This window comes from Hyalella azteca, unplaced genomic scaffold (assembly GCF_000764305.2).
Source record: "Hyalella azteca isolate HAZT.00-mixed unplaced genomic scaffold, Hazt_2.0.2 contig12852, whole genome shotgun sequence".
In the NCBI taxonomy this organism is placed as follows: Eukaryota; Metazoa; Arthropoda; class Malacostraca; order Amphipoda; family Hyalellidae; genus Hyalella; species Hyalella azteca.
In genome coordinates, this window is record NW_025942796.1 from 1 (window position 1) to 69,334 (window position 69,334).

The following is a 69,334-nucleotide window of genomic DNA, read 5'->3' on the forward strand; positions in this document are numbered from 1 at the left end:
AACGTGTGCAACGTCACAGCCACTGGAATCCAATCAGCAATAGAAAGCTAGAAGGGACCGCCTCAAATGCACACAATGTTAACGCACTGATGCTAACTTAATGCGTAATGCTACAATTCTTATTTCAAGAGCATAATACAGTAGTGTAGTTATGTCATTAATGATGGAAATCACAAAGAATAACATCTTCACTATGTACATTCACTCACAAATACATGAAAAACTGCCTATGATTCAATCCACAAATACAAAACTGACCACCGATGCAAGCAGCTGAGACATACAATCTCCTTTCATTGCGATCAGCCAAACAAAAAAAAAAACGTAGACAAAGAAGGTAGCAGGGATACCAACTGCACCGGCAACCAATGTGAAACCGACATCAATATAGTCATGTGAAAAAATGAAAGATACCAATTCTTTGACATTAAAAATTTATCAGTAACTGACATTCAACAGAAATCAGAATGGTTTAATAATCTTCATAAATGTTATACATGCATGCAGAATCAATCATGTGCAACAGTGGCGGGAATGTAATGATGGTTCGCATGTTGGTTAGTTCTCATTAAGCAATCGGTGGGTACGGTAACTACAGAACATTACTGCAGATATAGCTACCGAACTTCGAGACAATAATTGAGTGAAAACTTTACTTGATATATTGTGAGCCTGAGTCTTCTAAAGTATTAATAATGAAGAAATCACAAGGTTTACAGAATCTAAAGGTTTGAATGCCAAATTTTTGACTTTCGAGTTCTACTAGTACTAGTACTAGTACTACTTTCGAGTACTACTAGAATAGACTATTGAGTCTATTCTAGTCAGTCAACTGTGAAGTGTCATGTTGTTTGTTGTGCATTGCCTTTTCTTTGAGAAGTTTCTCCACCTGCCGATGAGTTTCTCCTCAATTTGAAAGCTGAGGTAATGAATCGGTGCCATAAATGTTTTTTTTATACTTAATTTGAAACTATTATGTTGGGAGTAAATAGTATTTCCTTCTGTAGATCCATCCCTCTTGCTCATCTGTGAGTGACGCGCGCAATTAAAAATCTTGCATGGGACCTTCTCTGTGTTGCCTGACTTGACGTTCATATGATCATAGCTACCGCAACCAAAGCCTATTTCTGACGGCCTGCAAACCTGTTTCTAGTTGCCTGGAACGTTTTTTTTTAAGGCGGAACGCTTTTTTTATGTGAACCACAAATTTTAGAATTCCAGCCTGGTTGGCAGTAATACTTCTGTCTCTTATACACATCTAGATGTGTATAAGAGACAGTTACTACAGCGAGACCTGAAATATTTACTACAGCGAGACCTGAAATATTTACTACAGCGAGACCTGAAATATTTACTACAGCGNAAAACATATAATTAAAAAAAAAAACACCCTTTTTTTTGGATGTAGTTAATCTGCAATAATACCTTTTGTCACTCTGTCAGATTTTGGCCAATTGGCAGCCAAATGAAATGAAATTATGAGCCATTGATTCTTGTTGTGAGCGTGACTAATGGATAATTCATATTATATATCAGCTGTGACTTATGAGTTAGAGAAAAAGTACCTTTTTTTATTAAGGTGTAATTGCATTTCTATTGTTATCATTTGTGACATTGAATTTGTATTGTCCTTTGCCATAGAAAAAAATTCTTGTAGGAACCCATATAAAAATTAGAGCTTTTTTGATATTTTTAAGAGAGAAGATTCAATTTAATTATTATTGTATTTAACTGCATGTGCATAACATACATAGCCACAAGCAAGCGGGAAAACATCTACCTTTAGGGCTGCAACTATAGGTATCCCATATCCTGCCAATTCCAGAACAGCGAGATTTCTGCCAGATGAATTATCTCCTATGAGTCCTATCCAATTGTTAACAAAAGTGCACAACCTGGCTGTAACTGCAACTGCAAGATTCCAAATGTATTCAAAATTTATCACACTGCGCTGTGAGATTTCAGAAACAAGTAGGAAAATTATAATCCTGGCTACAAGATTTTTAAATTTAACCCAAAAAATTTATTTATTCTGAAGCCATAATAATCAGTTTTTTACTCTTTTTCTTGTTAAAAAGACTATGAAGTAGGCTTTTCAAGTTAAGATATTAGCTCCCTTTGTTATTGATCAGACATCTTGTCCTTCATTAGCCTAATTAGGTTATCCATGTTCTTCATCATGCAAGTCTGATCAGCAATCAATCAACAGTTCAACACAATGCAGATTGGCATGTGCCACCCACTTTGGTTGGTATCCATCACCCCTTCTATTCTACTTCTAGTATTCTTTTATCTGTCACTGGCTACATCAATTGTAAATTGCAATCTAAAGATTGCATAATAAGAGTGATTGTGAGTTGGGACTTTCATCCCCTAAAATCTTACATAGGCACCTTGGGTGTGAATTTGTTACTTGGCTAGAGACTGCAAAATGCAATCCATTTATACTGGCTGCATCTGTATAAATAATTTTTGCATCACTATTGCTCCTAGAGTCCTAGTGAGTAGTGACCAAGATGTTTGTGGAAATAGGTTAATTGTTGTAAAAAATCAGAATTTAAATTCCACTAAAACAGGAAAGTCATCAGAATTTATACATAATATCTGTGATAAGTCCTTTCTTTTCTCACCAACCAGATTACTAATGTCAGTAATGATGATTTCTATTGAAGACATTCAATACTATATTTACCAATGTTAGCCCAATAGAGAGAATTGTTCTCTATTTACAACACTTCTCTTTAACTTCACTTCTTGTTTGTTTGTCTGTCTGCTACAAATCTTATACGGTAATCTATATTTAACACACTTTCATCTCTCCAATTGATCTGAAATTTTGCACATTTGCGTGAAGTTGGAGACAATGCATGAATCAATTGACAGAAAAAATAATTTTGAAAATTGTAAAAATTTCCTTTTATATAGGTAGGTACTATTAAAAATTGAAAATTTTGTCTGAGCTATATAACTTATAATCAATATTTAACGCACTTTTACCTATCCAATCGATCTGAAATTTTACACACTTGCGTAAAGTTGCAGACAATTCATTAATCAATTGACAGAATAAATAATTTTGAAACATTGTAAAAAAATTTTAAGTTTAAAAATAAAATTAAAAAATTAATTTTTTAACATTTCATAACAAAATTAGAAATTCATTGTACATGTGTAACATGGTAATACTGGATACACTGGATTCTTTAGAAGTGTTGTCTTTTAAAAGTAATTTTTAAACGCATATTATTTTACAACACTTCTCTTTAACTTCACTCCTTGTTGTTTGTCTGTCTGCCACTAATCTTATAATCAATATTTAACACACTTTTACCTCTCCAATCAATCTGAAATTTTGCACACTTTCATAAAGTCGGAGACAATGCATGAATCAGTTGACACAATAAATAATTTTGAAAAGCTCATTTTTTCATATATCAGAAAAAATTTATAAATTAACTTTTTTAATATATAAAAATTAAATTAGAAATTCATTGTAGATGTGTAAAATCAGAGACACTGTATTCTTTAGAAGTGTTGTCTTTAAAAAGTAATTTTTAAATGCATATTATTTACATGAATTAACTTTTTAACTGAACTAATCTAACATTAACAGCCTAATAAACTTCTTTAAATAAACTCAAGACACAAAATTGGACTCAAATTGTTTCTATTTAATTTACCATACAATTTTTCTAATGATTGTCTGCTAAGTTCTGTTCTGGAGAAGAATTGTTCCTGTATTGAGTTTGAGTGCTTAAAATATATTGGACATATTTTAAAGTATAAATTAAAGAAAAACTTACAATTGGACCTGATTCACTAACAATTTTTACTGAGATACTCAGACAACAAAAATGCCATTGCTTTATTATTTTTATTCAAAGTTAGCAATTTGAATGCAATGTACAATGTGGGAGCCATACATTTGTCATAAACATTTGAATATTTACTAGTCAAATCAAGTGAATCTAACTACCATTCTACAATTCTACAATCAGATGATAAATCCATAAGTAATCATAGAATTCTAAGAATTTATTGTGCAAATATAGGCCAATTTTTGGCATTGCTGTCTTCCTGTTTGCTTTGGCAAAGAGTTGCAAGATTTTTAGGAACACAATTAAAATATACTTACCATAATGATATATTACACAAGATGATAAAAATTAGTAATTAATAGCATTATAGCAATAAACTTGCTAAGACCTTTTATAGACTTATTTTGCATGTAAGAGCAACAAATTTTTCAGATTCACTGCACAAGGAAGCCTGAAGTATGAGACGGACTGTGCACCAAATGATGGTTATTATTTCATGCCAATTGACGGCAAAGGAAGCTTCATTATCAGAGTGAGTTTAAATGATGATTGCTAATAAAGCCTCTGTGTTGCAGGTAGCTCCCCCGCCTGGCTGGAGTGTTGAGCCAGCCCAAGTTTCTGTTGATATTGATGGAGCCACAGATTTGTGCAGCCTCAAGGAAGACATTAATTTCTACTTCAAGGGATTTGCTGTTCTGGGAAAGGTATCTTATTATTCAAATTAAAAAGTCTTTATGTTTAAAAAAGATTCATCCAGTAAACTTGAAACTTTTTCATTAAAGACACTTATTTATCAATGATACTTATGATGTCAATGATATTATTTAATAAAGATGTAATTGCATAAAAAATATTTTATTAGTTGTAATTCTGATTAACACATACTGTCATTAACTCAATCTATCCTCTTTATAAGGTTATACTTGAAATATTATATTTGATACAACATTGGTTATATATAAGTAGATATATAAGCCCTGTATGACATTTTTGGACAGCTCTACATCATTAAGTTTTTTATTTTTAATAGGTATCATCTGCGGCGGCTGCTGATATAGCTGGTGGTCCTGCTGGCATCCATGTGTCTCTCTCCAAAGAAGGAAACATTGTTCAGAAAACCACCACAGACAAAGATGGCGCATTTGTCTTCACTCCTCTGGCAATTGGAGAGTACTCAGTCTCTATCACTCATCCTTCCTGGAACTTCATCTCTGAAAAGGTGTGAATTTACTCTTGCATAATTTCTATATTAATTTCTTGAGCAAATCTGACCTCGTAAATTAAGCTTCGTCTCTTTCTCACAATTTTAAAAATGGCGCCAATAAAATTTGTTATCCCAATTTAACGTGTATCAGCAATTGCTGCAGAGTGTGCAGACGATGTGCCATTATATAAAAATTTATTTCCAGGCCTCTGTGAGCATCAGTGACAGAAATGGAGAAGTGCTGCCAGGATCACTCGTGGTGCGAGGCTATCAAGTGGAAGGCAAAGTGGAAGGTGCCGCTGTGGAGGGCGTCAGTGTCGTGATACATTCAAGTGAATCCAGCCTTGTGAAGCACTACCAAACTTTCCCTCCTGGTGAATTTGCTGCGCTTAGTTCAACAACTTGTAAACTGTGGTCAAGATGCATACGTTCGTAACTCTTCATGATCTCGTCAATAATTTTTCATTTTGTTGCATTCAGAAACCTATTATTTTAGTGTCTCCCATACTTTTACCATGCACAAAATTGCTTACAATGTGTTTGTGTATATTAATGAGCTGGGAAGATGTGAACCAACTTTTTTCTATCTTCTATATCCACACAAATTATCCCGTGTGATGGTTACAATTTTTTGTGTATAATAGTGATTTGGAAGGATGAAATACACTTGTTTATTTAATGATGCACTTGCTTACTTAGTGCACTTATTAAATTTTTTATTTTACAGGCTGCCAGAAGGGAGCACCTAGCGGTTATCAACCACCTGCGTCACTTGGCAATGTTTTGTGTCATGTCACCACGGACGTGTCAGGCAAATACTCCTTCACTGACGTGGCACCTGGCAAGTACTCTATTACCGCTCATCGTCACACGTCAGTGACGCGATACGTCATTTCACCTCCCAGCGTAGCATTTGTGGTTCTACACGACAACGCCAAAGTGGAAAAAAGCTTCCAAGTGAGCTCAGGCTTGGAGCGCGATGTCCTTTCTTAAGTTAATCATTCTAGCTTGTTAAAAATATTTCAAAGCAAACCATTGAAGGCTATAAATTTTCGTACTTTCACTATTATCTGCCAGTTTAAATTCTGTTGAGCCAAAAATGTGAAGGAAGAGAGAAGAGAAATTGTTTGTAGCTAATTGTTACAGGAATATGAATAGCGACAATTTAAGCTCATTCGTTAGGTCTGATATTGTGCTTGAAAATTTCCAGTTGACCACCAAGTACCTCTGTTGATTAGAGCTACTAGAAAAACCTTGTGTGGCTCAAAGTTATCTATTAAATGACGCATGAGTCGCCACTGCCATTTAAGTCACCAGGATCCCATTTAAATTATAAATTGGATAAAAATATCTTAAAATACAATTCTAATAACATTTCGACGGATTCAAAACTGAGTCATGTTGCTAAAAATAAAACAATACCTGTATCTTTTGATTGGGACAGCTTCATTTTAATCATAGGAGTGCGCGTTAGGTGTAACAGCTAAACACTATCGGCTGATGCGTCATTAACGATATTTTTATTTGTAATGGCTTAGATGCAAGCTTGATTGAGTTCTAGACAATGTCCTTTATTAATTTTTTTGTTTAATAATTGTACACTAAAATAATTGTACTTTTATTACTAGTATTTGTTATTTGTTGAAAAATGAATTATATCAAGCATTAATGAGTTTGTCCGGTGTCGCAGGTGGAGGGCTTCAGTGTGTCAGGAGTGGTCCGCATGGGCGGTGCTGGTGTAGCTGGCGCTGCTGTGTCTCTTGGCAGTCATAAAGTAACTACAGCAGAGGACGGCAGTTACACCATCCCTAGCATCAAACCTGGCCAGTATACAGTGACTGTAACTGCTGGTGAGTTACAATTATTGGTGTGCCCTGCAACTTAAGGAGCAATGTCCACTATCGTTTGTTTTGGATTGACAGACTAGCATTGTAAATTTAATAATAATTTTTTTCAATTGTATTCGTGTTTATATATTACAAATTTAAAAAAAATGTAATGATTTGAAAGTTTTATCAAGCCTACCAAGCCTTAGTTAGCGAAAGTGCTTTCAGTTTGCTATCCACATTTCCACATAAATCGGAGGGATTAAGATATGGCCGAAGATATCAACTTGTTTATTTTGTCAAGCTACAATAATTATATTATTGTAGTTTGAGCTCTTTCAGAAATATGGTTACTTTTGAAAAAAATTATTTTTCTGTCCTCACTCCATCACCATCAAAATTTTGATACCGATATAACACTTGCATATATATGAACAAAATTGCAGTGCATCAAACTATTCGAATAATGTCATTCTGTGTTGAGGGTATAATTCGATGAATTGTGGTTCATTTAATAAAGATCGATCCAGCCTGGTGACTTTCTCAGTTGCAAAATATCACCTGAGTTATGTAGATGTTGTCTAATTTCAGGTTGTTCGTCCTGTGATGATATGTATTCCTATTGCTCTTTTTCAATTGCACTCTGGTCCGTGTTCCTCAGAGAACGTCCTGTTTGCCACCACTGCTGTGAGCCTGACCGCCTCAGAGCCGTTCCTGCCTGTCATTTCACCATCCCACTACAATGTCTGCTTCAGGATCGCGCTAGACGAAGCTTCGCACAAGACTGACGAGGCTATCAACAAGTGGTACGTAGCATGCCAATAGCAATGTGGCTAATTGTATGCAGTTTGAAATCCTGATTTGGTGGTGGTTGTTGTTGCTGTTCTTTGGGTCCGGTCTCGCAAGGAAGTCCGCGTCGCAAAGCAGACCACCACGCGAGCCGGCTCAGGGCATAGTTGAGTTATTGCACTTGTACCGCCCCTGATCCTATGCACCGATTCATGGTCATAGATCAATGTGGCACATTCCTGCTTAAATTAAAATGATTTAAATCACTGCTCACACATCCGTTGAGTTGTATGTAGTACTTAGTTGCTAATAATATAATTAGTTGCTGTAGTACTTATTTGCTAATAACATAATTGTTGCAATGCGGCGCAATATATGCAATTGATAACTTGATCTAATCGGTATGTAAGGATAGGCTTTATCTCAAATTTTATTTTGCATGATACTCCACGGATGAGATTTTGTGCATCCTGGTAAGATTTAATAATTTTTTAAATAATTTCCCTTGTAGACCCTTCATTAATATTTTCATGGTGATCTACTTTCAGGAACATACTGGTCACCAGCATTGACGGTGTTGCGAAAGTCGTTAATACAGACGCTGTCGCCAAAAAGGGTTGCGTGTTTCTGTCTCCGGGCAAGTATTCTGCTGCCGTGCAGCTATCGCAACTGCAGCAACAAAGTGGCATCAGGTATATCGAAAATATATGTAGCGTTTTTAACCCTCAGTCTTCAGACGTCAACTCTACTTACTATCCTTTTAACATGAATAGCTTTAACGACGATTGCCGTATCTGCTGACAAAGGTTCTATGTGATGTATAGAGTTTTAATGTAATTAATTTTATGTTTTTTTAATTGAGTTAAATGTTCATTGAACCACGTTGAATGATGACGATCATGGAATGAAAGTGTAAAGACAGACTAAACCTGCCTGTTGCTAGCTTCTCTTCCAAAGTTTAGGAAGATTTATCAAATCAATATAGGAAAGATTGGCCTTGTGCATCGGTGTATTGCAGACATATTTTCTCGCTCACGCACAGGCGACTTTTTTGCTGTCCAGTAATTGGCTTACTATGATTTGAAACATTTATTTTTCCACTTTGATATATAATCCTGATACCATTTCCTCAATTATGACTTAAGAATATCTCGAGTCAGAAATGGAATAGGATGCCCAAACCTTGATTTGTTTGTGAAATGCTTTAATGAGAACCGTTGGGACTTGTGTTTTAGGTTCGGCCCCGTTGAGCATACATTCACCGTGCGCGAAGGCGTTGTGCCCGAAATGGTTTTCTCACAGTTCCTGGGAGAGATCACAGCTACTGTCGTTTGCCTAGAAGCGTGCCCCACGATACCGTTCCGCCTTATTGCTGCTGACGGCTCCGAGAGATCTGCTCCTGCTGGTGAGACCTCTTTATCACCAAGCTCAGTGATGGCTAACGTTGCCAAATAAGTCCTATCACGCATCCAGTGCATCTGATCTGTTCTTCACTGATGAATGATATTGAAATGTGCAATTTCTATCTTGGCATAACTGGCTTCATTACACCGAGCTTGCTAGGCTTACTGCACGTGAATATCTCGGCTTATCAATTTCATCGTAGTTAAAATTCCTCATTTCATCTGATGTATTGTGAATGATGCAGATTGTTGATCATACAAACCGTCACAATTCTAACTCAACTTTATTTCTTTCAGTTGGTACCAAAAACTCGAAGAAAGTCTCTGCAACTTTCAAGGAAGTGGTACCTGGCACTTATGAAATTGCTGTTGAAAAAGACGATTGGTGTTTCAAGGAAAAAACTGTCAAAGCACAACTAAACGCAGAGAACATTGCTGTCACCTTCACTCAATCTGGATACCTTCTGACAGTGACTTCCTCTCATCCCGCCACCTTAGCCTACTCTCGAAGAAGCTCTGCAGAAGCCCTTACCGGGAAGTTGGACGTACAGAAAGGTAGCACTAAGTCATGTCTCTCTGGCCCTGGATCCTACTCGCTAACACCTGAAAGCTGTCATCAATTCACCTCACCCTCATACACGTGGACGACATCAAGTCCATCACTTATTTCCTTAGTAGCGACGCGCCATACAGTATCAGGTGTTTTGAAGAGTTCTGAACCCGGTGCGTTCACGCTGTCAGTGACGCACTCTGATGGATCGCAAACAACCCTCAAGCCGAAGTCCTCTGCTGGTAACATGTATACCTTTGAAGATATGATGAAGGAAGGAGATCATGTCACACTTGTGCCTCAATCATCTGATGACCTTTTTCAGTATAATCCCAAGCAACAGTCGCTCACCGTCGGTTCCGAGTGCATGTCTGATGCCTATTCGTTCAAGGCTGAGAAAGCTCTATTTATTCACGGCAGCGTAAAGCCTGCAGTGGCTGGCGTCAATATCATTGTCTCTGCTGGCAATGAGAAGCATCAGTATACTACTGACAAAACGGGCAAGTACAAAGCAGGGCCTCTTGACAATTCTGTCTCTTACAACATAACTGCGAGTCTCACAGGTTACACTCTCACAGCTCTAGATGATAAAGGAAATTTTGAAGCATTCAAGCTCGCCGAGGTCGTCGTATTTATTAAAGACGAACAGAATAAACCTCTTTCGGGAGTTGTGGTATCCATGTCCGGCGGCAAGAGCTATCGCCAGAACAGCCTCACCGCAGATGACGGCTCCATCACTTTTCATTCGCTTCTACCGGGAGAGTATTTCCTTAGGACTGCAATGAAAGAGTACAACTTCGACCCTCCATCAAAGATGGTCACAGTCGAACAAGGAGCTACCATCAACATCAAAATCACGTTCGTATTGTTCTCGTAGATAGATTAGATTACCAATCTTCCCAGGCATCACCTATAAAATAAAGCTTTGCCTAGGCTATACCGACAGTCGTTATTTTATCATGTTAAAAACCTATTTTCATTTATAAATGCCTCTTATCTTTGACTCGGTCGATTTGTATTACTAGATCACTAAAAGCACCTCACAATACAGCACAATTGAATTTCTATGTTATTTTTCGCTAGTTGCCTTTTTAACCTAAGATGACGTCTATTTGAACTCCCCGTATAATGAGATCAAGAAATTGGATGGATAATCTTAGGCTCTAAACCTTTTTCATGAGCTCTTGTTTTTTGACAAGGTTTTTCATAAAGTATGTAAATCTTCAGTTAAATTTTATATAAACTACGTACGTATCCTCAACTTCGTTAGTGCTAAGCTTTGGTCATGAGTGCATGTTAGTCAACAACATTTTTGACAAGTGTCGTTTAAAGCCTAATTTTCTGTATAATTATAGCATAACATGTTCTCTACTTCTCGAGCGTCAAGCCTCTGTCATGAGCACATGCTTCTTCGAACAGAGGAGTGCGCGTGGCGTACAGCGCGTTTGGCACGAGCATGTCACTGACGGGCGTGCTGGAGCCTGACGTGGCTTTGGAGGCGCGGGGCGTTGGCGAAAATTGTGAACAATACTTGGAAGAAGCCGTCACCGATGATGCTGGTGCCTTCAGGATACGTGGACTGCTACCCAAGGTGGGACGATCACTTAGTTTTGATCCTCTAACTAAATTAATAAGTTCTTAGGAGAAATCTATCAAGTTCAGGGTGGGGCAGTAGAAAGGGAAGATTAGTTGGTAGTAGTGCTCACTCAAACTTTAGTATCCTTAAGAGAAATCTGTCAGTTAGAGGTGGAATAATGGAGAGGTAAGATATTTTAGTAATGATTCTCATACTCAAGTTAGGTAGTACTGAGAGAAATTTATAAAGTGTATGGTATCAATGTATGGGTGAGTGTTTAAATTTAGCCACATCTATAAGCATTTGTACGAGAGGAAATATGCTTATTATGGAAGCTTTAAATTGGGTTTCAAGGAAAAATTATGGGATCCACGATTAGTGTTTTTCGTTACAATTGAATAATGAAATGAGCCCAACCCTATTTGTAGCAAGGATATCGTATAAAAATATACCGATAAACATTGTTTCAAAGATGACGTAGTGCCTGTAGTTTGTAACTCTGGCTGTGCAAATTTCGTCAATAAAATATCAGTGAAAAAATGGCACATTGAATTGAAAATAAATGCGATGGCTCGGTAATGCTAGCTAATAAAATTTGTTTAAGCATCAATGAAAATTGAACATATTTTACCATATTTTTTCAGTGCGAGTACGACATCGGCCTGAAATCTGATGCGAGCCTCAACAAGCACATAGAGCGGATGTTACCGGCCAGCACCCGCGTTAAAGTGCAGAAGGAAGACATTACGGGACTGAAGCTCGTTGTGCTGCGCCACTTCACTCAGATGGACGTCGTGGGATCCGTGGAAAGTCCTAAGGAGTTTCTGAGCAGCCTGAGCATTAAAGTGTACCGCGAAGACGTTCCCGACTCGCCGGTACACACCATCAAACTCACTGACCAGGCATTTTTCATGCTTCCCTCCATGACTGCTGACGGTAAGACCTATACAGTTAGCCTCGAGTCTAGTCTCTCGACGATGATGTATTCATACCGGACTCCCGAAGTTTCTTTCGTAGCTGATTCGAGCTTCAAAAACGTGAAGTTACACTTCAGGCCTTCGCTCAGGAATATCGACGCCGAGATGAGTCAGAACACAATGGCCGGGCTATTCTTTGCAATAATCATTATCGCCATGATGGCTAATTACGAGAAAATTGCGCCTGGCATTGATTGGGCACTGGAGATCATAGGCGAGAGACTGAATAAACGCGGCAACGGAGTATCGGGCACCAACAATGTGAGGAGAATGAGCTAGTCTATTGTTAGAATAGTTTTTATTTTAGAAACTTAACGTGTGGTTTCATCTACATGATCTACTCAATGATAGCGATAAGTATACACTTCAACAGAACATGTGAAAGTTTGAATATGCCACATTAGAATATGTACACTTGAGATGTGTAGTATCATGGGTCTGTTTGATCAAGTAACCCGCTTCAGGCAAAGGTGCGGAGTAGAACAACTCGGCAGGGTATAAATATTGATCTAATAACCTGAAGATTCTATTATTATAACACAGACGATCCCGGATCCATTTCAGCGTTGGTAGTTATAGGATTGTCCCAAAATTTGAGATGAAAATGAATTGGGCGAATAACTTGAACTGAACTTGTTCCGAGAGACTCAAGGTAACAGGAGTTGATTGAACTGTGAAGAACCCGGAAAATGTCGAACATTTGCGTCAAGCAAAACACACCGTTCGGCGGCTGAAGGCGCGAGCTTTCATTGCTTGGCGTGCACGTGTGGTGTCAAAGCTCCGTATCAATTCTTCGTGCTGCCCTGGGTCTTTCACTATTAGTTTGCTTAAACTTAATCATTTTCCCGTCAGACTTCCGAACACGAATAGTATTTCTGCCAAAGTTGAAATAAAATCGATGACTCATGTGTGTTCGGCCTTCAATACTGTAGGATAAATATACAATAAACATTTTTCAAGTGATAATCAAATATTGTGTACATTGATCCTTACAAATTCTTCTAGCCTCAAAAGGGTCTGTATATGTAAGTTGTAGCTATTGTAATCTTTTACCATTCTTTGGTTTTCGTATTAATTTATACAAAATCTACTTTGCCCAACTAGTGATTCAATTCTTGCCTTGGTGTGGAGCTCACTTTTCACCAGGAAACAGGCGCATTAGGGTTACGAGCTGAATGTACTACTATTACGACAAAGTAATTCAACAATTTTTTCTGGCTGTATCCTCCATTTCGTTAGTCGAGCGATGGTGGTCGGTCCGTCACACCCACGGCGTCCAACCTTCATACATTACTGCGAGGTTGTCGAGACTTTTCGCTGCTGCGATGCTTTCATCAACCTGAGAAATTGAATTGTTTTATCCAAAGTGCTGGCCTACATGTCTTAGCATTTGCAATTATTTGCATACGTGTTATGTCGCATTAAACATATGCAATATGTCGCATAACTATGTGGTGTCGCATTAAACAGTTAATGCGCATCACTATTCTGTTACAAATTTTTATCGAAGTATTAGGGGTTAAAAATGTTTAGTTGTTCCGGTAATTACAAAAATTTTCTCTCGTTAAGACATATTCATTTTAAAAAGCTCGTTATTACTAGGAGAGGCAGTCAAACCGCTCGTGCTTCAAATTACCAACCATCTCTTTGCATCTTTGTGAATAGAAGTCCAATTATATAGGGATCTTTTTAATCACCAAGAAATAATTGCTGGTATATGCATGTGATCTATACAGCAATTGCATGTGATCTATAGGGTATGATATCTGACCATCATCGAGAAGGCCCTGGTACGATTCCGGGAATGAGGAGCTTTGGAGGCAATGCAGCTGGGTGGACAGAGCCAGAATGAGATCATAAATAGCACTTATCACTTGCCAGACTGACAGTTAACACGTTGACACCTAAGTGGTACATATAGGTGCCACAAATTTTATTTCTCCATGACGTAGTGGTACATCATTCAGGGTTGCCAGAGGGCCTAAAAAACGGCCAAGTCCGCGAACAAATAAGGCCTATAACTCAATATACTACTTGTATATACCTATGAACTTTTTGCTGTAAAATTCAATTTTTTTGCAGTTTTGAAATTTAATTATGAAATAACCCTAACATTAATTTTAGCCGGCCAACGCAATTGAAAAAACTCAATCGCGGAATTTGTCCGGAAAAAAAGACCGTCTGGCAACTCTGGGTCAAAATAGTAGAAAAAATTAAATGATACTACAAGATGAAAGAATAAAAGTCAACGTGTTAGCGTGGCCAAAAATCAATTGTCACTTGCCAGCATGATATCATCAATAGCCATTATCACTTACTGAGAGACATTTACGAACCTGCTGGGCGACAGAAAGAGCTGGACACGTGTCATCTTGACCTGCCGTGCGTCCTTCGAGCTTGCACTTCATACGTCGCCACACCGCAACCGCATAAGGGTTGTTTTGAACTCCCGCACCTGCAACCAATTACTCAATGTTAAAAAATCAGACACGACTTTACTGGGTAGCAGCAAGACATTCTAACCACATATACAGAATTTTTGCTTGTAATCACATACGGTTCGCGTCATTTGCGTTAGTATAAACATTTCAGGAATGAAATTTTCGAGATTAAAGACATCTGTGACTTCGAACCGAATGTGCTTCATTCGATCCTCAACTTATCATTGATAATTATCAATGAAAGATAAGTTTAGACGCCGAGTTTGCACTGCCGGAATATTCACACTGATATACTAGACGTTACGACAGTTTACTTGTTGTTGGCACAAGAGCTCTCCGTGGGGTGGAAAGATCATTTCTATACAAGCACTGAACGCACTAATAGAATTAAACTTGATTACACCCAGCATCTCCGAGCTAATGTGCTCGTTGTTGCCGTTACTCGGCATGAGTGATGGTCGTAAGTATCTACTGTCGTACTAAGCTTATTCTGTTCCCAAGTGCTTTAACTTACAAAAGAAGTCTGCAAGATACAAACACGGACCTTGGCGGCACTCAATTAGTCGCGGAAACTTGTTTTCAACTGAATAATATCATAGAATATACATCAGGTTGGTAGAAACAAATGCTCCGCGAAAGGACACATAGAGATAAGGCATAATCGCAGGGTCGCCCTATCCATGCCGTACATACCATTTCTCGACAGCAAAACAAAAACTCCAAATGATTTTACGAATGCCAATACTGGTGAGTAAAAAATATAACTGCGTCGAAAAAAAATTAACCTGCATGTTTAAGATTTCAAAAGACTGGCATGCAAGACATTTCAAATGCTCTGGCCCGCGTTCTGTTAGGTTCGGACAGCGGAATTTTGTTGAATTTAGAGAATGGATTACGAGTGGGTAATAAAAACCGTGACTTTTGGACACAATAGATAAACTGGTTGATGCGTTTGATTTATACGTACCTGTGTTGGATACAATGTTTAACCCCTTTTCTTTTTCTCTTGAGTCTATCTGTGACTGGTCTGTAGATTGTTCCGGTGAGTCTGTGAAAGCTGCGAATTGAGCTGGCAAAACGGCACTGCAAGACATAGACGTATCCACGCTTTTAGGTTTCGCTGAATTTGAAGCAATGTCTTGAGACCGACGTTCGCTCGCATCATCACACAAGGATAGTAGCTCTGTGTAGAAAGTTCCTGCAAAACATGAATATAATTTATACGAGTTAATTGCTCGCCAAACATGACTAGCATTATCAAATGCGATTGAGGACCTAAATGTAAGTCGTAATAATAGTAGTAATCGTGTCAGAGTTCATTAGGCCAAAAATAGCGTAATGAACTCTGTTTATTAGGCTAGTAATGACGTATCTTTAATTTGTGTGATATCTAAATAATAAACTATAAAGACTTTTACTATAAGTTCCCGATTCTTGACGTGGCAAAATTCTCACAGTTGCTGGGCTTTCCACCCGCAACTCACTGTTCCAATCATGCAGTTTTCAACCACCCGGCCACCTCGCTGACTGTGACCTGACTGTTACGGGAAGCTGGGTTCGAACCCACAACACACTGCTCCAATCCTGGCACTCTTAACTTGAACCACACTACCACTCTGTCATTTAAAGAATGAAACTGTCGAACTAGGAGCGTATTTAGCGCATTTTATCATTTATGGAAAAATGCACTATTGTGCTCGCCATGTCCGTCCGTCCGTCTGTCTGCCCGTGACCTCAAGTTTTCGTCGACGAGAAAATGCGCTCTCTGTCACTCACTGCAGTGACTACTGAGTTATATTTTTTCAGTTATGAGCCACTCACCTGTGACGGCCACGAAGTCTTCACCGAGTTTGGTGAGCTGCGCGACCTGAGCACGAAAGTCTCCGGAAATTATAGTTTTGATGAACCCTGTCACGTTTTCGGCGTATGCACGATACCGAGTAATGAAGTCGCACACACTCTCGCCAGTGCTGTCTTTCAACTGAAATAGAACGGAATAAATCAGTTCAAGAGAGAAGACAAACACAATGTTCTTCTTTGTCTAGCAGAATAAAACGAGCATGAACTCTATTATGAATCATCTAAGTAATGAAAAAACACGTATTTCACAGCCCAAATCAACAATGAACCTAGGTAACCTCACTTGCTGCCAGGCAGTCCAGGTCAAATCTTAAGATACTGAAATGTGAGAACCACGTCGTAAAGTTTATGACTAACTCGTCAATCATTCGATTTCAAAAAATAAATTTTTCGTAAGAAGTCATGCGTGCTAGAGATACGTCCATCAATGATAATGATTCGGGAATGACTTGTTAAAATGCAGTAGAATCTACGGTATAAATACTATAAAGAAACCCATTTCAATATTCGCAAGTACACTCCGACTTAGGTTCAGGATAAATGAAAAAAAAAAATCAATTTCCCTTTAACGACGTATAATTAATAAGTCGTTGTCGAGAAATTTATTAAAAGATGGGCGAACTACTTACCTTCATAAGAGACCTGAGAAGATCTTTAACATCAGAAATTATTTTGTGGTGCGCAGCGAACAACTGCTTCAGACGCTGAACTTTATCTCCGACTTCTATCATAATGAACGTTTCTTCAGCCGTCGCCTCTAGCAGATCAGTCGCAGCTGAAAAGTAAGCTTAATCAAAGTTAACACGGAAATAAACAACAGGAAGATAAATTAAATGCTCAAAAAACAAGGCGCTTTAGCAATTAAATTAATATGATAGGCATATTAAAAATATATATATATATGTTGATTTAAAACAATAGGTTAAATTTCGGAGAAGCGCACAACAATAATACTACTAAATAGAATAATGTAACCCGACCCGATATTAGTTAACCGTAATTAAGATTATCGTTTCCAGTAACATGGTCGTAAAGAATACATCATAATTTACTGTTTGGTATAAATAAGGGGAAGTGCGGGATACATTTTTAATTTCGAAAGTTCATTACCTTCAGTGTCGCAACCAGTGGCTGTCGTAGCAGGTGCCTGCAACACGAAAGTAATTGAAAATATTAAACTTTAAATGACTAAAAGAAACTGATTTTAAAAATACATAAAAAGTTCAGAGATGGGGATGCCGATCACTGAAATTCGAGCATTATGTACCTATAACCTCATAAAACCGAAAGGTAATTGATAATTGCAAACTCTGATTTCTCTTTTACTTCTGATAATTCGTAAAATTTGGATGGCGTTATTTTCTAATTATGTGTCGAAGAAAATTTAATGATACATGTTAATTGAGTTTCAAAAATACGTTTTCAGTCGTTGGGAAGCTAATTGACAACAAGACAGACAGTAATGCAATAATATTATAATAACAACATGAGTAAAGTTATTGCGCTCAACCACGGTCCTACAAACCTGTTGGCTCTTCAGCAGCAGAAGGGACCGCAGGCTGTCGCAAATTTCTGTTAATTGAACAACCACAGCATCCCTGCCCGAGGTAAATCAATCAATAACACGTAGTGAATAATACAAATGTAAATTTTCCACCGTTTGTCAAGAAAAAGAAATGCAAGCAAAAGAAGAGCAAGAAATACAAACTAATAAAGTTTAATTTCAGTCAAATGGAGAATGAAGAACGCATAAGATTCCCCGTTTAGAAGCCAATTCCTGCAATCAATATCATAAATAAGTTAAACTCGAATCTATGGTAATAATCTTGTCATACAGATCCGACAAGTTGCCGATTGTTTTAACAAATTAAAATGTTGAACCCGTTCATTAAATTACAATCGTTATAAACAAAGATTATTTGAAGCGTTTAGGTTTTTACATCTAAATGAATTTACGCCCAGTTTGTCTCTCACTGAGTTGAACAAAATATGGCCAATAAAACCCTGAAAGCTAAAGAAAAATCAGCTTTTCCAATCATCCTAAATGGTCAATTAACAGCCCGTATATATAAAATGAGCAGTAGATAATATTCATTATAATAATAATAATAATGAGCAGTAGATAATGATTAAAATACTCATATAATTAGTCGGCTGAATGCGCAAGTTCACCAAGAATGTAAAAGCAAATAGCACGACAAATAAATTAATAAAGTTAATTAGCTTGGCGTTTCTTTAACAGTCATGTAAGTCATGTATCATTTTCTAGAAGTTAAGTGCTTCTATTTTTGTTCTACGAAGCATTTGTCGTGGCGTCTGGTTCAAACGAAGTTTGAGAGCAAGTTACACATAAGTTTAATAGCAAGCGAGAAATAAATAATAGACACGAGAAAGGATGGGAACGGATAAAAATGACAGAGCACTAAGCTTAACGAAATAGGCAGGGAATAGGCTTTTCCGTTTCATTTTGTAATTATTAAATAAATATTAATTATTAATTTATAATCTATCGATGGTGGAAACTGGAAAGAGCAACCTGTTAGCGAGCCATGGAGCAGCGATCTCCTTGGAGCGAACCCTGAACATGGTGAGGGTGAGAGAGCGCTCCATCTGACGTCGCCGCTGCCGCACCGAGCTCGCCAGGGCCGCGTTACCTCCGTACATCGCTCCTGGAAACGCAGAATTGCACTTTAATTTACATTAGCACGGTAATTTATTATCAACACCTCAAGATGAAAATCAAGAGTCTAGTGCAAAATTTTATTATAAGACTAATTAGAAAAAGTCTCAACCGAGCTCGCCAGGGCCGCGTTACCTCCGTACATCGCTCCTGGAAATGCAGAATTACACTTTAATTTAGATAAGCATGTTAATTTATATTGATACATTAAACATCTCTAGATGAAAATCAACAGTCCAAAGCAATATTTCATAAGACTAGTTTTAGTTTAAAGAAGTTTCGAAAGGATATTTAGTGACTATTTAATTTTCTAGAATATATGGATAGAACAATAGCCACCGTCGTCAATGTTATTAATTGGTTTTCATGTAGATTTAATTAATTCCCTGAATGAAAAACGATCGGTTTTTCAAATAAATCACGACTTGTTAAAGAGACTTCGAAAGAACTATTAGCACGACTCTTTTCCAGGCAAGAATGAATTCCATAATTCACAGGAGTCTGTGCGACAGATTTTCAGGTGAAAATAAATGAGTACAGTAACTAGCAAAATCATTTTTTGATATAATAACGAAATCGAGCACAATAACGAACCAGCAAAACCGGGTCAGCGTCGTAGGACTAGTTACAACATGTCCGTTGCGACAAGTTTTTAGGTACAAATGAATAATTATAATTACTATCAAACGAATCTTTAGATATAATAATTATATTCATGACAAGAACAAACCAGCATAACCGGCATCAGCATCGTGGGTCCAGTCGACAAGAGGATCGTAGATGAAAGTCTCGAGCAGCGCGAGCAGCGAGTCCCGACCCTCCCGCATGGTGGCTAGCACGCGCTCGCATGCGTGGCGGAACACGCCCTATAAAACAATAATACATACATTATATTATTAGTATTATACATTAAAAATCATGCGTGTTGTATTATGGATTATTTCCGTAAACGTATATTGAAGTAAAAAGGCCGTGAGGCGCACAGCTATGTCAGCTATGATAGCATGCGTGACGGAACACGACCTATAAAACAATAATACATACAATATATTATACATTAAAAATTATGTGTGTAGTATTATGGATTAATCTGTTGACGTATATTGAAGAAAAAATGTCGTAAGGGGCACAGCTATGATCGCACGCGTGTCGGAACACGCCCAATTATGGATTAAGCAGTCTATGTTTAAAGAACAAAAATGCCGTGTATCACACCATCAAGGACTTCAGCTATAATGCAGTGTGTTATAACATCAAGGAATTCATTTAGCAGAAAGATCATTTAGTTGAAACCCGACCGAAGTCTACAGATAGCACTTTAAATGATGTGTACTCAGTAGTACACACATTTAACCGAGGTTCTCAGCAAGGTAACCAGATATATCCCGATGATTGCAATGATCGAAGATATCAAGAGGGCTTTATTGACCGAAGGAATCGATATAAATATAATGATTATTGGTGTACTAGTTCGGCAAAAGCTTTTCTTTTATGCAAGTTTGATTGAAGACCATAGCATGCTTTTCCCGGCGCCAGCAAGAAATTTGGTTCGACTCATATAATGATTATTAGATAAATGTCAAGAATGAAGCACCTCGACACCCGTAGCTCCGAGCGCAGCCTCCAGGTTCTGCGTCATGCGGTAAGGCACGTGCTCGGGCACACGCAGCAGCTTGCCCTTCTCAAAGCACACGTTGTAGTCGATGTGCACAACCTGCAGCAGAAACACTTTCTTAAATGAGGTATTNCTTGCCCTTCTCAAAGCACACGTTGTAGTCGATGTGCACCACCTGCAGCAGAAACATTTCTTGAATGAGGTATTGAAAGAAGGTAGTAGTAGTACCGTAGTAGTAGTAGTAGGGGAGAGGTTTCTAGCGCTTCAGATCAGTTTAGTCTCTTTCGCACCGAAGGTGCAATATTCGGTTTGCAGGGTCAGGTTCTTCGTTGGTTCAGGCTCGCAGCCTGATCCATCTGGTCTTGGATGTATGCTTCTCTATTTCTAAGGAGCAGGTGAAAGAAGGTATCTTCTTAACGTTCTCTTAATGTCAAATATACATACGCCTAAAAAGTAACATCCTGTTTAGTAGTCTCATCAATTGTACTGAGGAAGATAAAGGTTCTAATCTAGAGAAACATGGCAGTTGAATTAACAGCGATTCGCCCATCAACGACGTATGCTCATGCTACCTCGCCAGAGTTGATGTCGCTGAATAACATTACACACCTCGCCAGTATTNCCATCAACGACGTATGCTCATGTTACCTCGCCAGAGTTGATGTCGCTGAATAACATTACACACCTCGCCAGTATTAAACTTGATGAACAACATCACGCATCTCGCCAGTGTCGGACTTGATGAAGAGCATTACTTACCTCGCCAGTTTGAAGTTGCTGAACAACATCACGCACCTCCCCAGTTTTGAAGTTGATGAGCAGGTTATCGAGATGTCGGTCGCCCAGACCCAGGACGAGGCCCACCATGCACATCACCGCAGAGGAGGCCCCGTGACGATGAGTCACCTGCCACCAGTCCTCGCTTGTGGGGCTAGAAGCTGTCAATTCCCTGCACAATAAAGCTTAAAGGGAATCCATATTTTCTCCATGCACATTAAAACTAAACACGAACCTAAAATTTAATTCAAAATAGTACCATCTACTAATAAATACTAGTTTCTAGTATTTAAGATAATATCTAGTTTCTGCGGTCTGCAAATATGAAAAAAAAAGAATCTGTATGCATGTGAATCCATATTTTCTCAATGCATCTTGAATCAAAAGACAAAATTTCAAATAAAGTGAATACATGTTAAAATAAAAATTTAATTCAAAATATTACCATCTATCCGCAAATGCTTTTTACTCGCTTCATTCATAAATTATAAAAACATAAAAATGCAGGCACGATATTTGGATTTGTTTTTTCACCGCAACAGTGAAACAAATGAAACAAAGCTATAGGCTTCATATCTTGTGCTTGACCAGCACAAATTTCCAAGAATTCTTTTCTTTTTTCGAATAAAAATACAACGAATTTATTCATATCCGGAATTTATTCTGATTACCGAGACAGAAGATCAATTTATTCATATCCGGAATTTATTACCGAGACAAAAGATCAGACGGCGTTTCACTGATGAGCTCCAGCATAACTTCCTTCAGGATGTGCTTGGGCCAAAGCTTCCTGGAGCTGAGGCTCACACCGGCAGCCTTGAGGCGAGGTGTTAGCTTCTGATAGTAGAGCTCAGATGGCCGCCGCACTGTGAAAACAAGAAACTTTTAAACAAAATAATATTTGAAATTTGGACATAATATTGAATGTGCATGCATTGGGCTGCATGAATAGCGAGATTATGAATGATAAGCGGAAATACAATTTGAATCAGCAACGCGCTGATTTTGTGAGGATGGTAAAGAATTTCGTGTAGAAAGCAGAATGACGTTGTTGTGGTAAAAGGAAGACAAAGAGTTCAGGCACAGCGAGGAAAAGGCAAAGAGTAATACTAAAAAACGGCATTGAAAGAAACGAGTTTAATCATTTCACCATCAGAAACTGCTTACAATAATCTTGCACCATAGCAACCCACCATCCAAAAGGCACAAGACAGTTAGTTAGTTAGTTCAGTGGCCGTAGTTGCTAGCGCTTCAGGTCGTTGCTGCACAACGACCTGAACAAGACAACCAGGCACAAGACAACCAGCAGCACAACCCACCACCAGGACACCCCCACCACTACCACCCACCAGGCTGTAGGGGCGCGCCAGTGCGGTGGGCGACCGCCAGCGCCTGTCGCTGCTGATGTCGTCCGTAGAGCGCGTACAGCGGCGCTGCGTTCTCCACCCACTGGATGAGTCCTGACCGCTGACCCAGCGGCACCACTGAGTAATGCTGAGCTCTGTACATTCCGTTTCTGTAAAGGAAAATTCATGCATCATCAAAAGTCTTTAGTATAATATTTGACATCTTATTTCCAGCCCCATCTTAAGCATTGTTGGTCACAGGTAACCAGTCTTAATATATGAGGATAAGAAGAACATAATTTGGTGGTGAGACACAATGTGACAAAGAACGTCGTCAATATCAATTAAGCTCAACGTTATATAAATTCCGGATCTTAAATATTCAGCCATAAATGACCATTCATTTCGATAACTGGCCTTTAAAGTTGACTAATTCCAATATTCAAGCAGCATATATTGGACACTGGGGAACAAAAACGGAACCTGAAACTTTTATGATTTAAGTCAACCATCCATGAGTAATTACATCACTAATTTTAATATTCAAGCAGCACTTATTAGACACTGGGCAACAAAAACAGAACCTGAAATTTTTAAGATTTAAAGTAAATCATCCAAGTTACAGATAGACGAGTTGCCACGCTAACCTGTCATGGACGCCCAGTAAGGTGTTCACCATCTTCAGGAACTGCATGATACGCTCGTCCAAATGCAGGTCCTCAAGGCCCTTGAAAAGGTACCGGTATCTGGTGAAGTGAAAATAAATACTAAAGGTTGAGGTTTATATGAGGTGACATGGTATTGGAAAATTTAGAGATTTTGAGCGATGCACTTATTTCTCTGTGTGGCCCAGTGTGCACTTATTTCTATTATCACTCTGTGTGTGCACTTATTTCTCCTGGCCCAGTTTTGACCGACTAAAGGACGTAGTATCAGTGCTACATGCAGAGAGTGTGTCAATATTTGGAAAATGTGACCCATTCATTTTCACGAGTGTGATACTAAGCTATTGATATGACGCTTAAACCATGTATTATCAAGTTCTCAATATTTGAGAGTTAGCAGCAACTGAGCAAGTGATATTTTTAGCAACTGTGCAAGTGCTAAAATAACTTGAAAATCTTAGACTTACGCTTTGCCGTCGTCTCCGCGGAAGCACAATTTTTTAGGCTTGGTTTTACTAAGCAGTATCGTGACGTCATCGTCCATGCAGCGCAGGTGCACAACCTGCAAACGTCCGCAAAAAACGACAGTAAAAAAATTCAACAAAAACTGCAAAAGGTATCGGTGCACTGAGGCAAATTTTGAAAATTCACGCACAATCATACATAAAAATATGATGCAAATTAATTCATCTCAAATTCATCGAAATTGATGTCATGAGCTGGTGTACAGAATACATGCATAGTGACATGAATGGACCTCATTCATGTTTCTCAAAAGAGACATATTTATTGCAGGACACCATTCAAGTTTGCTCTCTGCGGCCTCGCAACCTTCTTTTTTGCGGCTATGATATCTACTGGATATACCGGTAATTTTTGTTTAATAAAAGGACAAGTCTGGCTGAATATGTTTATGCTGGATTAAGAATATTATCTAAGGATGGTCAAATGGATAAAGTTCAGCGTTTATTATTCAAGGAACGCTAATAGAACTGTAATTTTAATGATGTAGGAGCCCTCAGCAAACTGCTTGTAGGTTGTAATGATGCCTATAGGTAATGGATCTTTATAGAAGACATATTTACGGTAATATTATTGATAAATAATATTAATGATGTAGGAGCCCCCAGCCACCTGCTCATTCAAGATGATTCATATTCATGTATGAATATCATTGATGTTAATGTAAGACTTTAATTAAAGTAACAGCCCCCAGCCACCTGCTCATTTAAGACCATTCATATTCATGTGTGAATATCATTCATGTTAATGTAAGAACATAATTAAAGTAACAGCCCCCAGCGACCTGCTCATTTAAGATCATTCATATTCATGTATGAATATCATTCATGTTAATGTATGAACATAATTAAAGTAAGAGCGCCCAGCGACCTGCTTATTAGCAGCCATGATGCCCGGCATGGCGACGTCCGTGTGGCGGAGGCGGGCGAGGGAGGGCGCGATGTCCTGCAGGCGCAGGGTGGCGTTACTGCGGCTGCTCTTGCGCTCCAGAAGCGCCTGCAAACACAACAACCATAAATTGGCATAAATAACAAATAAACTGGTCATTTTTTTACATGAATAATGTTAAAAATAACAAATAAATTGGTAATTTTTTACATGATTATTGTTAAAATCAATTATACATTCATTATATATAATGATAATAATTTTATGATTAATGTTAAATTCAAATATACATTCGTTAAATATAATGATACTAATTTCGGTAGGAGCAAAGTCAGAACAGAAAGCTTCACGAGTGCCTGCGCAGAAAACAAGTCTCGTATTATGCTTCTTTTCTTGACCGTTACAATAAAATAAATTCATTAGAAGGCTGAAGAAACAATATCACTGGCAACCTATTGTAATCAAAGAAGAAAATTACCGTACATAACGCACAGAAGGGCAATTTTCGTAGAGAAAAAATCCACTAGACAGTCACTTGTCACCCAGACAGTCACTAGTCACCTAGACAGTCACTAGTCACCTAGACAGTCACTAGTCACCTAGACAGTCACTTGTCACCTAGACAGTCACTACGCTCGTGGGGCGTCTCTGGCACGCCTCCTGTGAACTGCCACAGCTGCTCCAGCAGCAGCAGCACCTGCAAAAATGACGTGCATTTATTGAAGTGCGGAAGATGATGTACCTTTGGCATAACACTGATAATTTGAAGCATATTTACATTTCCAAGTGAACGCTGAAGTAATTGGCACAGTAAGGGTCTTTACTAATCGCAGTTTTACATCCTGAATACAAAAGTAAGGGGAGGTAAGAGCAAAACTCTCCCAACATTGAATATACAAAAAAAAATTCAGGTTATATACCTTGTCTCGAAGCTTATCAAGAATAATAAAGATCTGGACTCACAGGTTTGAATATAACTTGAAACTTGGTCCGTATCAAGATCTGTTTCTCGTCATCCGAAAGGGTCTCGTTGGCATCAAGTTTGTCTGTTTCCCCCTTGAGTTGAACAAACTTCCTGCTAATGTCAGCCTGATGCTGGGACAGCGTGCCGAGCCAGAGCTCGTCCCAAAGCACCGTGATGCGACGTAGCTCCCGCACCAGCACTTCTGCACCGGCCACGCCAGGAACGCCCTGACGCACAAACAATTGCATTTGTGGGAATAAACGCTTACCTTTGTGTGAAATAAGATTGCATTTGTAGGCACAAATGCTTACTTTTGTAAGAAATAAGATTGCATTTGTAGAAATAAATGCTCAATTCTGTAAGCACAGACGATTAGATTAGAGGGCACAGCAAGGGCTAGTGAAAAGTTGGAGGCTATGTTCCAGTATGGTCACCAGGGGCGGTTTTGTCAATACTCGCTCAAGTAAACGTAGAAACCAAAGTACACATAGTGGCCGATTTCAGATTATTATTGCTGGATTTAGCAGCCATCAGTGATTGGCTGATGAAGTTAACAACTTGTAACTGTTTTTGATAGTACGGCCAGAGAACTTAAGATCAGATAAAAACTTTCGGCCAAGACCAGATTATGAGTATTGTGACATTTGAAATGTAATAAAAAAATAATATAGATCTAAAGCATCAGACTAATAAAGATCATTAACATGAAGATTTAAGACCCTCCCTAAAATCTATCTTCTACAGAGAAAAACGAAAAGTACTTCAATAAGTTGGCTAAAGGTTTTTGGCTCAAGGTATAAGTAAATAAAAGAATTTAAAAGAAAGAAATGCTATTACCTGTCGCAAAGGTTAAAAACAAGTAACAAATTCAAGTCAAAGAAATTATTTGGATGAAAACGAAGAAAGCTGTAGTCTGTAATTCATCAAAAGATATTAGAAATGTCATGGATATAATAAACACAATAATGAAGTACAAACCATTTTATTGAGCTCATTGACAAGACAGCGGCAGGAGCTGAGCATGAGCTGCCTGTTCTCCTCACATCCATCCAAGTCCACGTCCCGCTCCTCGTCCTCGTCGCCCTCCACGTCCAGCGCACCTACGTCGTCCGCAGCGACGAGACCTTGCGCTCGTGCATCGTCACCTTCTTCTTTGTCTGCACCGTCTTGCAGTAAATTGGCCAGCATGTCTGTAAATTACAGACAAATGCTTAGAAAATGAGTTAGACTTTCTTGTCACCTTCATCTTTGTCTGCGCCGTCTTGAAGTAAATTGGCTAGCATGTCTGCAAATTACAAACAAATGCTTAGAAAAATGAGTTAGACTTTCTTGTCACATTCTTCTTTGTCTGCGCCGTCTTGCAGTAAATTCGCCAACATGTCTGCAAATTACAAATAAATGCTTAGAAAAATGAGTTAGACTTTGTGTAAATATATTAGATTTTGTATGAATGGTCATCGTGACCCAGTTTGGATCAACAAAAAGGAAACATCGGTGTTGCAGAAAATTCGCTATTATTAGGACAATATGACCCAGTTATTCTTATGTGTGAAGGCATTTATCTTATGACTCAAAATACAAGTTTTTCCTCAAAATTTAAATTTTGTCCTTGGAAAAAAAAACTTGCTTAACACTCTGGTGGTACTAGATGACAGAAGAATTTTTTTTTTTTTTTGCTAAAGGCAGAATGCAATAGAGGCCGAATGCAAATAAGAATATATTAAGTTACCAGTCATGTTGGTGGTGGAGGTGTGGGTGTTGGCACCCACAACAGCGGGCACGACGATGTGGTGAGGCTGATGTACGGCCAGGCGACACAACACTGAAGTGATGCCGTCCCGCACCCAGCCTTCACTGTGGTTCAGACGAGCGAACAACTGCAAATATGACGTCAATATAATGCAAATACAACTTAAATAAAGCAGACATAATAAGATAATAGGAATTCAAAATTGAACAATCGTAATTGAAATAATGCTTTGTGAACTTCTGTATAAAATTGAACACGTTTAAGACGATTTAATGCATTTTAACCCTTTCTTAATACCGAATAGTTCTAAAGTGAAGAAGAATTCCTCCTTATAAGTATTCAGGATCAGAATTGCAAATAAATTTAACTTCCAGATTAAAAAAATTAAATCTACATGTATCAAACGTTTCGAGTACCAAATCCTTTTTAGGTGAAGAAGAATTCTCGCCAGGAACTCAGTATCATAAGTTGAAAAAGTGTGAAGGTATCTGAAGTAGAAAAATTGAATCTACAAACAGTGACGATTTCTATAGAAAATTATACACTTAGAAAAGAATATACCTGAGGTATGACAGGCGTCCAGAGGCCGGTGTGGCGGAGATAACTGAGGTATATCCTGAGTTATTAATACCTGAGGTATGACAGGCGTCCAGGGAGCGGTGGGGCAGATATACCGGAGGTATGTTCTGAGTTATTAATACCTGAGGTATGACAGGCGTCCAGGGGGCGGTGGGGCAGATATACCGGAGGTATGTTCTGAGTTATTAATACCTGAGGTATGACAGGCGTCCAATGATGAAAGCTGTTTTGAAGTTCCTGAGCTCGTGCAGGGCAACATGGAGTGACCAGAAGTAGTCTAACGTGATTCAAGACAACTGTACAAAATGAACAATAACTTGAATTTAATGCAACCAGTTTCATGAAGCTTATGTGGTTTCAACATAAATAAAAAATATTAAAATAATATCAACAGAATTACGAAAACGCCGTTGGCAAAGAGCTGGAATTATGAACAAGGAGTTTGCTTTAAAACAACACTAAATAAATAAAGATACCAAAGAGCCGTAGTCAAAGAGCTGGAATTATGAACAAGGAGTATGTTTCAATACAACACTAAACAAATAAATAAAAATACCAGAGAGCCGTTGTCAAAGAGCTGGAATTATGAACAAGGAGTATGTTTAAATACAACACTAAATAGATAAATAAATAAAAATACCAAAGAGCCGTTGGCAAAGAGCTGGAAGTACGAACAAGAAGTTGGTTTCAATACAACACTAAATAAATAGATGAAAATACCAAAGAGCTGTTGACAAAGAGCTGGAATTATGAACAAGGAGTTTGCTTTAAAACAACACTAAATAAATAGATGAAAATACCAAAGAGCTGTTGACAAAGAGCTGGAATTATGAACAAGAAGTATGTTTCAATACAACACTAAATAAATAAAAATACCAAAGAGCCGTTGGCAAAGAGCTGGAATTATGAACATTGAACAAGAAGTATGTTTCAATATAACACTAAATAAATAAAAATACCAAAGAGCCGTAGTCAAAGAGCTGGAATTATGAACAAGGAGTTTGTTTTAATACAACACTAAATAAATAAAAATACCAAAGAACCGTTGGCAAAGAGCTGGAAGTATAAACCAGAAATTGGTTTCAATACAACACTAAATAATTAAATGAAAATACGAAAAAGCCGTTGACAAAGAGCTGGAAGTATGAACAAGGAGTTTGTTTTAATACAACACTAAATAAATAAATAAAAATACCAATGAGCCGTTGGCAAAGAGCTGGAAGTACGAATGAGCAGCGACGATGAGCAGTTCGTAGTGGCGCAGCAACGCAGCGCGACGCACGCTTTGCAACTCTGACAGCAATGCTTCGCGCTCTTCGTTGCTGTTCAATTTTGCTTCTCCCAAAGCACGCAGCACGAGCCCATCCAAGTGCTGAAACGTGAGACGCATTGATTAAATTGCTTGAACAAATTATTTACGGTGATGAAATTCTTTGCAATTTCATTGAAGAGGTAAGTAATGAATGCGAATTCAAGACAAACGCAGAGATTATTAGGTACCCTTTATCGTTTTTTATTTAGATTGATGAACATCCATTAAATTCAAATGATCACCATTGTATAATTCAGGAAAGATCATGAAACTCCCAACATGAAAAAGTATATCAGACCCTAAATCATGGGATAATCTGAATATTTAATACTCAAGATCAGAACGTTATTTCTAAATAAAATATCAAATCTTCAAAACATTCCCACATTATTTCTTCGGACTTGTCGATCTCTCCAAGTCGAATGTTGCAGAGTTCAACAGTTTCAAGGTACAATTTAAGTAGACATGAGATTGCATCGCACACAATATTTAAGAACAAAACGTTATTCCCAAACAAAATATAAAATCTTAAAATCATCCCCATATTACCTGTTTGGACTCTTTTAGTCTCTTCAAGTCGAAGGTCGGAGAGTTAAACAGTTTCAATGTACAACTTAAAGCTCAATCCTATTGCGGTAGCCACGAGATTGCATCGCACACAATATTTAAAACAAAATGATATTGCAAAACTAAATATCAAACCCTAAAATCAACCCCATATTACCTGTTCCGACTCTTTAATCTCTACAAGTCGAAGGTCGGAGAGTTCACGAGTTTCAATGAACAAATTAAAGCTCAACCCTATTGCGGTAGCCACGAGATTGCATCGCACACAATATTTCAGAAGAAAACGTTATTCCCGAACAAAATATCAAATCCTAAAATCATCCCCATATTACTTGTTCGGACTCTTTAGTTTCTTCAAGTCGAAGGTCGGAGAGTTCATGGGTTTCAAGGTACGCCTTTAAACAATCTCGTTGTGGTAGCCATGAGATTGCACCGCACACACGCCCCACCAAAGCATTCAATGACGTCGTGTTGAGGTCATTAAAGCGAGATGTTAACAGCAACTCAACTTGCAGGATATCTTCTGTGTTCAACATGGGAACCGTTGAGCCAAGAACGCTGTCTACAGCAATGCTTCCAAATCTGCAAGAGGAAATGCGCGGTAAGTACAACAAATGTTAACAGTTCTAAACTTACAACAGGCACGGCATAACATGTAAAAAATTATCAGAACTTCCATCTCTTATTAGTTTCCTGAAATGACAAAAGTTATTTGACAAAAAGTCCTGAAAGTCAAAAGTAAGTGGCTCAACAACTAACTCGTATACTATAGAATTTAAGATAATTCTGCACACTGAAGCTTTCTTCTATCAAATCCAAGCACCAGTTGACAAGCACTCACTTGAAGCACCAGTTGACAAGCACTCACTTGAAGCACCAGTTGACAAGCACTCACTTGAAGCACCAGTTGGCAAGTCTGTACCAGGCAGTGGCCAGGCTAGGCTGGTATACGGAGGCCAGTGAGAGGCAGCGCACGATCAGCTGGTCTCGAGGAGCGGCACCACACCGCGCCGCCGCTGCAGCAACTCCTGACATGGGAGCTGACAAGCCCAGCTCGCCTCGAGAACAAACTGCAAACAAAGTGAAGGCATTTATTTCATGATATAATTAGCAATTTAATTGTAACAAGTATAACAAACTGCAAACAAAGTCAAGGCATTTATTTCATGAGATAATTAGCAATTTAATTGTAACAAGTAGAACAAACTGCAAACAAAGTAAAGGCATTTATTTCATGATATAATTAGCAATTTAATTGTAACAAGTAGAACAAACTGCAAACAAAGTAGCGAAATGTGTTTCATGAAATAATTAGCAATATAATTGTACCAAGTATAACACAAGGCTGGTTCTCTGCACTGGCGAAGCTGGAGCGCAGGAGCAAACAAAACCATGTAAGTTGCCAATTGTGGCATAATTTCATCAAAAGTTTCATTCCACCAAGTAAAATCCTTAATTCTGGTTTACAGCAAGTAAATAAGTGTTTAATTCCCAATAGAGAATAGTACCTATACAATTTATTGCAAAAATAGCCATCAAAGTGAAAAGTGAACAATTCTAAAGACTGTGAATTGAACTGCGTTGAAATTATTACCTAGTGTCAACCGATCGAGATATACTAATGCAAAAAAAAAAAAAAAAATCTTCATGCATAGCTAATTACAAAGAACTTTTATTTTCAAACCTTAAACTGAACAAAATAGCTTTCCACAGAAGAAATGCATATCGAGACATTAGAAAACACGGAAATGTTCTAGACAAACCTTTGGCCCTTTCTCCACTGGCATCAAACACTGACTAAATATACCTATAGCCACCAAGAAGGGTTAAATAATCCAATAAATCATTAATTAAGCTAAATTCATGATTAATTAAACAAATAAACCGACCTTGTTGAAGAGCGGTGGCCCAAGATCGTTCTACAACAACGTTTTCATAGAAAGGAATGTCTTTTTCGACCCACTTGGAGAGTGTGAGCATGGAACGCGCCAGGTTCAGCGACAGATCAGACTCGGTATCACAGTTGAAGAAAACCTGTACAATGCATCTTTTAAATTAATTGGTAAGATTGAGTTCATAACACGGAGTGATTCAGAAGCTAGTTAGTGTATGTATCTCTTCGTCTAATCGACTGGTGGTATAAATTAAATGCAAGCATTACATATCGTTATGAGCCCTTGAATGATACGCATAGTCGTGTTTATTAGTTGCTTTCGTTTATAGTGTTTTTTTTTTCTCTCAATCAAACTTATGTGTAACATGCCTTCGAAATTCGAGCCAAACGCTACGCCAATCGCTTCATAAATTAATAATATCACGAATAATAAAGACCTGTTTAGAACAAGCATCGATGACTGTAGTGATCGTGCCGCAACTTGCTTCGATGTAGTCAGTCCCTACGAGCTGTAGGGCGTCCCCGGCTCTGTGAATGAGAGCAAAAGTAAGTTTGGTGCTGGCGGTTTTAGTGCTTCAGAAAAACAATGTAAGCGATAGTAGACAGTTTAATAGTTTGTCGTTCAAGTCCTTCTACACGGAGACAGTATTGATGGCCAATACAATACTAACTTTTCACTACTTCCCATGCTATTGGCTTGGTATAGGCGCTAAGCACGGAAGACGTCAGTAAGCAACCCTTTACATGAGGCCAGTAGCTCGACAATTAGTGGCAGTCACGAGATTTGTAAGTTACACTGGCTGCTACTACTGTCCCCACGTACAAGCACCTTCTAGAGTCGATATCTACAGTAATTAGAGTATTAACTCAATAACCTAATAACATCACTTGGGTGATGAGTCTTTTGTAAACTCTTCGTGTACTCACAGCTACTATATTCCAAGGCAAAAAGGAATATCACTGACGACATATAAATCCGTGTACAAAGAATTCATGAGCAGATTCCATTACGAAAGCCCTAAAAAACAAAAAAATATCTGAATATTGATGTACCGTACTATCATAAAATCATTTGGCAAGAAGCTCAAATGAACCGATGACTGCCTAAAGTCTTACAAAAATTTAGAATATCTAGCACCTTCGCCTTGACAAAACACATGTATTCTCAAGAATACTTTGAAAGAATAAATACCTAGTAATTAAATACATTCGTAACAGCAACATTTATGAGCCATAAGATCTAGAAATTCTGAAGAACATCATGCCATTCTCTGAACCAAGTCTCACTGATGCATAAGCTTGGCTCCCTCTTTCAGCAGAAGAAGCACATGGTTGGGATAATAATGCGCGCTTATGGCTACGGCTGCGGCCTCCTCCAGACAGGAGCTGAGGACGTCGTGCGAGTATTGCTGGCACATCCCAGTCTCCTGATGTGGGCGCAGCAAACGCAGTAAGGCGCTCAAACTCATCCCATAATTGCGCTGCTTGCGCGCCTGCTTCAGAGTCGCCATCTCAAGTCCCGTCACAATATTGGACGAGTCAGCTAGGGGAAAAAAAGCAGCGCGTTATATACATTAAACTTGTTAAACCTAGTAAAATCTAGCATGCTGTAATAAAAAACTTCCTAAAGCAGCGCGTTATATACATTAAACCCGTAAAGCCTAGTAAAATCTAGCAGTGCTGTAATAAAACACTTCCTATAATTGTGAATATTGTTTGTCGGCTTTAAAAGTCACCATATCAAGCCCAACATTTTAGATGAAATAAAATACGATTAGGCTAGGGAGAAATAGAGCGTCCACAATAAACAAACTTTCATCCAGAGTACAAGATAGTGAACCATGAATACACACACAATTTTAATCACAAATTCAGATACACATGCGTAAGGGTACGCACACAGTGAAAGCAGGTTGCCAGCGTGCTGGTTACCAGCTCAGGCTGGCGCCTGAAACCATAGAATACAGAAGCCTATTTGTACAGGTTTTCACTGTGAACACTTACATTATTATCTTATGTTCATTCTTGTGGCAGATTGCCCGCGCGGGCAAACCTGCTTTCACTGTGTACAGTGAAAGGCAGTTAGCTAGGCGTATATTTGTTTACCCATGTTGGCGTTGAACTGCGCGACGAGCCTGGCGTGACGTAGGCAAGTGGGCAGAAGATCGCAGGGCAGGAAAGGCAGGCACCCCGCGCTGGGCAGCTGTTCGTAGTAGGTGGCGCCCATGGGGGAGCCCTCGTGGCACCCACGCACCTGTACACCACAGGAATTGCTAAGAATTACTCATGGAAGTATAGCCGTATTGGCTGCCCGTAGGATTGGTGAAAAAATATAACTCAGTACTTACTGCAGTGACTGAAAGAGAGCGCATTTTCTCGTCGACGAAAACGTGAAGTCACGGACGGACGGACAGACAGACGGACGGACATGGCGAGCACAATAGTGCATTTTTCCATAAATGAGAAAATGCGCTAAGAAGTGGTGAGCCATAGTGGCATCCTACAAAAGTCGAATGCATGTATCACACAGAGCAAGTCATATGCATGTATCACACAGAGCAAGTCATATGCATGTATCATAAGAGCAAGTCATATGCATGTATCACACAGAGCAAGTCATATGCATGTATCACACAGAGCAAGTCATATGCATGTATCAAATCAATATCGTTAATACTGACATCAAGCTCTTTACAGCTGTAACATTATCAATATCGTTAATACTGACATCAAGCTCTTTACAGCTGTAATATGATCAATATCAGGAAGCTCTTTACAGCTGTAACGTTTTTACAATCGTTACTGGTGACGATAATGGTATCGTTAAGCTTTTTTCAGCTGTAATATTATCAATATCGTTAAAGGTGACATCAAAGTAACTCCGTACACTCAAATAACATGCACATTAGGTACAATAAATTATTTCAAATGAAATACCAGAAATTAGNCGTTAAAGGTGACATCAAAGTAACTCTGTACAATCAAATAACATGCACATTAGGTACAATAAATTATTTCAAATGAAATCACAGAAATTAGGCTTCTTACAATGAATAATTAATATAGGACCATTTGCGCATGAGGGACGATTCTATTTAGATAAATTTAGCTCCTTTTTTAGATTTTATAACGTCGATAATAAATTATTAAAAGTAATTTCGCCTATTTAAGTTGACAATAAAATGTAAAGAGTCCATAGAGAGGAACGTATTGCAGAATTTTAAAATTACAATAGAGAAGGCTAACCGCATGCCAACTTGGTTGCTGTGGATGAGTTTAACAGCGCACTGCAGGACTCCCAGCTCCAGGTCAGCGACCTGCTTTGATATGGGCCACGCACTCCCTTGCAGGAGGGTCGTGCCCTCCTGTAAGGGGGCTGCAGACCCCTGTAAGAGGGCAGCAGACCCCTGTAAAGGGTCTGCTGAGCCCCACAGGGGCGACCAGAATGCGGAAGAACTCGACGGCTGCAGGAGCTCACCGCGGTCAAACTCGCTCATTGCCCTGCAAAATATCCCGGATATGAATTATTATTCATTTGAAGGTGAATAGCGTGGGAGAAAAATTAAAAATTGTTCGATAATGAGTTTGTGGCAAAGATGCGCGAACAGCATTGTCATGACTAACTATATCAATATAATTTGTGGAATGGTACATATAGGTATAGATTTAGCAAAATGAAATCCATTATTCATTCCAATCGTTGAGTAAGAGTTTACTGACCAGGCGTAGGCATTCATCAAGAGCTTACTGACCTGGCGTAGGCATCCATCAAGAGTTTACTGACCTGGCGTAGTCATTCATCAAGAGTTTACTGACCTGATGTAGGCATCCATCAAGAGTTTACTGACCTGGCGTAGTCATCCATCAAGAGCTTACTGACCTGATGTAGGCATCCATCAAGAGTTTACTGATCTGGCGTAGTCATTCATCAAGAGTTTACTGACCTGACGTAGGCATTCATCAAGAGTTTACTGACCTGTCATAGGCATTCATCAAGAGTTTACTGACCTGTCATAGGCATTCATCAAGAGTTTACTGACCAGGCGTAGGCATTCATCAAGAGTTTACTGATCTGACATAGGCATTCATCAAGAGTTTACTGACCTGACGTAGCCATCCATCAAGAGTTTACTGACCTAGCATAAGTATTGATGGGAGAGTCAGTGTAGCTGCTGGTCAAGTCTGCTGAGACTTTGCTGCTCTGCCGTGACCACGACTCCAGTAAGTCGTACGCAGTGAAGCGACTGTAGCACTCGCCAATCTAAATATGGTAAATATGATAATATAAAACAGAACAAGCATGAACAATATGCAAGATGAACATAATAACTAGAAGAAGAAAAGCACAAGATTAACATAATAACATTACAGGATATCGAGGACTAACACTATAAAAAAACATTACATATTATAGCCATCATCAAATACTTCACTTGTACATGATGAATATTAAAAATTAAGAAAATAGATCGCGTGAATTACATGTTGTCACAAACAAATTAGACCAGAGGCTAAAAAAACTTAAGGTTTTAAAGGTTTTAAAAAACCGACAGAAATTACCATAACATTCGGAAATGACTATTAAAAAATATATAACTTAGTACTCACTGCAGTGAGTGACGAGAGCGCATTTTCTAGTCGACGAAAAGGTGAAGTCACGGATGGACAGACAGACGGACGGACAGACATGGCGAGCACAATAGAGCATTTTTTCAATAAATGAGAAAATGCGCTAAAAATCAAGAGAAGCAGCTTAGTGCGGTGATATGCACCTGCTCAAAGAATATGCACCTGCATCATGCACCTGCATCAATATGCACCTGCATCAATATGCACCTACATCATGCACCTGCATCAATATTAACCTGCTCAAAGATGAACTCCTTAAGGCTGATGTCGAGACTCGCGAACACAGGCGAGCTCAGGAGATCGTAGTTGGCCCAGCAGTAGGCGAAGGTGGCGGGCGGGGGCCCCGTGGCGGTTGTGTCATGGGGGCCCAACGCGGGGCAGTGAACAGGGAGCCCCATGAGGTACTGGTGCAGGCTCACTAGTGCCGCCTCGTGTCTGCACACCAGAGGATATATTGTAGAAACAAACACTACTAGTGTCCTATTAGAAGCGCTAGTGTACAACACCATCATGCAGACCCATTAGTGCCGCCTTGTGTCTGTACACCAGAGGATGNCTCCTTAAGGCTGATGTCGAGACTCGCGAACACAGGCGAGCTCAGGAGATCGTAGTTGGCCCAGCAGTAGGCGAAGGTGGCGGGCGGGGGCCCCGCAGCGGTTGTGTCGTGGGGGCCCAACGCGGGGCAGTGAACAGGGAGCCCCATGAGGTACTGGTGAAGGGCCACTAGTGCCGCCTCGTGTCTGTAAACCAGGAAAGAATTGTAGAAACAACCACTACTAGTGTTCTACTAGTGTCCTATTAGAAGCGCTAGTGTACAGTACCATGGTGCAGACCCATTACAGCGGCCTCGTGTCTGTATACCAGAAGATGAATTGTATGAGAGCGCTATTAATGTCGTGCGTCTTAGATAAGACTAAAGCACTAGGGCCCAGCAACATACAAAAGACCAGCACCGGCGCCTAAACACAAGAAGCCGTGCCATCAAAAATAGTTACGTAACTCTGTCAGTCAATCACTGATGGCTTTTCCAGCTAAACCCGCCTATCACAGACGAGATATAACCCGCTATGTGTAATTAGGCAACTACGTGTCCTTTAAGCGAGTTTCAGTACCAAGGCACCCGGAACAACTAATCTTAATACTTAAAACTACTAAATTATCGCTTAAACTATCGATTAATTACATCAGTGTCAAGGAACCAGGCGCTTATTTGGAGCAGGTCGTCACCTGCCCCAGCACCACGTCACCTGCTCCAGCAGCACGTCACCTGTCGTCAGCAGCACAGGCAGCAGCATAGAGCCATGTCAGGACGAGGTGAGGGTAGCGCTGCAGACACCAGCGCTGCACGCCCAGCACAGCAGCGGGGCACCGCACGGCGATGAGGGCGCGCGCGCAGACAACCGCGACGCGCGTCACTTCAGTCGCGTCCGCGTCTACGGCCTGCACATACACACAGCGTTACTTCATTGTCACATGGAGCGTTATTAAGCAAACAAACGTGGAGCGTTATTAAACAAACAAACGTGGAGCGTTATTAAGCAAACAAACGTGGAGCGTTATTAAGCAAACAAACGTGGAGCGTTATTAAGCAAACAAACGTGGAGCGTTATTAAGCAAACAAACGTGGAGCGTTATTAAGCAAACAAACGTGGAGCGTTATTAAGCAAACAAACGTGGAGCGTTATTAAGCAAACAAACGTGGAGCGTTATTAAGCAAACAAACGTGGAGCGTTATTAAGCAAACAAACGTGGAGCGTTATTAAGCAAACAAACGTGAAGCGTTATTAAGCAAACAAACGTGGAGCGTTATTAAGCAAACAAACGTGGAGCGTTATTAAGCAAACAAACGTGGAGCGTTATTAAGCAAACAAACGTGGAGCGTTATTAAGCAAACAAACGTGGAGCGTTATTAAGCAAACAAACGTGGAGCGTTATTAAGCAAACAAACGTGGAGCGTTATTAAGCAAACAAACGTGGAGCGTTATTAAGCAAACAAACGTGAAGCGTTATTAAGCAAACAAACGTGGAACGTTATTAAGGTCACGGTATGGAGCGTAAGTAAGGCTACGCCATGGAGCGTTATTAAGGCTACGACATCGAGCGTTATTAGGGCTACAACATGGAGTGTAAGTAAGGCTACAACAAGGAGCGTTTTAAGGCTACGACATGGAGCGTAAATAAGGCCACCACATGAAGCATAATTATGGACAAATGGACAGTAACAATGTCTAGAAACATATACATCTTTGTTATGCTCAGACACGAAACGTCGTTCAGGCCAGTGAGGCCACAGGCACGGAATACCGGTATTATTAAAAATATAACCATGGATCAATATGATTGCCACAGACATGGAGCGTCTAGTCACAGGCATACAAGAGTTCGCAAGTCTGTCAGTCAATCACTGAAGAGTTTATAAGATAGAACACCCACAAATCACAGAGGAGAAATCGGCCGCTACGTGTACTTAGGCTTCAGCCAGTACTAAGGCCGCTATGAGTACCTAAGCTACTTCTAATAGCGCCGCTCCTGAACTGCAAATAACATCATAAAAGAGCAAATAACATCATAAAAGTGTAAATAATATCCTAAAAGCTTACGAGGTTGGCAAGAAGAGCTAAGGCGTGGCGTAGACTCTCGTAGGGCATACCGCCCCCCAAGGCGACCTGCGAGGCAGCGAGACGCACTCGAGACAGCCCCTCGTGACATGTCTCGCGGTTATTGCTGAAGAACGTGCGAGTTGCCTGCGCAATGTAGAAGAAATTACTTGCGTATCGTCCTTTTAGAATTTGGAATGGTTTTTTATGGTTGGTTTTTACCTAAGGTTGAATGGTTGGTTTTTACCTGAGGAATGGTTTGGGATACTTTTATATAAGGAATTTAGCTAGTAGCTACGGTCTGAAAAACTTTTATACAAGGAGACTATAGGTACGTATGGTTTGGGATGCTTTTATATAAGGAATCTAGCTACGGTCTGAAAAACAGTTTTATAAGAACTATACACATGGTTTGGGATACTTTCATATGAGGAATATGGCTGCGGTTTGAAGAATTTTTATACAATGACTATACCTATGGTCTGGAATATTTTTACAAGAAGAATATACCTGCAATTTTCGACACTTTCATCCTCACACGCGTCACTTATGGAGTTGTTATAATGGCTTGATCGAGTGTCGATGGAGGCTGACAAATTTTCACTTTAAAATTTAACTTTATGGGTATGAATCGTAAATCGATTCACGAACAGACAAAAATATGTAAGCAAGGGAGTTTGACGAAGATAATATTTTAGCTCTGAAGTGAAAACTCAGGAGAAATTTTTAAAGCTTTCAAATTATTGCTTAGTTTGAGCGTGTGTTTCCCACGAACATTTCTCTCGAAATGGACGATTAGGGCCAACTTCTCATTTATTAACGCTCTTATTAATTTAATTAAAGATATAACTCAATGAGTAAACAATCACGTAATTCATAGGGAAGGGGAATAATTTTAAAATAACTTCAGTTTCTGTATTGTATCTTGAAGAAGATATTCATATGAACAGCAATTCAAGTTGATGGTAGTAGTTAGTAAAAAAAAGAATAATTGTTAATGGGAAATTTTTCTCTGCCTTGAAGGTTTAATTGTAAATAATATTTTAACAAAAATATTTGAATCAAGTCAAATTTTTAAGAACCTGTCAACTTAGAAGGATTTGTAGTTTCCGTGAGAAATAATGTATAATTTAACCAAAATACTTGAACCGAGTCAACATTACGAGCTTTACATATAAAATAATTTATATTATATAAACCAAAACGCTTGAATTACGTTAATATCACGAGCCTCTAAACTTAGATTAGCAGCTTTCATAAAAAATACTTTATATTGAAACCAAAACGCTTGAACTACGTTAACATTACGAGCCTCTCAACTTAGATCAGCAGCTTTACATATAAAATACTTTATATTGAAACTAAAATGTTTGAACTACGTTAACATTATGAGCCTTTCAAGTCAGAAGGAAATTCATATGAAGCAAACATATGGTAAAGACGCACCATCCTCACTGAGACGATCCCGCCAATCAGGATTGGAACTGCAGGTCCGCATGAGCTGCTGAAGACGCTTGTGGGTTGCCACTGTAATTGAGGAGAGAATAATGGTAATAACATGAATATATAATGATCATCTTGTGGATTAATTGTGATAAATGCAGATCTCATGAGAAGATATCAAGATATGTTGGTTTCAGAATTTATATTACTGAAATTCTATTATATTAATTATTGGAAGAAAAAAGGCTAAAAAATATTTAAAAGCGGGGCCGCACCTATTCGAATTAGACCCACCTCCATATTAAATCGTTTCATAATTACAATAAAAACGCCATATTGATTATGGTTCCTGATTGGGTCAAAGGTCATCAACAAATGTGCAAACTCATCAATGACGAATTTTTGTTCAATTTCCAATTGCACAATAACTATGGCATATCCGTTTTTGAAACACTTATATGTTTGAGTCTTTTCGGACTGCCAAAGAAAAATACCTATACCAACATAACATTCGGGACGATTATAACGTACAATTCTGCGGTCGGGAAAAGGTTAAATAACAAAATTCCTACCGCTTTTTTGTCACCTTTCATGGGTTACACAGGAAAATTTCCAAAGCTTTTTTGTCACCTTTCAAGGGTTCCACAGGAAAATTTCCAAAGCTTTTTTGTCACCTTTCAAGGGTTCCACAGGAAAATTTCCAAAGCTTTTTTGTCACCTTTCAAGATGAGGAAGAGAGCCTCGGGTTTGCCTAGAGAAGTTTCAAGTTTGAAGGTTAAATAGCAAAATTCCCACCGCTTTTTTGTCACCTTTCAAGATGAGGAAGAGAGCCTCGGGCTTGCCTAAAGAAGTTTTAAGTTTGTTCGCCACGCAGTGCTGTGCAGCGACCCACATCAGCCACCGCCACAGCATCTTCTTGTTCCGCATGCAGAGGTCNATTCGGGAAGAGATTCGCGAAATTTATAAACTGATAGTACATATTTAAGTTCTTACATTGTAATCTTTTGGTAAGTTATAATAAGCCGCTATCAAGCAAGAGATTCGCGAAAGATTAATTTATTTTAACATCTTTTGAATGGCTGCGATGAAGTGAAGCCCCGGTAGGTGAAGCGCGAGGTAGCGATGGATTATTTTATGGTAATAGGTAAATAGGTAATATTTATTTTTTATTTTTATACACTGAAGAAATCTTGAGGAGATTCATAAAGTTTACAATAACGAAGTACATTGAGAATGCATTGTACTGACTAGTTAAATTAAAACTTGTTATCACGCAGCACTATTAGTAATTATATATTTTTGAGATCTTCAATTAAGCAAGTAAATAAAAATTTAGTGGAATTATGAAATAAACGCTCCACATGAAAAACTTTCAATACATTTGTAAGACGACAATCATTTGAAGCGCAGCAATCAACTCTTTCTTTCAGAAAGATTTTCATCCGAAGTAGAACAGGAATTATATATATACGTACAGTTCCATGCTGGATACTATAAATATACATACAGGAAATATATATACTTGTCTCTTATACACATCTAGATGTGTATAAGAGACAGGCACTGGAGTGGCCCAGCATTGTGAGACTCAGGGCTGCTACTTCCTCTAGCCAGGGCGCCGCTGTCTGGGTACATTCATTGATAATAATACGGTGGATATGGGTACATTCATTCGTTTATTCATTCATAATAATACGGTGGATATGGGTACATTCATTCGTTTATTCATTCATAATAATACGGTGGATATGGGTACATTCATTCGTTTATTCATTCATAATAATACGGTGGATATGGGTACATTCATTCGTTTATTCATTCATAATAATACGGTGGATATGGGTACATTCATTCGTTTATTCATTCATAATAATACGGTGGATATGGGTACATTCATTCGTTTATTCATTCATAATAATACGGTGGATATGGGTACATTCATTCGTTTATTCATTCATAATAATACGGTGGATATGGGTACATTCATTCGTTTATTCATTCATAATAATACGGTGGATATGGGTACATTCATTCGTTTATTCATTCATAATAATACGGTGGATATGGGTACATTCATTCGTTTATTCATTCATAATAATACGGTGGATATGGGTACATTCATTCGTTTATTCATTCATAATAATACGGTGGATATGGGTACATTCATTCGTTTATTCATTCATAATAATACGGTGGATATGGGTACATTCATTCGTTTATTCATTCATAATAATACGGTGGATATGGGTACATTCATTCGTTTATTCATTCATAATAATACGGTGGATATGGGTACATTCATTCGTTTATTCATTCATAATAATACGGTGGATATGGGTACATTCATTCGTTTATTCATTCATAATAATACGGTGGATATGGGTACATTCATTCGTTTATTCATTCATAATAATACGGTGGATATGGGTACATTCATTCGTTTATTCATTCATAATAATACGGTGGATATGGGTACATTCATTCGTTTATTCATTCATAATAATACGGTGGATATGGGTACATTCATTNAAGTTATTATAGAACTTCACTGTGAAGAAGTTATTATAGAACTTCACTGCGAAGAAGTTATTATAGAACTTCACTGTGAAGAAGTTATTATAGAACTTCAAAGTGAAGTAGTTATTATAGAACTTCAAAGTGAAGAAGTTATTATAGAACTTCACTGTGAAGAAGTTATTATAGAACTTCACTTCAGACAAGTTATTTAATCATTTATAATTTTTAATCCTTGCACAACTTTAACAACATGATTAAATTCACTAATAAAATTTTTATTCCGCAAAGTAATTTATTTAGTTGTAATTACCGTTTGCTGCACAGCTTAAACGTACCAATTAAATTGATTAATAGAACAATATTATGAAAAAGTTATACATTTGTTCTTCAGTGATTTTCGATAACCTACAATATTGACAAAGATAAGAAAATAGTTCATCTGTTACGATAGAAGTCATAGAGAAACTTCGAATATATCGAGTGACACTTGCTTTAATCACTAAACAAATTAATGGGTATATAAAGTTAAAGGAACAAATTGGATAATTTTCTTATCGTTTTTAATTTTGCAATGATGATTCATTATTAATAAATCCTATATTATCATTCTACATGCTATATCATATCATGTTACATTATTCTAAAGTACAATTTTATTGTTAAGGAAAAATGTTAATTCATTATTTATAAATTCTATATTATCATTCTATATCCTATCGTGTTACATTATTCTAAAGTATAATTTTATTTTTAAGGAGAAAGTCTCGCGGTTATTGCTGAAGAACGTGCGAGTTGCCTGCGCAGTGTAAAAGAAATTAATCGTGTATCGTCCTTTCAGAATTTGGAAGGTTTTTACCTAAGGAATGGTTTGGGATACTACTTTTGTAAAAGGAATGTAGCTACGGTTTGAAAATCTTTTATACAATAACTATACCTATGGTTTGGAATATTTTTACAAGAAGAATATACCTGAAACTTAAAACGCTTTCACCCTGACACGCTTCACTTATGAAGTTGTTACAATAGCTTGATCGAGTGTCGATGGAGGTTGACAAATTTTCACTTATAGAAATTGATTTTATGGGCTTGACTCGCAAATCAATTTAAGAAAAGTTAAAAATATGAATTGATAACTAGGAAGAAATTTTTAAAATTTTCAAATTCTTGCTTAGTTCCAGCGTGTGCATCCACTTTTCTTGAATCCGACGACGATTCTTGCAACTTCTTGTTTTTTAACGCTCGTATTAATTTAATTAAAGATATACCTCATTGAGTATACATTGACTCACCTTACAAACAGGCACTGAGTAGGTCACACAGCCGTCACAGATGATGAGTAAGTTCTTCTCGAGAGCACTCAGGAACTCCATGAGTAAGAACACGCACGGCAAGGCACAAGACTCAGATCCCTCTGTATTGCCTCCTGCAGAAGTTATTCACTTAAATTTTTAAAAAGTTTAAATCGTATTTCTCACGTAATTCATAGGGAAGGGGAATAATTTTAAAATAACTTCTGTTTCTGTATTGTATCGTGAAGAAGATATCCACAAGAACAACAATTCAAGTTGATGGTTGTAATAAATTAAGTTACTAAATTATCCATGGGCAATTCTTCTATGCTTTGAAGGCTTAATAGTACACAATATTTTAATCAAAATACTTGAACTAAGTCAAATTTTTATGAACCTGTCAACTTTGAAGGATTTGTATTTTCCGTGAGAAATAATGTATATTAACTAAAATACTTGAACCGAGTCAACATTACGAGCCTCTCAACTTAGATTAGCAGCTTTACATTTAAAATAATTTATATTGGAACCAAAACGCTTGAAGTATGTTAAACATTGATTTTGGTTTCTGATTGCGTCAAATGTCATCAACAAATGTGCAAACTCATCAATGACGAATTTTTGTTCAATTTCCAATTGCACAATAACCAAGGCAGATCGTTTTTAAAACACTTACATGTTTAAGTCTTTTCGGACTGCCTAAAACAAATATACCAACCTAACATTCGAGACGATTATAACGTGAAATTCTGCAGTCGGGAAAAGGTTAAAATAGCGAAATTCCCACCGCTTTTTTGTCACCTTTCAAGATGAGGAAGAGAGCCTCGGGCTTGCCTAGAGAAGTTTTAAGTTTAAATGTTAAATAGTAAAATTCCCAGCGCTCTTTTTTGTTACCTTTCAAGATGAGGAAGAGAGCCTCGGGCTTGCCTAGAGAAGTTTTAAGTTTGAAGGTTAAATAGCAAAATTCCCAGCGCTTTTTTGTCACCTTTCAAGATGAGGAAGAGTGCCTCGGGCTTGCCTATAGAAGTTTTAAGTTTGAAGGCTAAATAACAAAATTCCCAGCGCTTTTTAGTCACCTTTCAATTTGAGGAAGAGAGCCTCGGGTTTGCCGAGAGAAGTTTTAAGTTTAAAGGTTAAATAGCAAAATTCCCACCGCTTTTTTGTCACCTTTCGAGGGTTCCACAGGAAAATTTCTAAAGCTTTTTTGTCACCTTTCAAGATGAGGAAAAGAGCCTCGGGTTTGCCGAGAGAAGTTTTAAGTTTGTTCGCCACGCAGTGCTGTGCAGCAACCCACATCAGCCAGCGCCACAGCATCTTCTTGTTCCGCATGCAGAGGTCGGCGAGCAGCGCGGGACTTAGCGCTGATACCTCATCAGTTTTGAGAGATTCTTTAACCAAGGAACTCGTCTTGTTATTGTTATCTTCTTGTACCAAAGGATTCAACTTATTATTGTTATCTTCTTGTATCGAAGGATTTGTCTTATTATTATCTTCTTGTACCAAAACATTCGTCTTGTTATTGATATCTTCGAGTTCTTGGCTAACAAGTTCCCGGTTATTCGCTTCACATGCTGATTCTTGACCATCAGCAGCTCCCTCTTCCTCGCTCTCACTCTGCGACCGAGAGCTTTTTCCCACCTCGGAATCATTGTTTTCTTCCAAGTTTGTTTGTGATACGGCAACGTCTTCAAGATAATGTTGCTGCTTCGTAACAAGCTGCGCTTCAGGCTCAACACTTGCAACATTGGTAACGTTTTCCGGTTGCATGGGCGCCTTCAGGACATCTTTACAGATGGGATTATCGTCGTCGATAGACCCAGCTTTGTGCTTCATTCTGTGAGTCAGCATGGCTGTAAGCTCCAGCCAGTCTAAGGTGCCGCCACTATTAAAAGAAACGGAAATTACAAATGTTTGTACTCATGTCATTCCAAAATCTCTATTTTTAGCGTTGCAATACCTTAATTTTGCTTAGCAATGAGAAGCACTCAGTGATCTTCAACAACACCTGCAGTAAATAACAACTGCCTAGCTATACTAATATTAAAATAAACAAAACTAAAGATGATAAATAACCGTAGGAGGGATAGATATGGTATTTTATCTTCAATTAAAATGCAGTCGCGATTTACTATCTAAGGAAAGATAAACTAATAACCTATTTCCTCATATTAACCTTTAGTGGACGACAGACAGCACATGGAAAAGATATACAAGATGAGTACTGACGCGTTACTGGAAACTAGTTTAAAAATAACACTTCAAAAACGATACTAAAACCGTCGCGTCACTAGACACAAAATCCAAATGAATAATTAAAAAAAACAATACTGAAACCGTCGCGTTACTAGACACAAAATACAAATGAATAATTAAAAATGCAATACTGAAACTGACGCATTACCAGACACAAAATACAAATGAATAATTAAAAAGCAATATTGAAACAGATGCATTACTAGACACAAAACACAAATGAATAATTAAAAAAGCAATATTGAAACTGTCGCGTTACTAGACACAAAACACCAATGAATAATTAAAAGAACAATATTGAAACTGACGCATTACTGGAAGCGTCGAGCGCAAAAGTTGCCAGTTGGTGGAAGCTTGCGGAGGACAAGAGGCTGGAGCAGTTCATGGAGAGCTGGTAGTGCCTCTGCAGCTGCTGCATCAGGCCGGATATTGGGAGGGCTGCTTCGTCGTCGCCGGTCGTCTGGAGGGTGAGGAAAGACGTTAAATTTGTTAATACGTGTGAAGTCTCTTCTCTTGTGAACATTATTATGCAAATAGTCTTGTTAATTATGTAAATATTATTATGCATGAGGCCGGATATTGGGAGGGCTTTTTCGTCGTCGCCGGTCGTCTGAAGGGTGAGGAAAGAGGTTAAATTTGTCAGTACGTGTGAAGTCTATTCTCGTGTAAACATTATTATGCAAATAGTCGTATTAATTATGTAAATAGTATTAATTATGTAAATAGTCTCATTATGCAAATAGTGTCGTTATGTAAATAGTTTGCTATTTTGTGGAGAGTCTGTCATTAAGTTAATAGTCTTATTATGTAAAGAGTAAAAATTAATGCAATGTTTTCTGTTTCATGAGACTGAATATTGGGACATCTTGCCGTGAGTGGTTATCTGAAGTGTGAGTAAAAGCGTAAAACTTGTCTGGTCACAAGCAAATAGTTTGCTATTATGTTAGCAAATAGTATGTATTATGTACATTCGTTTATTCATTCATAATAATACGGTGGATATGGGTACATTCATTCATTTATTCATTCATAATAATACGGTGGATATGGGTACATTCATTCATTTATTCATTCATAATAATACGGTGGATACTCCATTATTGAAGAAAAAAAACCCACATGGTTACATTGAAAAACATTTAAGAAGAGAATTAAAAGCTCACTAATTTCATACCGATGTCTGGGTTACAGTGATGAACAGTTAAGAAAATAATTACAAACGCATTTTAGTTTAAAAAGTTAAAATTCGTTTCAGCACTTATTTTATACCGCTGTCTGGTTTACAGTGAAAAAAAGACAGGGAAAAAAATAAGAAACCCATTCTACAATTAAATATGTACCAGATTTTCTTGATATGCAGCCTGTTCAACTATCAACGTTAGGCATCAAATAACTGGAACAGCATTTGTAAGGATTTTTTTTTTTCGGAATGTTCATATTCATTCTTCTGAACTAGCAAGTTTTGAACAATTTTCGTACAACACAGTTGCTCTAACACCGTCCAATTGCGGTTTTGCCTGTAAAATTTTCATTGGTTGTCTCGAAATTCAATCAAGAAGCCAATTGATGTAATGGTTGATGATGTATTACAATTAAATTGATGTAATACAATTAAAATACACAGCAAATATAACCATAGGAGGGATGTCAAACTGGCACAACCAAAAACGCACATAAACGACGATCACATCGTGGCTGCTTGCCATTTTTCTCCCGCAGTAATTTGACTAGCAATAGAAATTGCTCTCTTTTCTATTGTGAGTGCAAATACCGACAAGACTCCACACTTGCACGCAGAAAAAAATATAACTCAGTACTCACTACAGTGAGTGACAGAGAGCGCATTTTCTCGTCGACGAAAACTTGAGGTCACGGACAGACGGACGGACAGACGGACAGACATGACGAGCACAATGTAGCACCTTTTTTCCATAAATGAGAAAATGCGCTACAAATTAAGTTATAAACTTTTACTCTTAAATTATTATTTATTATTAATTATTTGCCCTCAGAAAAAATTATATTATTTCAGAATGACCCACAGAAGGGCAAAAAATTGTTCACTATTTGGTCAGGTCTCCCACAAATTTTTATGAGTGCGTACTTGAGAAGGAGCGACGGCTCGCACGAGACTCGCGAGACACTTGGCTGCGCTCGCAGTGAGTTCCGACGAGAGACGAGTCTCGCGGTTGAGCAGCTTGACGAGACCAGACATGAGCGGCTGTAATGCAGCAGCTGCAGCAGTTGTACTGCAGCTGCTGCTCACCGTGTCCCGGCAGACGTCCGTGCACCACAACAGCAGCAGGTGTAGTGTCGCATCAGAGCAGCGCGAACCCTGAGCAACGTCTCACATTTTCAACATTCTAACATAAGAAAACTTGGGAATTAACATTCTAATATAACAAAACTTAGGAATTAACATTGTAAATAACAAAACTTAGGAATTAACATTCTAACATAACAAAACTTGGGAACTGTTGAAAAAACGTGAGCACTTTCTGACGAAATAATGAGAACATTCATTTCCTTTACGATATCTAAATATATTTATCATTCAGTTTGCTTAAATTGCAAGTTTGTCAATAATTTAATCGCAATCGCGCTATCAAATTAACCGTAACTACGTATTATAAATTAAATACCTTATCTTTTATTGAAGATATTGTGCATTCACTTTGCTTTTAAATTTTTGTTGAAGTTGCAATTTAAGCAAACTAATGATCCAAGTGCCTTAAATTCATTTTGAACTTCACACAATATCTGAGAATTCCAGAGATCCCCTTAGCATCGCCGCTGTTCTGTTATCTTCCAGAATTTATCAACTGATAGTACATATTTAAATTTTTACATTGTAATCTTTTAGTAGGTTTCCTTTGGTAAGTTTTAATAAACCTCAAACAAGATATTCGCGAAAGATTGGTTTGTTTTGGTGAAGCGCGAGGTAGCGATGGATCATTTTATTGTGACATTTTCTGACGAAATTGTGAAGAGATTCATGATTTTTACGATAACGTACATTTTACGATAAGTACATTGAGAATGCTTGGCACTGACTAGTTTAAATAAAATTTGTAATCGCGCAGCATTATTAGTAAATAGTAATTTTCAATGATTAAGTAATATTATATTATTGAGAGATTAATAGTCTTCAATTAAGAAAGTAAATGAAAATTTAGCTTAACTATGAAATAAACGCTCCATATCAAAAATTTTCTTTACATTTGTAAGACAACAATCATTTGAAGCGCAGCAGTCAACTCTTTCTTACAGGAAGATTTCTACCCTAAGCAGAACTGGAAATAAATATATACTGTTCATGCTAGATACATAGAATCCAGTTATTGGTCTTCTATCCTGAACCATGCGGAAAAAGGCAATGACCTATAAATTCCTAAATAATTTCCATTACTGTATATCCTGAACCATGCAGAAAAAGGCAATGACCTAGAAATTCAAAAACATAATTCCACAAAAGTTCGCCTGATCTTATAGAAAACGTTTCAGAACCAATCAACAACCTCAATTCGAAAATGGAGCTTGACTCTGAAATTTTTATAAGAAATACTTTTTTTCTAAATATTTCTTATATATCTCACTTTTTTTATAAAAAATATAAGGTTTTGTGGAATTACATTAGCTTGCATATTTTTTGTGATTCAAGCAATCAAGTGACATGAATACATACCTAGCAACAAAATTGTGCTTAGAAATCAACTTACCAAATCAAATAACTCAACGATGGTACGGATAACAATGGACAAGTTATTTGAAGTGGAAGAAACTCCAAATGCAGGAACAGAGGAAGCAAAACTAGGCATTCGATTTCTTCCACTGGGATCCTTTCTCCCAACATCCACATCGGAACCATTAGTGTCTGTGAGAGGATGAGAATTCGGGGATGAATTCTGGCGATTGAAATTTTCATCCTTGGCGATGGATGAAGGGACGAAAGATTGCACGTCAAGTGAGTGTGAAGGGATAAAAGATGAAACTGAAGCTGGGATGAATTCTCTTGTGGCAGGTTCAAAGGACGGGGGATTGGACGCTGGGTTGAAGGGTTGGAATGAAGGGAATGGTTGAGACGGACGGCGTGAGTCAACCAGTAAACTGCTTGAGCCCACGAAATTGTGGTGTGCAGAGCAGTGCGTGTACAGAAGGCGGATGAGACCTTCGTGGATCTGCAACACGAAGGAATAAAAATCTAATAACAATACCTCATTTCTATGCTATGTTCAACTGTTAGCTTTTCACAATGAAGACTAAAAGGACCAATGCTACGACAGTGATTTGTAAGCTTTAACACAAAATTAGCAGACATCTTTCACAGATTTTGGTTCCTGTCTATATTTTGTTAGATTAAAGATCAATAGACGCACCAAATTTACATAACTTTGGTAGATTAAAAATAAATAGACTCACCAAATTTACATAATTTTGATGGATTAAAAATCAATAGACGCATCAGATTTACATAACTTCTGTGGATTAAAAATCAATGGACGCACCAAGTTTACATAACTTCTGTGGATTATATGTGGATTTTTAATCTTGCACAACTGTAAAAACATAATTAAATTTATTAATAAAACTTGGTATAAAGTAAAGTTTTACTTTTTAAAGTAAAACTTGGTATAAGATACACCAAATTTAAATTGAAAGAAATTAAAAATCAATAGATGCAGCAATTTAAATTGATAGAATATAAAAATCAATAGATGCAGCAAATTTAAATTGAAAGAAATAAAAAATCAATAGATGCAGCAATTTAAATTGATAGAATATAAAAATCAATAGATGCAGCAAATTTAAATTGAAAGAATATAAAAATCAATAGATGCAGCAAATTTAAATTGAAAGAATATAAAAATCAATAGATGCAGCAAATTTACTGTGGATTAAAAATCAATAGATGCAGCAAATTTAAATTGAAAGAAATTAAAAATCAATAGATGCAGCAAATTTACTGTGGATTAAAAATCAATAGAAGCAGCAAATTTACATTGAAAGAAATTAAAAATCAATAGATGCAGCAAATTTACATTGAAAGAAATTAAAAATCAATAGATGCAGCAAATTTACATTGAAATAATTAAGTTCATGTCCCTTGCCTTAGCATGACGGGAAGTCAGCGTAGCGTCCGAGGCAGTGATTTAAATTGAAAGAAATTAAAAATCAATAGATGCAGCAAATTTACTGTGGATTAAAAATCAATAGATGCAGCAAATTTAAATTGAAAGAATTAAAGACGGGTCCAGCGCCCACATGCTGATCATTGAGTTACGCACCTTGCACAGCTGTAATTATTTCATGCAAATAAATAATAATAAATAATAATAAATAATAGAACTTCACTGTTATTAAAGTTAGGCAAAGTATTTATATAAGGCAAAGTATAAGTATATGCGAAGTTATTATAGAACTTCACTGTTACGCACCTTGCACAGCTGTAATTATTTCATGCAAATTAATAATAATAAATAATAATAACAATAAATAATAGATCTTCACTGTTATTAAAGTTAGGCAAAGTATTTATATAAGGTGAAGTATAAGTATAGGCGAAGTTATTATAGAGCTTCACTGTGAAGAAGTTATTATAGAACTTCACTGTGAAGAAGTTATTATAGAACTTCACTGTGGCGAAGTTATTACAGAACTTCACTGTGGCGAAGTTATTATAGAACTTCACTGTGAAGAAGTTATTATAGAACTTCACTGTGAAGAAGTTATTATAGAACTTCATTTCAGCCAAGTTATTTAATCATTTATAATTTGTAATCCCTGCACAACTGTAACAAGATAATTAAATTTACTAATAAAACTTGTTATAAAGTAAAGTTTTACTTTTTAAAGTAAAAATTAGTATAAAGTAATTTATTCTTTTGTAATTACTGCTCTTTGCACAGCTTAAACGTCCCAATTAAATTAATAGAAAAACATTCTGAAAATGGTATATATTTGTTCTTTCGAAATTTTTGATATCCTACAATATTGACATAGATAAGAAAATAGCTCATCTGTTACAATAGAACTTGTAAAGAAACTTCGAATATACCGAGTGACACTTGCCTTAATCACTAAACAAATTAATGGGTATTTAAAGTCAAAGGAACAAACTGGATAATTTTTTTTAGCGTTTTTAATCTCGCAGTGACGATTCATTATTAATAAATTCTATATTATCATTCTATATGCTAAATCATAACATGTTACATTATTCTAAAGTATAATTTTATTGTTAACACGTTGACTACGATTGCTTCATCTTGTACAATTATTTCATTTTTTGTACTGTTTTTAAACAGGGTTGCCAGACGGTCATTTTCTCCGGACAAATTCCGTGATTTAGTTTTTCTCAATTGCATTGGCCAGCTAAAATTTATGATAGGGGTACTTCTTAATTAAATTTTAAATACTGCAAAAAAGAAAATAAATGGAATTTGAATAGCGGATCCTACAAATAAATTAGTATATATTGAGTTATCGGCCTTTTTTGTTCTCGGATTTGGCCAATTTTAGGCAACCTGAATTATGTACCACTACGTCCTGGGGAAATACATTTCGTGGTACGCATATGTACCACTTTGGAGTCAACGTGTTAATGGGTATTTAAAGTTAAATGAACTGGATAATTTTTTTAGCGTTTTTAATTTTGCAATAATGATTCATTATTAACAAATTCTATATTATTCTATGTGCTATATCATATCATGTTACATTATTCTAAAGTACAATTTTTAAGGAGAAATGTTAGACCTGAGCAAGGCCAGTGAGGAGGAACGTGAAGACAGAGCAGGCCTGTGCGGTTGAGTACTGAGCGTCAGGCAAGGTAGAGCTTGGCAGCAGCGGCGACCGCTTCCCCGTCAACACTGCATGGCACAACTGCACGGCAACGTTTAATAAGTTAAAGGTTTTAAAGGTTTAACTTAAACAAGGTTTTAAGTTAGGTTCAAAAGGCAGCCAAGGTAGNCTTGAGAGCCGTGGCAGTGAGGTAGACCTTGAGGGTAGCCTGCCACACGCAGCTCTCCCGACTCAGGCGCAGCTCACGTAGCGGCGAGTCGCTGCCAAACATTTCTGATACGAGGCTCGCGTCTAATGTTTGACGGTCACTCTCCAAAATCTGGGAAAAAAAACTTTTGGCATCATATGTGATGGCTAGAGTTACATTCAGTGCAATCGATTTAGCGGCGAGCCGCTGCCAGACATCCCTGATACGAGGCTGGCGTCTAATGTTTGGCGGTCACTCTCTAAAATCTGGAAGAAAAAACTTTTGGCCTCATATGTCAGGGCTAGAGTTACATTCAGTGCAATTGATTTAGCGGCGACCCGCTGCCAAACATCTCTGATACGAGGCTCGCGTCTAATGTTTGACGGTCACTCTCCAAAATCTGGAAAAAAATACTTTTGGCATCATATGTGATGGCTAGAGTTACATTCAGTGCAATTGATTTAGCGGCGAGTCGCTGCCAAACATCTCTGATACGAGGCTCGCGTCTAATGTTTGACGGTCACTCTCCAAAATCTGGAAAAAAAAACTTTTGGCATCATATGGGAAAAAAACTTTTGGCATCACATGGGAAAAAAACTTTTGGCATCAAGGTCACTCTCCAAAATCTGGAAAAAAAATACTTTTGGCATCATATGGGAAACATCTCTGATACGAGGCTCGCGTCTAATGTTTGGCGGTCACTCTTCAAAATCTGGAAAAAAAATACTTTTGGCATCATATGTGATGGCTAGAGTTACATTCAGTGCAATTGATTTAGCGGCGAGCCGCTGCCAAACATCTCTGATACGAGGCTGGCGTCTAATGTTTGGCGGTCACTCTCTAAAATCTGGGAAAAAAATACTTTTGGCATCATATGTGATGGCTAGAGTTACCTTCAGTGCAATCGATTACAACGACAATCTTCTTGAAGCTATCTGGAAAATCCTGATAGGTGGAAAATTAAGGGATCAAAGTAAAGCTGTCATGACAATAAATCTGGGGTAAATTCTGAGGTTTGCTCCCGTTACCACTGCACAAAATTGCAATAAAAACGTCAAAAATCAGTCGTCAAATATCGATTCTAAACTGCAGGTTAACCGACTCTAAAAATTTCCTAATAAAGTAAATAGATCAGACAAAGTCTCTCACACGGTTGAATTTTTGCTATGAAAATTTGTAAACAAGAAAGTTACTAAACCGCCATCACGACATTATAGACCACGGATATTGATTGTGATAACCACCTTTACAAGAAGACTGAGATACGCTAGTTGTGAAGCGTGCGACGCAAGTTGCAACAACGGCTTCTGCAAGCAGAGCAGCCGTAGCAAATGCGACTGCAAATGCTGCACAGAGGCAGTTGCCTGCAGTGAGTGGCGCATAAGGTCATTAAGAGTGGCAAACAAGGAAGACGAGTGGCGGCAATAGCCACATCTGAGCAATGTTTCAGCCGCAGTCAGGACCGAGTTGAGGCTACTCTTCAGGAACCCTAACTCCAGGGCTTTCGGCTCCGAGGATTCTTCTGCTGAGTGGCAGGACAGCACGCAACCAAATACTCTGAAACAGAAACAAATTTGTAATATTTTTGAACAATAGAATTTCTGGGAAAAATTTAACGTCATAATAAATTACAACGGTAAACACACGTTGACGATATATCTATCTTATATATTCATTGATTAACAATTAATTGGAAAACTGAGGCATTCTTCCAACAAAATATTTGGAAGCAGTTTTCCTTTTAAAGATAATTTATTCATTTTCAAGTTAGAGGAAGGAGCAAATCTTTTAACCCAGTTTTATATTGCACTGTAAAAAAATTGTAAGAATTAACACAATTACTATGACATGTTAAGATTGTAACTCGATGAAGAAGTATGCCAAATAATGATTGCAATGTTGATCAGGCAGTTAAGCTATGCCCATTAATTACCTCAGAAAAGGTTCTACTATAGCCTCTTAATTGCAGGAGAAAAAGCTTACTTTAGCCAATAAAAAAAGACATTTCCATAGCCAAATAATTCACGGAGAAAAAAATTACTTTATTCTATTAATTAATTATTTCAACTTTATCCTACTCACTACCCTTACTTATTCCAACTTTATCCTATTCATTACCCAAGAAAAAGTTCTACTTTAGCAGCACAGACGTCAGGCTTCTCTGCATCAGGATCGGGAGTGTAGTCTTCTGTCAAACTGGCTTCTAGCTCCTGAAAATATATATGAAATATTAAAATATGCCCTCACAATAAATTGAGAGCACCAAAGGAAATTGCGAGATAAGTAAAACTCAAGTGATTATCTTTACAAATTGCATTGAAAATAATAAAATAAAATTTTTAGTTGCTTTCAGTGAGGTCTGTCAAATTTGCATATCAGGCGCGATCTCCTTACCCATATAACTTCTAAAAACTATGGAACGAATTATAAAGTCAAGGTGTAAATAAATCAGCAAATATTATTCTTACTCTATATGAGTAGTTGTGACAAATTACATGTGCGGCTATTGCATTGTAGACAAATATTTCAAATAAATGAAGGCAATACACGACAATAAACTGTAGTGGCACCTGCAATCAATACTCACTGTTGATGCGCAATTGTAAAGCAAGGAACTGTGATATCTTGCTAATATGAAGCTACAGAACCTTGAAACTGTTCTCGTAATCCAAACTTTGATTTTCAATCTGTATCCATAATATCTACATACGAAATCTCATAAATAAATGCCTGTAAATATTTTTATGTCCTCAATGAACTGAGACAGCAGAGTGGTGATGAGGCCAGTAATACCTGCAAATAATCCTTCATGTCCTCAATGAACTGAGACAGCAGAGTAGTGATGAGGCCAGTAATACCTGCAAATATTCCTTCATGTCCTCAATGAACTGAGACAGCAGAGTGGTGATGAGGCCAGTAATACCTGCAAATATTCCTTCATGTCCTCAATGAACTGAGACAGCAGAGTGGTGATGAGGCCAGTAATACCTGCAAATACTCCTTCATGTCCTCAATGAACTGAGACAGCAGAGTAGTGATGAGGCCACTCTGCTCTCGCCAGAGCTCAGGAAAACATGACAGAGCCTCGCGTATATAATCCCGGACAGAGATGCTCTGCTCCGTGTCAATGTGCCAGCCAATGAGAATGTCAACAACATCCTGTGTGGCAACAAGATTGATTTATTTAGGCTACTTTCGAATTGGCTATTTTATGCTAATTCTCCAATGAGAATGTCAACAACATCCTGTACGGCAACAACATTGCTTTATTTAGGCTACTTTCGAAATGGCTATTTTATGCTAATTCTCTAATGAGAATGTCAACAATATCCTGTGTGGCAACAAGATTGCTTTATTTAAGTTACTTTCAAGATGGCAATTTTATGCCAATTCATTAATGAGAATGTCAACAACATTTTGTCATGCAAATAGATTAAAGAATGCAGGCTGCTTCAAAGATTAAAGATTTTATTTCATAAAACGTAATATTAACATGAATAATTTGTGTAATTTACCTCAAATGAATCACTTAGATGTTCTCGTGCGACTTGATACACAGCGCGAAGTACCTCCACTGCAGCGACCATCAGCGACAGCTCTTCAGTGCCCTCCAGCACACCGCATACCACCTCCACCACTTCACGGCTACACTGCACAACATAATAAATAGCTTCATATATTCATAGGGTAGCATTTCTTAGCTAGGTATTGATCATGCCTCAACAGTAACATAGAACAAAACTACTTCAAAGATACAATAATTAACTTGTTCTTCATTGTCTATAATAATTCAACTGTACAGCTAATCCTGAAAATTTAAAAAGGCATCAAAAATAAGACATCTTCTGCCAGTTTTGTTCTTGATTAAATTTTACAAATTAGTGAATATAATATATACAAGTGGGGTATATATGTTGTACTTGTATAATATATGTGGTACTTGTATAATATATACAAGTGGGGTATGACCAGTATAATCTAATCTTCTATTTAAATCCAAATTTAATTCACCACAGATGAAGAGCGTTTATTCCTGTCGAGCAGAATGGCTTTCCTGAGCGCCATAAGCAGGAGGACTTTAAGTGCAGCCGAAGTCTCTGATGAATCCCGCAGCCCCTCAAGTACAAGCTTGATGAACCTATTAAACAACAAACTTTCGTTGAATGCTCTTGTGTCAACATTCATAATTTCTTTGTATCTTTTGAATACATTTTCAAAAATTTAATATTGATGGGTTAAAAACAAATTTTTTTCATCTTGAAATATTCACAGCTTATGCTACACTTGTGTCATCAATTACTCAACATTCATAATTTCTTTGTATCTTTGAATACATTTTCAAAAGTTTAATATTGATGGGTTAAAAACCAAATTTTGTTTTTATTTTGAAATATCCACAGCTTATGCTACGCAAGGGTTTAAAACTATATTGAGGCATTTATTAATCTAGGCTTTGGTAAAATTTTTCACCAATAATGTTTTCTGAATTAAACTGAACTCAATCTTATATTAACTATCAGTGGATGTTAGAACCAAGTTGCAAGATAGATCCCACTACAAAGGGAAAATTATAAATGGTCACAAACAAAAAGCTTAATAACAAAATTGCTATTAGACCATGCACATATTTAGGGTTAATGCTGATTAAATAATTTTGTCTCGACCTGAACTGAACTACCAAAACCTGCATAGGTATAGGTACATTTTGCAGCTCAAGTACACATACTGTATATATTGGCCTTGGTACACATAGCAGCTTAATTACACATATATATTGGCCTTGGTACACATAGCAGCTGATTTCCTATCTGTGATAGGTGGGTTTAGCATGGAAAATCATTGGAGTCCATGGGGCTGATGGAGTCACAAACTTGTAACTTTATTATGATGATGTAGCGTCTGAATTATTACCTTTCATCATCAGGAGGAAGAAGATGACTGATGAAGGCCATGGCTTGCACAGACTGCACCTTACAGGCTTGGCTGGGGGCAGCAGTGAGCAGCTCATACAAACTGTCAAGGAGGAAGTGGGCGCAGTGCTGGATGTAATGCAGGTTTTCTGGCAGTATGAGAAGATCCTGAAAGTCAATAATAAGTGGAACTTCTTACATCAACTTTAATGGAAGTGAAAACACATGTTACACCTACATTAAGTGCCAGGAACATTAACCTAGGTATATTACCATATATAAGCTATGTAAAAAAGGCGCTCATTGAAAAATAAATTGATAAAAGAGTCACAGCTTAAACAGAATTAAAATGCAAGTATCGCAGTAATAAAGGAAGAACCACCACAAACATTTATCACAATAATAGTTAATAATAAAATTTAAATAAAAAATCAATTTTACTATAATGTCAAATTTATTCACATACATTGAGTACAGCCATTTGTGTGGAAAAAGAATCCAGTTTATCTTCACGAAGAAGCTTCCGTAGTTGACGAGTTATAGTTGTTTCTTCACCAGAATCTAGAACAAGCAAATGGCAAAGTTAAACTGTAGTTCTCAAACATAAAATGGTTCATAAATTGTCAATTATTCATAGCAGTATTTCAAAGTGATCTCCATTTGAATAGACTCATGAAAAAGTGGAAACAATCACATGAGAAAAAAGTGTGTGGTTGGCCTAATATGTTTTTGGGTCCCATCTCACTAATGATTCAAGTAAAAATTCTGCTAGCACATCTCAGAACCCAAACATTACATCAACTTTACTTCAATAAGATGATTTGAGACTTGGGCTATATATATATGTATTCAATTGTATTAATGAAGATCTATTATTTTGAGATAAAATTTATAAGGCAAAAATAATTGTAAAAACACAGCAATACCTTCTTCCTCATATCTCCTGCTGCTTCTGGCTTTTGAAAATCCTGCTCGTGAACTGCTATAGCTGCCCCGGTGGCCGCCTCCTCGGACTCCTCCCTTGGATTTGTGTGAGTGCGGTGAACCTGTTCCACCCTCTTCTCTTTCATGATTATCATGCTTAGCTGCTCGAGGTTTCCTATAAGGCCTTTCTGAATGTCCACCACGTGGCTTTTTACTGCCCCCACGACCATGGGATCTGTCACCTCCCATTATAAATAAGAAGAAAAATCTTTGTCCTTTGAACTAACAATGAAATCTTCTGCCTAATCTAGATAACAATGAAATCTTCTGCCTGATGTAGATTACAAACCATACTACTCACAATCTTCTAGAGGTATTTAAACACTACAAAAGATTGAAAAAGAAGAATTTCAGCAATTAGTTGGTTATCATTAAATCACTTTAGCTGGTATTTTATAAGTTACAGTAGAATTAGCAAATTTAGTGTATATATATAATCACACTTAGAGAATTATAATCATAGTCTAGATTATTAGACAAAGGTTAATTAAATTCTAATCTTGCAACTTGCAAGGATAGGGAGAAATAATTTTATAATTTTTCATTCTTTAACAAACATAATACATACCATTTTAAGCTATCATGATAATTACCAACATTATGAAAACATTTTACATTTTTTTGGTAACTAGCATGTTGGCTTTGTAACATGTTGGCATTTTCCATGGGGCATGACTACAAAAAGTAAAACAATACAAGCATTTTGGATGCAGGAATCTTGGAGCTGGTCATACCAAATAAGACCAGTTACAAAATTTTTAGAATATATTCAAGAACTGCAAGATTCCAGATTTACAGAATAAACAAAATGCATAAATCTGGAGCAACATGATTACAAACTTAAATAATTAAATCATGTGATTCAAAGATAGGCTACATTATAGCAAGTAGTAGCAATTGTACATTCTTGTTCAATAGGTGGCTTTTCCTTTAGTTTGAGCACTTTTTTCAAATCCCAACTTGATATATTTTGCATCAATGGAATTTGCACAACTTTCAAATTTGAAAAAAAAACATGATCCAGCTGTAGGCAAAGAAGCTACTTTTTACCATTGGTCAGAAAGAAACAACTGATATAATGGAATTTGGAATTGGCAAAAAGCTACATTTTGCCATTCCAAGTTGCTAATTGCACTTGCAATGAATAATATCACAAGATCCTACTCCACTCCCTACTACCTATCCCCAGGAGTAGAATAAGTCATGTGCTTACAAGCCAAGCCATTCTGGAAAATCAGGCACAGCAGAAGCCACTCATGAATGGGACAAGAATCAAGAATGCTCTTGTTTGCAGTTAATGTCATCACCTATATTTTGTTCATAAATAATAGAAAAAAAACTGAAATTTTTGCCCATGATTTTTTAATCCACAAAATGTTGAATGAATAGTTATCACTCAATTTTTAAACAATTTGCTCAATATTACAAATTGGCTCTGGCTGAGGTGGCTAAGAAAAGGTCCAGGATGCCGACTTTGGAAGCTGCATTGCCAAGTTGAGGTTTTAAAGCCCAATACACCACCAGCATTATTCAAGATGCCTCACTGCACTGTTAGTAGTGTTCAGGTGCTTTGCCAAGTAATTTTCACAACACTTCTCTTTAACTTCACTTCTTGTTTGTCTGTCTGTCTGTCTGTCTGCTACAAATCTTATAATCAAAATTTGACACACTTCTGCTTATCCTATCATCTGAAATTTTGCACACTTACGTAAAGTTGGAGACAATGCAAGAATTAAATGACAAAATAAATGATTTTAAAAATTGAAAATTTTTATTTTTTTTTATATTAAAAAATTGATAAAATAATTTTGTCAGCTTCAAATCTTATAACTGATATTTGACACACTTTTACCTGTCCAAATGATTTGAAATTTTGCACACTTGTGTGAAGTCAGAGGCAATGCATGAATCAATTGACAAAATAAATAATTTTGTCAGTAATTATAGGTATTATTATTAAGAAAAACCAGCTTAATGTCAAAGAGTATATCCCCACTCCATAGGCACTGCAACGGGCTATGTTGAGCTGCAAGAGATATGCAGATCATTACCTTATTCCCCAAACTAGCCCAGCCCAAAAAGCCCCAAAAGTTTGATTTGTGTTTTAGTTGAGTAGGAAGTGAGAGTGGGGGGCAAGTAGAGGGTGAGGTGAGAGCAAGTTGGGGGGAGATGGGGAGCAAGGGGGGTTGGAGGTGTGGTCAAGTTGGGTCTAATATGGGTTGGGTTTGGGTGGAAAATGAGGCAACAATATTTAATTGGACATCCTGTACTAGTATATTGATTGATTTATTGATGATCTTTATTTTGTTCTGAAAGCGTTACATCACTGCCTTGCAATGTAAAGGGAATTCCTCATGAGTTTGATACCTATTGAAATTATATGATATTAAAGCTGCTCTATTTCAGCAAAATGTAGGACTTTTCCTGACCTGAACTGGATTTGAGCTACTGTCAAACGGAGTAATAAGGGATGGTTTTGAGAGGTTTTTGTCAATAACTTCTTACCATGGAATGTTTCATAAACAAGTTTGAACTCATTTTACAGCTCTTTGCAAGGGCTATTGTATGGCATCTAAAAAATTCAATATGCTATTCATAAGGTGCCAGAGGCAAAATAAAAATGTCCCAAATCAACCCTGAGGACAGGGTAATCTGGGACACTTGAAATAAAACTTAATTTTAAAACGTTTGAAGCATGCAGAGTGTACTCATCTATTAATAACAGTAATCTGAAGTCCTCATTTTCCTTTGTAGATTATGTAGATGTAGAATAAATGACATTTTCTGTGATTTTTACTCATTTTTCCTTTACCAATATGATATTACCACATTTTACCGCATTATTGATGTGATATTACCCATTACCGTATCCATGATAACATGCCACTGAGCATTTACAACAACCTTGTCCACTGCAAGCTTCATATCAGCAGCCATATAGCACTTTTCTGTATCTGTTAGACTGTAAGCTTACAGGAAGGCTTGTAATTTCACACCATTTTAATTGGGTCAAGTGAATTCACTATAACAACAACAAAAATTGTAAAAACATACCTGAAACAGAGAAGAATATTCTAGTGACAGCCATCATATTTTTTGGAGAAATAAATCATAGTTAAAGTTAATTTCTTTTAGTGTTATGTTGCCCAGTGCACAATTCTATCTATGACATTCTCAGCACAATTTTGTGATGCCCAGTGATGCATTAATTTTTCATTAAGTGAAATTTTTTTTGCTGAGCAAGGTACAGTAAATATAATCTAAATTTTTGTTAATTCATTTTTTCATTAATTGCAGCCTTTGCTAATCAAGATTCTACTTCTACTGTAAATGCGTTTTTAGGGGTGTCCCAAATAACCCTGTCCTGCAGAAATGGCCGCCATTGTTTTTTGGAATGAGATTTGAGAATTCCGTCAATCAAATTTTTAAGCCAACACCAGAGTCAGAGTGTAAGTAAAATTTTTTAATACAGCATATATATCTATTTTTTGCTACAGACCTTAGCAGAGGGACATTTCCAAAATCTCACTTTTTGCACTTTTTTGGGGGATTTTTTAGAGGCAGTAAATGTATGATTTCTTAACTTACTTTATGCTACAAAGATAGTAAAAATGTTGAACTTTATGCCACTATTTTTAGTTTTGCAATATTTTGATTAGTTTAGCTGCTACAACATTTCTACAAAATGTGGGAGTTGAGACGACTGTCGCGATTTATCCCTCCCGTCCCTTATTACCCTGTTTGATGGTATCCCACCACTTTTATATGTCAGGAAGCTGTAAATTCCCAATATTTTGCTACTGTCAATGCCACTAAAGTTGCCACATCACTAAAGTTGCCATGCTACAGGGAAAAGGAAATATGTATAAAAATAGACCCAATATGAACATTTCATTACCATAGGATAATACTAAAACATTTATTAACATTGCTTGAAGATAGTATAATGCATTTTTGGCATTTAATTTGTAATTAGTTTTGAGATTCCAAATCAACATGACAAAAATTCTGCAAGCAACGCAAATTTTTCCTTTCTCTTGTCTGCACCGCATTTGGGCGATGCTCTATTGCCACGAAAATGTTTTCCGTACAAGCTTGGGGTCATTCCAAGTTGAAACGCAATAAAAAGAGGTTCATATTGCTTGTACCGATACTCTGAATTTTAGTGAAACTTTAATATAGTCATTAAATTATTCTAAATATACATGGTGACTTAAGTGCATATAAATTTGGGATAAATGGCAAGGTTTGTGTAGAATGCTTGCTTCATGAGGCAGGACTTGAAGGATAATGTTTGTTGCTAATTTATACTAACAATGCAATAGTAGTGTCAGAGTGTTGAATCACACAGAACACAGAATTAGCAATTAAGTTTTAAAAATGCTGTAAAATGACTTCAAAAGTTGCTCACGACACTCGTGCATTGTTCGGAGTTACACGGACAAAATTTTTTTTTCAATTGGGGTTAAGACTTGTGGCAACAAAAGCGCCCACCAGCCTGATCTCTGTCAGAAAAAGAAAGCAAAGCAGCAGACTCGGAGCTCTGCTAGTCTAGGCTGCTGCCCTAGCACACTATGGACCAATGCAGTCTGTCTGTGTGACCACACACTTGCTGTGGGTCTCACAGCCAAAAGCTGCTTGTGTCTGGAGATGATCCTGTTGCATGGTAGATATTCTGGAAAGGTACAAGTTTCTAATATATTTACATGCTTAAATTGCTCTCCATCATAGTAGATTCACCATGCCAGTCTACAACAAAAATTGTGATAGATAAGAAAATACTAAAGGGCATTGAGCTGCAGGGATCTCAGCTCCTAAGGCTGTGTTCAGGCTCCAAGGGACTCCAATGCTAGCCAATGCAGTGGTAAAGGCTGCTCTAGGACCTGCGAATCTAACACAGGCAAGCATGAAATGCAAGATGGTGTCCTCCTGGTGACAAATAGAGTAGGTTGAGTCCTGTACCATCCCAAAGCAGGCCCGGTGTGCACCAACGCCAGCGTGGCCAAGGCGCAAATGGGCCACTGCACACTGCCTTCTCCGACTGAGGCAGCTGCAGTCAATGTGATCAATGGAGTTTGCAAGAATCAGTCAAAAATGGCCACTGCCCGTCTCCGCACCCTGGCTGCTCCAGTGTTCCTTCCATTGGGTGAGGAATGACTGTTTCAACTGGCACATTAACTCCTCAAAGCACAAGATAGAACGAGAAGATCTGTCAGCGCCGTTAGAAAGGTTAGCAACCTGGTCAGCAATCTCATTGCCTCTCACTCCACTGTGGCTCTTCACCCAGCAGAGGAAGACTGAAGCTAGACCTTTCTGTAAAAGCAGCATGTGAATTCTAAAGACTATTGAAGCATAAGTGGGTGCCGAGTGTTCCTGATGAGATACAAGGAAGATTTTGAGTCTGTAAATATAACCACTGGGCAGCTTTGAAGATCTCCACGACTTAGGACTAATTCCAGTGCCTTGTAGATGGCAAACAACTCTGCACCCATTATTGTATGGGTTGGTGAGAGTAGCCACCCTGTTGCCAGTGACAGTGAGGGTCCGAGGGAACATATAGGGTAAACGCGGTATATTCCGACACATTAAGGACGCATCGAGAAATGAAAAACTATAAAAAAAACGTATGCGTTACGTAAGTTCTGTTGCCTTCACGTGACTCTCAAAACACTTCACTACGCGTCAGCAATGATGAAACATCACAAAATGAGTAGATCTGAACATGGTCAGGGTAAGTAAATTCTAGACTATAAGATAGTAGAGCAGAGGAAGAGCCAGGATGAAGAGACACAGAGAGCCCTGCTCGGCTGCTCCTGGGTCCAGACAAATGTTCCCACACAGAGAGATGTGTGGTGGGATGGGAGTCGGGAGAGAAGGCAGGGGTGCCCACTCTCTGTGGAAGTGAGAGTTCATGATCATTAAACAAAGATTGTGCCTGCACAGCAAATGGCTGTTGATTTATAGGACACGTCTCTTATGTATGATAATGCAGGTGTCCATGACACTTTACTGGTCTTACTCCGACACGGACAAAGTGTATAGTCACTATAGTGCTGCATTGAAGTGTCTGAGCTTGTTTGACAGTTTGAATAAGCATGACACGAGTTGACTTTCTTACACATAATCTTAATAAGGTAAACTACTTTGTTAAATCTTGTAAAATGAAGATTAAAACAAATAAAAACAATTTCAAGCACTTAAATAAACTTTAAAGGATAAAACCCATGTCGGATCATAAATATTTACACATGTTATTTTGTGTGATCAAAACAGTACCTACATGCATTTGTTCAAGTATGTTAGGCTAGTTAATACAATTATTTTATACCATTCAAGAAGACTTCAAGAAAAGGAACAAAACTAAGATTGTGGAGGCTGAAGGACATAGATAGGGCTCTTGCAGCCTACTGAGATTAGAATCTTCCTGCGTTAGCCGCTGCCCGTACGTTTAATATGCCATGCAAGACACTCTCAGATCACCTGACCTCTTGATGAGAGTCAAAGAAGAATGTACCGGCAATTTCGGCAAACCAACTGCGTTGTCAGCAGAGCATGAGCTGTTGCAATGTAATTACTAATTACATAGAACATGTGAAAAATAGAGGTTTTCCTATGACCGTGGCCCAAATTTCAATGTTTGCCTGGTCCATTGATCGTAGGTCCAAGCGACATTTTTGGAGAGAGAGGCTTCACTACGACGCTGTGTATGGGGGTTGAAGTTTTTTTTTCAAATTTGCGGGGGCCTCTGAAGACCAGTCCAATGCGGCCCCACGACAGAGTTTTGAGTTACAATTGTTAATCACTTTAATTAATCACTTCAATCACTTTAATTAATCACTTCAATCACTTCAATTACTTCAATTAATCACTTTAATTAATTGGCTCTTTATCAATAATCATTAAAATCCTGCCTAACTCAATCTGCCTGCCTAATTCAAACTCTCCCTAGCACCTGTTGAAGAGAACACTCCACGGCGGAACCGCGGAACACGGCAGGGTCGTGGAACACGGCAGGGTTGTGGAACACGGCAGAGCCGCGGAACACAGGCAGAGCCGCAAAACACGACAGAGCCGTGAAACCCGGCAGAGCCGCGAAACACAGCAGGGCCGCAAAAGAACTTTGGTAATAATAATATTATTCATGAAATCAAGGGTTTCAAGCAATGTCTTAATACTAAATTACGTAACATGAAAATAATAAAAAAAAATAAAAAAAGAAATATCTATCACAGCTTGTAACTTACAAGGATATACATGAGAACTGAAGGTGCGCGTCGTGCATGCAGGCCAGTCATTGACGGACACAAAGTCTTGTTATGCATATAGTCTTATTCTTTCATCAATATTCCTTCTTCTGTCATGGCCGGAGTAAAATCAAATGTGTATAAATACATGGAGAAAATATAACAATATTTTATCATGATCTATTTCAGTATCAATGGCTGGAGCTATATAGGCGTCCGTGATGGTTGATATAGTAATATATAGCGAATCCAGCGTTCATTAGGACGAACTACCTATCACTGATTCTTAGCATTGCAGAATTTTCACAGCTTGTTGCGGTTTCGAACACGCACCTCAGTGCTCTAATTTTTCCATGCTTAACCGCCCGGCCTCCTCGCTAATCTGACCACATGGTAGCTGGGATCGAACCTGCACCTTACAGCTCCAGTCACGGTATTATATAATAATAATAATTTTAGCGGTTTCAGCGTTATTAGGCTGTAGGCCTGTCGCCGATTCTTTGCATCGCAGAACATTCACAGCATTTTGCGGTCTCGAACTCGCAACTCACTGCTACAATTCTGCTATGCTTAACCGCCCGGCCTCCTTGCCGATTCTGACCAGAAACTGGCGCATATAGCTGGGATCGAACCCGCGCCTCTCTGCGCCAATCTTGGTACTCTGAACTTTAACCACTGGGCCACCCTGCCCATACCACTGGGCCACCCTGCCCATAGTACTATATGAACTGTACTGCAACCACTGGGCCACCTTACCCTTATATCTTGAACAATACTCACAGTAAAATGCTGCTATCTCGCTCAAGGCCACGCGGTCCACGGTAGAAGGCTCTCTGAGCCCCTTTCAAGACACAAAGAACACATCAATGATCGATGAACAGCTAAAGATGCAAAGATTGTAAGAAGAGGCCATTAACGCGTGCTAACCAATCCTGCAAGAGGTTGTTTATGCGAGACCTATACAAACCATTCTTGAGAGAGACCATTCGCGACAGACTCACTAAGTGCTCTTGAAAGAGGTCATTTGCGCGAGACCCATTAACTACTCATGAAAGAGGTCATTTGCGCGAGACTTCTTAACCACTTTTGAAAGAGTCCATCAAAGGGAGACCCATTAACCACTCATGAAAGAGGCCGTTTGAGCGAGACTTATTAAACACTCTTACAAGAGACCGTTTTTGCGTGTACTACTAACCAATCCTACATAAGCCATCTACGCATGCCCTAAACTAACCTCACAGGTGGAAAGAAGACCCAACAAAATTGACACAGTCGTGTATGATACCACGAGCTCTGTAATACGGTGCCTTGGGACATTGCTGAGAACATAGGACTTCTGTGTACCTAAGGCCCACGTTGAAAGGGAACTATGTCAAGTTGATGAAGTCGACGGAATACATTAAGGTCTTTCTCGTTATTTCTTGCAAGTCTGCAACATAGTTTTGTGAGTGTAGTGCTTTTAATTTAATTAATTTTTGGGCTGATAAGTGGCAGCTGCGTTTTAACGCTGACAAATGTAAAGTAATCCACCTCGGCAAGAATAATGAACAGCAAGATTACAGTATGAGAAGACACGGTTGCAACGACAGAGTGATGATGTCGAAGTCGACAATGGAAATAGATTTAGGAGTTAATATCAACAATGAGTTGAAATTTTCTAAGCATATTAAAGGTCAAGTTAATAAAGCCAATAAACGACTTAGACTGATCAGGTGCTCCTTCGAGTTCCTAGATGCAGAGGCGATGAAGCCACACTCAGGATGATGTATGTTTTCGGTGAATTTTCCCGCGCATTTTCACTTTTTTTAAGCTATTGCTATGCACAGTTCGCGCAATGTAATGAAAATTGATTATCTTCGCGCATGTGTTCGCGCAATCCCCACACTCAGGATGATGTATGTTTTCGGTGAATTTTCCCGCGCATTTTCACTTTTTTTAAGCTATTGCTGTGCACAGCTGGCGCAATGTAATGAAAATTGATTATCTTCGCGCACGTGTTCGCGCATACCCGGCCATCTTTATTTTAGAAGAAATTTTCTCCAAAGTCATATGGCAACACTGAACACCGTCTGTTTACATTTCGTATGTATAACAGCCGCAGTACTGGATTTATCAAATGGTTTTCAATGGGTTACTTAATTTGAAGTATATTGTTCCAGGACAGTCTTGATCAGCTTTCAGAGATTATTCAGGCGTCCGGTACTCTTGATGTATTCAACCGTAGCTTTTACAAAGGCAAACTGGGTGTTCCGTGGGAAGTCTCCTCCGCCCAGCAGGTCTCGCACTGTGAGGGGGCTAACCCCGTAGGGCCATCTTTATTTTAGAAGAAATTTTTTTCAAAGTCATATGGCAACACTGAACACCTTCTGTTTACATTTCGTATGTATAACCCAGGCTGTAGAGTAGGGCCTTTTAGCTCGAGATATCGGCGTCTTTTCAAGCTCTCCATCAGCCACATCGACCTTAAATTGGCGTCC

The 69,334-nt window shown here is 37.9% G+C and overlaps 3 protein-coding genes across 3 annotated transcripts; 1 reads left to right on the forward strand and 2 right to left on the reverse strand.

Moving 5' to 3' along the window:
- Positions 1–4,250: 4,250 nt before the first annotated feature.
- LOC108668567 (nodal modulator 3) lies at positions 4,251–13,241 on the forward strand (the record flags this gene model as incomplete). Its single annotated transcript, XM_018155806.2, is given in 12 exon segments — positions 4,251–4,350; positions 4,394–4,522; positions 4,849–5,037; positions 5,228–5,396; positions 5,750–5,979; positions 6,713–6,872; positions 7,510–7,654; positions 8,186–8,329; positions 8,873–9,042; positions 9,338–10,448; positions 11,010–11,181; positions 11,811–13,241. Coding segments are annotated over 12 exon segments (3,331 nt in total), but the record flags the coding sequence as incomplete, so codon positions are not given.
- LOC108668563 (serine/threonine-protein kinase SMG1) lies at positions 13,091–48,946 on the reverse strand. The gene is made up of 42 exons (XM_047883423.1): positions 48,836–48,946; positions 47,040–47,191; positions 45,793–46,360; positions 41,482–41,584; positions 40,659–40,756; positions 39,233–39,376; positions 37,900–38,072; positions 37,192–37,372; positions 36,869–36,886; positions 36,140–36,264; positions 35,250–35,504; positions 34,728–34,782; positions 34,110–34,257; positions 33,291–33,546; positions 32,441–32,531; positions 31,999–32,143; positions 31,005–31,179; positions 30,442–30,691; positions 29,426–29,602; positions 28,902–28,957; positions 28,353–28,407; positions 27,631–27,778; positions 26,880–27,091; positions 25,901–26,128; positions 25,549–25,634; positions 25,383–25,389; positions 24,920–25,045; positions 23,995–24,089; positions 23,510–23,608; positions 22,866–23,032; positions 22,229–22,382; positions 21,535–21,688; positions 20,719–20,838; positions 19,855–19,990; positions 18,981–19,113; positions 17,970–18,042; positions 17,555–17,591; positions 17,074–17,219; positions 16,406–16,565; positions 15,552–15,782; positions 14,480–14,598; positions 13,091–13,482 (listed from the first exon to the last, which is right to left on the reverse strand). Exons 1-42 carry the CDS (start codon positions 48,944–48,946, stop codon positions 13,405–13,407), a joined length of 6,045 nt encoding a protein of 2,014 aa, XP_047739379.1. The 3' UTR covers positions 13,091–13,404.
- Positions 48,947–53,680: 4,734 nt separating this feature from the next.
- On the reverse strand, positions 53,681–59,930 carry LOC108668566 (serine/threonine-protein kinase SMG1). The gene is made up of 10 exons (XM_047883425.1): positions 59,556–59,930; positions 59,096–59,190; positions 58,631–58,797; positions 57,731–57,857; positions 57,235–57,369; positions 56,708–56,878; positions 55,838–55,929; positions 54,964–55,276; positions 54,336–54,345; positions 53,681–53,823 (listed from the first exon to the last, which is right to left on the reverse strand). Exons 1-10 carry the CDS (start codon positions 59,800–59,802, stop codon positions 53,681–53,683), a joined length of 1,500 nt encoding a protein of 499 aa, XP_047739381.1. The 5' UTR covers positions 59,803–59,930.
- Positions 59,931–69,334: the final 9,404 nt, after the last annotated feature.

Coding starts and splice junctions, on each gene's coding strand:
- LOC108668563 (XM_047883423.1), bottom strand. CDS start 48,946: ATGTCTGGTCTCGTCAAGCTGCTCAACCGCGAGACTCGTCTCTCGTCG. Junction 38,073..39,232: donor TAGCTCTTCTTGCCAACCTC/GTAAGCTTTTAG, acceptor GTGTATGTGCAG/GCCGTAGACGCGGACGCGAC. Junction 14,599..15,551: donor AAACATTGTATCCAACACAG/GTACGTATAAAT, acceptor AATTGGTTGCAG/GTGCGGGAGTTCAAAACAAC.